Source organism: Anabrus simplex, chromosome 1, assembly GCF_040414725.1.
Source record: "Anabrus simplex isolate iqAnaSimp1 chromosome 1, ASM4041472v1, whole genome shotgun sequence".
Taxonomy (NCBI): Eukaryota; Metazoa; Arthropoda; class Insecta; order Orthoptera; family Tettigoniidae; genus Anabrus; species Anabrus simplex.
The window spans coordinates 1,002,630,458-1,002,702,546 of NC_090265.1; the positions used below are offsets into that span (position 1 = coordinate 1,002,630,458).

At 39.5% G+C, this 72,089-nt stretch overlaps 1 protein-coding gene and 1 pseudogene across 1 annotated transcript; one reads left to right on the forward strand and one right to left on the reverse strand.

Annotated features, from left to right (window-relative positions):
* Positions 1 to 49,123: 49,123 nt before the first annotated feature.
* LOC137501230 (uncharacterized) lies at positions 49,124 to 51,276 on the forward strand (annotated as a pseudogene).
* Positions 49,470 to 51,429, reverse strand: LOC137501232 (uncharacterized). The gene is made up of 2 exons (XM_068228121.1): positions 51,246 to 51,429; positions 49,470 to 50,234 (listed from the first exon to the last, which is right to left on the reverse strand). The coding sequence occupies exons 1-2, from the start codon at positions 51,427 to 51,429 to the stop codon at positions 49,507 to 49,509; spliced, it is 912 nt and encodes a 303-aa protein (XP_068084222.1). The 3' UTR covers positions 49,470 to 49,506.
* Between the last annotated feature and the right edge of the window lie 20,660 nt (positions 51,430 to 72,089).

The window sequence follows — 72,089 nt, forward strand, 5'->3', positions numbered from 1 at the left end:
CAAGAGGAGAGATCGGGGAAAATATAAATTTATAGGACGAGCAGTAAGGGACTGGAATAGATTATCAAGGGAAATATTCGTTTAATTTCCAAATTCGCTGAAAATATTTAAGAAAAAGCTAGGTAAACAATTGATAGGGAATCTGCCAACTGTGCAACCGCCCTAAATGCCGGTCGATTGATTGATTGATTGATTGATTGATTGATTGATTGATTGATTGATTGATTGATTGATTGATTGATTGATTGATTGATTGATTGATTGATTGATTGATTGATTGATTGATTGATTGATTGATTGATTGATTGATTGATTGATTGATTGATTGATTGATTGATTGATTGATTGATTGATTGATTGATTGATTGATTGATTGATTGATTGATTGATTGATTGATTGATTGATTGATTGATTGATTGATTGATTGATTGATTGATTGATTGATTGATTGATTGATTGATTGAATAAGTATCTCTCTCCGTTACCACTGATAGAGCACCGGCCTCCAGACACCAAGTTTATTGACCGACAGAGGTAGTCGGATATTTGAAGGGCGGAAAGAAGTCCATTCGGCACTCCATGTCCTAGGATGTTGGCTTATAAAATATCTCTTGTGACTCATTTGATGTATACCGACAAAATTAAACAAAGCTCAACCATGGAGAGCCAAACAGAGATTTGTTTCTCTGCCGTCTGGTAGAATATAAAGGAACGTTGAAATTGAAAGGCACGCAGCCTAGAAGGCGTCTAATAAAAATGCCTGCATGCGCTATATGAGGCCATATTATTACTACCTGAGCAACAAAAGAAGAGGAACGTTGTGTAAAGCCAAGTACTGAAATATATTTTAACATAATTCTGGTGAACCACAGCTTTGGGCTTGAATCCGGGAGATAGTGGGTTCGAATCCCACTGTCGGCAGCACTGAAGATGGCTTTCCGTGGTTTCCCATTTACACACCAGGCAAATGCTGGGGCAGTATCTTAATTAAGACCACGGCCGCTTCCTTCCTACTCCTAGGCCTTCCCTATCCCATCGTCGCCATAAGACCTCTCTTTGTCGGTGCGACGTAAAGCAAATAACATTATAATTCTGCTGGACAGAGTACATTATTGAAAAGTATTTTAGCCTGCTGCCGTAAATGTTTACATAAGACATAATAGTGTAAAATTGAGCGGAAGGCAGCAGACGCTCTCATTCAGTCTCAACTAGTGATATAATGCTCTTCGGAAAATCCGATTTTAACAGATCAGTTCTGTTCCTACTCGCAACACTTATGCTGGAAAGCCAGCTGAAGTTCGTCACAACGTTACGTCGTCAGTTTTGATCTGAGGTTGAAAGTTGAATAGAATTGGTAAAAAATACCGATTTCTATATGATAACATTCTTTGCACAGCTTTAAAAGATTTCAGTGATGAGAAATAAAAATAATTCTGTGCAATGTACCATGAACTCTAACCAACAAGAAACTTACAATGACATAGGACGCCACCTCATACAGTGCTTTTAATAAGCTTTCTATTCACCTCGAAGTGAATTGTAATAATCCTCTTGCTACTTCTCGGAAAGTAGCTTCCATTCAATTTCCCGTTCCTTTGTATCTTGTCATTTGGTTTTCGTTTCTCATTATTTCAATTTACCTCAGCCTTCTTTTTTCATCTTGTTGCTCGCTCCCTAGTGGGTGGTGTTAACATAGCGCGCCCGTTCTTCCACTTTTAAGATGACAATTGCATATGAATGAGTGCGCACGCGCCTGTGAAATGTTTATTCATCACCTTAGTCCTCGGCACGCTCCGAACAAATGGAATACAATGAAATCAGTGACGAGTGGCTTCTTAAGAGGAGAGAAAAATGTTATAAGGAATTACAAAATATACATGTATATAAATAGATAAGAGGAGAAGAGAGAGGTGGTTGAGGGAAATGAAAATGGGTTAAGGAGAATTTGAAATGAGAATGTAGTCGGGAGAATGATGAGAGCCTTAAGGCATTAAACGTTGAATGGAACAAAGTTTGGAATTTAAATGATTTATTACTGTTTTGTGTATGGAAGAGGAAACGTTCTCTTGGCAGCAGTGATGGGCTCGGCCTGACTTGGCTGCAGCTTCAGAAACCTTGTGCTCGTTCTTCATCCATCAGACGAACGCAAATAGTGCATCTGAATTTTACTGTTGCACAGAATCTCTTATTAACCTATTTAAATACAGAGGGAACTTTGCGAGAAAAATCACTAGTTCTGTTTTTCGTGGTTGAAATAAAATTGTATATTAACACTTTGTTATAAAATCACGTGAGAGATGTCAGCTGTAGATGCCGGGACCCTTTTATTAAATACAATTAACATGGCTACACTTAAAGGAGTGGGAAATAACTTCTATAAATCTTATGGAAAAAAGAGTTAGTATCCACACAAAACAAAGGAGCAAGGTATTATTGCCCTCATCATCATGAAAATGTTTTCATTCCCCTCCCTGAAGGGGAGGAGCGGGCCACCTAGTAGGTTACGCGTATACTCTGGCCAGGAGTTATTGCCCTGATAACGTCCCCATATGGGAAAAACGTATTAATTTTTAACCCGGATATCCCTACTTGCATGCCCGACTCATTTGACGATCTAGAACAAAGCGATTAAACCTCACTACTGAGAAATAATATGGTTGAAAATACAGCCTGACCGGGTCTCTCAGAGGGTACAGCGCTGGCATTTCGTGTCCAAGTTGACAAGTTCTATCCAGGCTCAGTTAGTTGAAATTTCGAGGTGCTTATCACGCCAGCCTAGAGTCGGTAGGTATACGACACGTAACATTGGTCCTGCGGGACCAAATTGCGGTACTTCTTCGTCTTACGGATTAAACGCTATCCTCCGCGATTTTCTGTTAGTTTTACGAGTGATACTGGGAGTGCAATATTAGGCGTGGTATATGACTACTGTACGCATCAGAATGGACACGACAGTTATTAACCTGATGGCCATCCCATGCCCTGACTAGGGCACTATCGATAAGTTCATATCGAAACCGAAAATGAAATTTTGTAGAGGGGTTGCGAGGACCATACGAAAGCAATGTACACATTTGAGCTGCAAGGTCCTGAAATGGACACAGAAATTACTAGTAAGATTGCACGCGTTAGAATATAGCTGGACGAGGACAGCCCATGTGACCAGCCAAGGCCAACTAGATATACAGGCCATAAGGCTCCCCCTCCACTTCGGGCGCTACGTCACACTAGCCGCCAGCCGCTTCACTTCTCGCCAGTGACTTGTAAGCTGATCTGAACCTCGCAGCAGTGAGGCTATCGATGGTGTTGAATGATTGAGGCTATCGATGGTGTTGAATGATTTAAACGTGTGTGAACATTGTGAATTATGGCCACGTCGTGTTGTATACCTGGTTGTAGAATCAACTACAATTCAAAACAGCCTATATTTCAGTGTTTAAATTTCCTACTGGCGTGTTTCGGAAACAAAAGTGGATCATAGCTATCCATCGAACCGAATTCATCCCTTCAGCAAGCTCAGTTGTGTGCATAAACACTTCGACGAAGTTTCGTAATTAGGGACGATTCCGTTAAAAGACCTGATGAGTCTCTTTTAACTGTAAAACCTAACCATTTAAAACTCTCAAACGATGCTATTCCTAAGTTTTAAAATGTGCCTGCCTATCTGTATAAAAAATCTTCCAACAACAAGCAAAAATCCTATTCAAAGACAAGAAGAAATTGAAAAACGGGAAGAGGAAGGAAAGAAAGAAAGCTGAGGAAGAATATGACAGGATCAAGGATTTCGATGACGTTCAGGGTAATTTCAGTATTAAACGCAAATTAGATTTGGACAAAGTTTCCGTCAACTTTAACAGCCAAAGTCTGTATTTCCAAAATGTATGTGACTGAGGAAAATATTCCGAAAATTGGTACTTCCTTAACTTTAAACGAGGTTCTTGATTTTAAATCCATTAAACATGATATTTTCATGAGTTATAACCCTGATATACGTGCATTAGGTGATGGGGGGCAAGATATTCAAATGGTCAAATTAGAAAAGTATTTATAACTTCCTGTTTAGACCTGCTCGTAACTCAAAAGTGACTGTCCACGACAAAATAGTATCTGTACACAAAATAATCGATGAAATTGAAAGTGAAGTTGATGAGTGTATCATTGCTGATAAATTATAATTTTTTTAAGGAACCGTTAAATATAGCCTTTGCAAAGAAAGTATCTTACTCCTGTATTCTAGTAACATGGTTCACTTCAATATTTTTCGCATTTCCTGGGGCGTAAAAGAAGATAAGACAGTCAACGTTTCTTACAATGCCCCACTTGGTTATTCACAGTCTTTTACTGCAAAACTAGGCACGGGAAATTCGGGTATTGATGATTCACATTGGAATTACTTGAAAAAGGAACTAAAATTGTTAAAGGAGCATGAAATATTTTGTAACTTGTTGAATGGAGTCTACATAAAACGTGAGCTGAACTATAAAGGACGAAAGGTTTTATTTTTGTTTTTGCTAGTGGCTTTACGTCGCACTGACACAGATAGGTCTTATGGCGACGATGGGATAGGAGAGGCATAACAGCTGGAAGGAAGCGCCCGTGGCCTTAATTAAGGTACAGCCCCAGCATTTGCCTGGTGTGAAAATGGGAAACTACGGAAAACCTTCTTCAGGGCTGCCGACAGTGGGATTCGAACCCACTATCTCCCGATGCACGTTCACAGCCGCACGCCCCTAACCGCACGGCCAGATCGCTCGTTAGGAGGAAAGGTAGAGGGAGTTGCTTTTAGTAGTAAAAGCGGAGAAAATAACACTACATTAACTACAACTGCACAAACTTTTATGTTGTCATCCAGTCTTTAAAAAAATGAAGACGTTGATTTGTTTCCGTGTAAGAACCTAATGTGACATTTCTTAGAAGAACTAACTTTGCAAGTCTTTAAAGTATTAACAGATAGTCCTATAGCTTATAAGGTAGCATGCATAATTTCTAATAATAACAGGAAAATGTTTGAAAAGCTGTGCAAAAGCAATTTACAAACCACTTTTCAAAATCCATTTGACGAAACACACACACACACACACACACACACACAAAATTGTTTGATACTGGTCATTTATTTAAAATAATAAATAACTGGCTTAATCAAGCTGACAACTTATCCTGACTTTGACAACTCTGAGTCAGACAAAAAAATGTCTGAGTCTATCTAGTGCGGCCTTGGCTTGCTCCTGCCCTGTACCAAAAGGTGTTGTACCAGACTCTTCTAGAGCTACAAAATGTAAACCTGTATACTAATGTTTTTACATGAGGATTCTCAGAGAAAAATTGACTTCGCTTGTCAACAATGTTCTGGAAAACGAAAATGTTTAAAGATGCAGTGATTAAATAAATAGTTTTAAACATTTCGTTGACAGATGTATATACATCTTTTGTAATATATTATTGAATAACAATAGAAAAGTTACCGTAGATAAACTCATCGCTGAGAAGAAGAAATCCTCAGGAAAATAAAAATGTACAAACTGAAACCTTAGGAATTCTTAGGTAAGTTTTAAGTTGCAGCTTAATTTGTAAGAAAGGTTTCAGATTATTGTTGTGAATTGCCATCATGCATTTTCCTAGTAACATTAAAACTTTTTGTATACGTATTATGCGTTCTAATCTTTTAAAGATACCGTATTGAGTTACAAGTGACAGATGTCATCATAATTTTACGTAAAGAAATGTACATGTACTGCCCTGCCAGTTTTCTCCCCGCATAAAACTCGTGTAGTATACAAGCCTAAGTAAAGCCACAATTGAAGGAGTGTTCAATTTTATCGTTAAGGTTGAATAAATGAACAATATCATGGTGAAAGTGAGAGCGGGCCCTACACTGCCATGCTGAACGCCAGCCACTAGCGTGACGTCACGGTCCGAGCCTTGTGGCCTGTCTATCTAGTGCGGCCTTGGACCAGCTGACGGAAGCTTGAGCTTTCTGTGTCAGACACTTAACATACTCGTATGTCCCTTTGAGAGAGCAGTCAGAATACAGCTAATGTTCTAGTGTACGCATTACATTACCTTGAAAATTGTTTCCCTTCCTCCCGTAATATAACTTTGGAAGAAAGGGAGATGGGTCGATATGTGATCGAACTAATTGAAAATCATCCCATGCATGCCAGACTTGTCTCAGAGTTGTGTACGCAGAGATGTAGTGATAGTGGGAGCAGCGACACCTCATCTGCATTACCTGAAAGGGAAGGCATCACGACAGTGACAGGTACGAGAGGTGTTACAGATCCGAGTTTGAACCCCGAGCCTGATTTTCGTCAATCCAGTGAAGCGAGACCACAGTCACCAATTCAAGCTATGATTCGAGTCCACAGGAGAATGTGGCACACATTGTATATCTTGCGTACAAGAGGAAAGCTGTACATTTTTAGTTAAATAAGCGGTTTTCACTGATCGTAAAATTTATCATATGATGACGTCACCACAACTGCACGCGTGGAAGAACCAATTAGAATCTACGTCAGTAAATTCCCTTGTACAGAGGAAATTGATGTATCTAAAATAATTTTCTCGTTTTGCTGAACCAATATGTTCGAAGCTGAATGTTTGCGATGAAAATCTGCGACTGTTAGCCTTGGAACTTCCAACAGAGATTAAAATGGGACAAAGTAATTTCAGCTCATCTACTGACCGAGTCTCTTTTAGAAAAATTGCAGAATAAAAAAGTAGAAATATCGCAAAACGTGTATCCCGTGCATAACTGCAAAGAGAAGAGGAAAACGATAAAGTGGCAAAGTCTTTGTGAAAACAGTTACGGAGTGACTTTTAGGCTACACCCTTTCTTCAATATACAGTACAATAGAGATCATAGTGTTTCGTGCGCGAAATGAAAGCGGAAAGGACTTTAATATTTGCTGGTAACAACAGAAACATTTGCTCAATCAGTTAGTGCCCTGTAGGGGCCGAGGACCTAGCTCTAAGGCCCCTTTAAACAACAAACATCATCATCATCAACAATTAGTGCGCACACCCATTTGTATACAATTATGACCGCAGTTAGCATGGCCGGTTTTGTAAAAGTGCTATTTGTTCGGGGTGTCGACTCATGAGGATCTTTTGCCCCTACTGGCACCATATTTTATGAACCTGCAGGTAATTGGAATGACGGTAGTATGGAATGTTGTGTGTGAGGAAAGGAAGATTAAGGACGTCACAAACACCTAGTCCACAGGCTAGGTATATTAATAATTACAATTAAAAGCACCAGACCCGGCCGGGAATCGAATCCAGGGCCGCCGGGTGACAGGCGGACGCGTTGTCCCCTATACCGCGGTACCCTTTTCACGAAATTATTAATATTGTACTACAGGAGGCAGCAACTGGAACTTTTAATCCGAGAGATTCCAAAGAAAGGTACGATATGTTTGGCAAACACAAACCGATCCACAGGAGTAAGGAATCAAATTCCTTATTTTTCTTTTAGTTCTAGATGGTATACAATGTTACATAGTCTAGAACAAACGGGTATCCTACCCTTCATTATTTTCGTAAGCTTCGTATCTTCATTCTGAATCTATCCTAACAGTCTTCTATTCCTATTCTGTCTAGCATTTTCTTTACTTTTATTAGCCTGAAATCATCACTTAATCTGATACAACAGAGACTAATGGCCCACACCACTGAGGTCAGCAATTGAGTCTCATGTTGCTGGACCGAAAACGTCCATATTGTTTGGAATTGCGACAGCTGTTTGAAATCGTCCCTCCCTTTTCACCGAAAATGCCGACAAACACACGTGAGATTTTTGGACATTGAAAGTATTGTCCCTGTGGATCGGTTTCTACATTAGGGAAGAAAGACTGCCACCGTCCCTCCCTTCTCACAAAGGGGATCGCGGTTTGAATACTCGTCAATTCACGTGAGTTTTGGGAATAGTAACCACGTGCCTATCGTTAGAATTCCGCTTATAACTGGAGATCTCTTAGCTATGATCATTCCGTGGAGTGTCACGCAAAACTACAAGCCTGGATCTTTTAATAACTGAAAATGAAAGAAATATTTCGGAATCTCTCTGTCATCACGAGCAGCATAATATCTGTTAACAAATCTGTCCTCATAATCACAGATAAAGTGCGTAATACTCATGGATCATAGACATTGCTATACCAAACACTCGCAACATGTAAGTAAGGATCTAAGAAAAATCTAGCAAACATTATATTTATCTAGCAGTAAGCATTAAACGCCTCTGGTAACTTCGAATAGATAATGTTATTGTGCTTGAAACCTCAGTAAGATGAGTCATACCAGAAAAGCTACAGGCTATTCTACGCATGCTGAATCAGTTACTGGTCACGTATCAGAAAGTACTGTACCATTTCATTGCAAATGTACTGTTTGCAGTATAGTACAGAAGGCGTTTTTCGTTGGAAAGCTTACGTTTAGTCAGGAAATGTATAAATACTGACTGAGCTAATAAAACTGACTATGTGTATCCACCGAAATTTTCCTAAAGGAAAGAAAAAGTGAAAGATAATATGTATTAATGGATGAATAGTATAAATAACCATTATTATCATCATCATCACCATCATCAGGTATAGTGATGAATAAAATACGTATGTTTTATAGTTTTAAAATGGTTTATCTGTAAGTTTTTCTCGGAGAATCTCATTTAATACATCATCTTGAACGGTATCAAATATTAATTCTAATGTGAATTACTAGGATGATATTTCTTTTAAACGTAGCCTATTATTGTTATCTAGTTCGAGCATAAATTGGTGTCTGGTAAGAGTGCCGTGTTTCCCACCATTACTGACAACCTTAGTATTCAAGAAAGAGATTCGACACATGTATATTCTACATGGATATTAAATTACGACTGTATACACTCCAGGAGACGCCTACGGAGAAAAATACTATTTTCAAAACGTCAAATAAATTCCATAGCAGAGGCGAAGAGACGTTCCCCTTGTCTGTTCAAACATAGAGCCTCGGTGAGCTGTGCCGTGCTATGCTGTGTAAAGAGCAGCGTTCCAATTTCAAAGTTTTTCTTGTCGTGTTATCAGACGAAGCTGAAGCTGCCCGCCGGCTGCAGGCGATGAGACTTCAATATAGAGTCAGGAGAGACCTCAGTACTATAGTGACTTCTGTACTGGGTTTTGTTCTGGGACGATGGAAGTTTCTGTCTAGTAGTTCATAATACACACTTTTATGTGGCCAGTGGTAACAGTTAGTACAGGAATAAATTAAGGAGTGTTGCCAGTTCCAGGCAGTTGTAAGGCACTTCCCTTTCTTGTGGAGTTAAAGAGCGGAAGTGGGCTGAATTTCCTGTTATGACTTTCAGTGTTTTTATATTTTACTTTGGAATTTTAGAGCTTACTTTTAGTAGAAACACAACTTACCTGAATATTGAAATTTCCCGACCGCATTGAACAGTGCTCGAAATAAACTTTCGATATTCTAGGACGTGCTCAGTACATATAGTACGTAATGAAGAGACGCTAAATACAGAACAAAAGAGGCCAGGTGGAGACCAGTGGGATCCAAACCTACAATCTCCGATTTACCGTCTGATACTCCATCCTGTAGCTTCAATCGTTTCCAGCAGAACAAATATGACCTAGCCGACCAAGGCTCTATTGGAAAGAGCAACCTACGCGAAATCGGGACGTAGTGGGTTCGGACGCCACTGGTTTCCGGTTGACCATAATTTATCAGCATTTTACATCTCTTCAGTACGTACTATGTGTGAGAAACACGATCGAATACGTTGAAAGTTTATTTGGAATAACTGTTTTATCTGGCTTAAATATTTTTATATGGTTCACCCAAACGGACGCCATTTCGACTCCCTGTAAGGAATTCTCAAATCTTTCAAAAATGAACTTTCAGTTACTGAGATCCGCATGTCTGTGGAGTACACTGAGCATTCTAGAAATAGTGTTCAAGACTTTCCGAGCATTTTAGTCCTTACATTTTTGAACACTTCTGGTTGTGTCAGTAGTTGACAGTAATGGCAAAATACGAGTAATCATCGATGAGGAAACTGGTATTGATAATAATTTTAATCAAGGTGGTAGTCCGGCTCATTTGATGAATGATGCTATTCACGGTTTTTTGGGTTAGAGGGACCCTGCTTCGATTCCCGGCTGCGTCAGAGATTTTGGTCATGCTAGTTTAATTCTTGTGGATCGGGTGCTGGGTGACTGTGTTCATCTCAATACAGACCTCTCTGTATACATACAGCAACCCACACTACCAACCATGACGGAGAGATTCGATAGTGAATAAATCCCTCGACATAAAGTTGTCAGAAAAGTCACCTGGTCGTTAAACAGGATCAGTTCCACATGTTTGAAACAATTCGCACCTAGGACCCCACCAGTTTATGGAAAAATAGGTATAAGAAGAAGGAGACGAAATTAAGTCAGGAATCTTTTATAAATATTTCAAAATATATTTTAAATAGTTTTCCACCGGGAGAGTTGGCCGCGCGATTAGAGGCGTGCAGCTGTGAGTCTTGCAACCGGGAGATAGTTGGTTCAAACCCCACCGTCGGCAGCTCAGGAGATGGTTATATGTGGTTTCCCATTTTCACACCAGGCAAATGCTGGGGCTGTACAGTAATTAAGGCCACGGCCGATTTCTTCCCGTTCCTAGCTCTTTCTTGTCCCATCGTCGCCATAAGACCTATCTGTGTCGGTGCGACGTAAAGCAAATTGTAGAAAAAAAAAAAAACTTTCTACATATTATTTTAATTTCTGTTCGAAAATTAATTTTGTTTACTAGTGAGTCTTTAAGCATATAACATCTGTGTATAACAGAAATATACTTGAAGGTTTTGTAGAAATCGCTCGTGTAATAACATAACTCACTTGAAGGAATTCAAAGTTAGGTAAGGTTCAGGCTGACATTAATTGGAAACAACACAAAAAAGTCGAAGTTAACTTTAAAGTTTTGAATTACAAGTGGCTGAAATTTAGAAAGAGACATACGGCATTAAATGAAAAGTTTCTGATCGAATTGTTTGCAAGAAATAAAAATAATGTCATTTTTGCACATTTACAAATTTAATTGACCCACCTATAAGTGAAATACCATGTTTGATCAAGACACTTTTACTGTGTTAGTAACTCCACGCCAGTCCGGCCCCGCGGTGTAGGGGTCAACGCGTCCGCCTGTCACCAGGTGGCCCCGGCTTCGATTCTCGGCCGGGTCAGGGGTTTTTAATTGTAAATGATTAATATCCCCGGCCTGGGGACTGGGTGATTGTGTCGTCCTTAAGGTCCCTTTCCTCACATTCAACACTCTACACTCACGCAATAACAATTACACGCAGGTTCATATCATATGGTGCAAGTGGTGGCAAAAAGATTTACAGTGTCGACGCCACGAACAAGTATCATTAAAGAATAAATACCGGTATTTAAAAAATCACTCTATCGAACGAGGTGCAATACAGGTTGCTGAAATGATATCTTATATTTCACTGTTTCAAGTACAGTACATTCTCATTTCTACCACTGCTGTTCTGTGGAAGAAAACAGTTAACAAGAGTAGTTCTTTGACTATTAGAATTTGTGTAGCGGAAGAATGTATCTCTATGCTATCAGTTGTATAATATAGACTCTCGAAAAAGTAATGTTCATGTACCGCTTATGTCAAAGTGTTTTTGTGTAAACATAACTTTTCTTCCAAGGGCGGTTTTCCTTCTTTTAATAAAGATACAAATATGCATGATCTGGTAGTCATTACCTGATTCACAGCAAATGATTTATTTTTCCTCGCCAGGCTAAGCGGCTCAGACGGTTAAGGCACTCACTTTCTGAACCAAAGTTGGCTGGTTCGAACATTGCTCAATCCAGTGGTATTTGAAGGTACTAAAATAAGCCAATCCCGTCTCGGTTAATTTATGAAAACTCAAACCTGCCAAGGTGGCTTCAGGTACCCATAATTTCAGGGATAAACTGATGAATATTTAATGTTATTCACAATCGTTAATTGTATAATAAATGTTTTCCGGGTTAAAAATTTGTAGTCTACGAAAACACTTCTTCCTTTCGGATGTTTAGTAAACTGACACAGTAGATATATTTAGTGACAATACTGCCTTGTTCAAAATTACCTTCGCATTTGTATAGCTGACTGGAAATGTGAGGGTATTGTTTCCGTACGGAGGTCTTGCTATATATGAGGTGTGTCTGTTCAAAAGGTGATACGTTCACTTTTAAAATGTTTCAGTACTTCGTCCACATGCATTACAGTACTTGAATATTATCTAATGCCATGAGCAATCCAGAACAGGAAGATATAATTACTTAGAATTAGTACCATACACGATCATGGGTACATTCCATGTGCCTTTTATTATACATTCCCTTCCGTTCTTCCACAACTTTCTCAGGGTGGAAATACCGCCTTTTTAACCGAAACTCACATATGTTTCTAAAATATTCCCTAATAGAAACAACAGTTATTTGGTTAGACCAGAGGTGCTCAGCTGGGCGCCCGTTGAAGGTAGCCCAATGCGGCCGGGCTGGCGTGACGTAAATGCGGGCAGCTTACATACACACGCTTACGACACAGTGAAGCGAGAGAGTGGACACACTTTGCATGGAAACGAGGGGGAATTGACGTTCGACTGTGATTATGAAGCTCCCCTCCACTACTCAGCGAACTGTTGATTGGGGTACATCATATAAAATAAAACTTTATAATCGCAACACAAAAACGAAATTTTCAAAATATTCGGATTTGATTTGATGATCATGTAGTGTGTCTAAAGTCACCCCCCCCCCCCCCGATTTTTATTTATACTGTCCTCGATATAAACAGTATGTTTTGTTTTATATTCAAAAAATCCGACACGTTATCATTTTTGTGTACACAGTCTGCAAAGGTATAGATTTTAAGCGTACAAACTACGATTTACACTTGTTTGGATGGGAATGACAGTATTTCCAATAAAAAAAATTAAAATTACTGTTATTCATTAATCAAAAGTAATATATTTATATATTGCAAGAATGATTTTGCACAGTGTTGTAGTGTTGTGTGACTTTCCCTGTTCACTGAATTTCTGAAAATTGTATTTAAAATTTAAGAGGCGTCCGATGATAATAGCTAACCTCTAAATGGCGAGAGGGAGTTTGATCAAGAATAGGGGTATAGATATGTACTATCCAAGATCATAGTACAATAATAATGTAAATAACGTCACTAATTTTATTCCCGGTAAGCATGATTGGGTTTTTGGTGAGTTTATCAGATAATTTCAACCCAAACAACCACAAGCCACAGCCAACCCACCTTAACTCCGTATTATATTAGAACTGTTTCTACAGCACCTTTTAAAATGTAATAGTGAAAATTGTAATTAATTATAGTATATTATAAAAATATTTAAAAATTATTTAACTCGTTATTGTATCCAGTCAAAATGCATAACCTGCAATGAACATTAATAACGTAAATTGAAAATGACATGGATTTCTGCCCTCTTTCTTTCACTACTTTCTGCCTCCCTTTCAAACTCGGGTATCGCCGCAGTGTGACAGAGAGAACTTCGCCCAACCTTCACGGCCTGTGACGTAGCCGCCACGTCACTGTGGTTGAATAGCATACGCTGCGCTCATCGCCTGCCAGTCCGCCCGCTTACAGTGCTGGGAGCCCGCGGGACGGAATGCCCAGCGAGAGCACCTCTGGGTTACACTGATTTCTAGGAATCGGAATTTTAATCAGTGATACTTGGGAATCTGATTTAAGGAATAACTAGTGGAGCCGCGCTGCTCAGCAGCATTCGTTATTACTAGGTCAGATAACTCGTCTTCATATGCCTGCCGTAGTCATTTGTTTTGCCCGCCCTTTTCAAAGGTTTCATGAACGTGAAACTCCGCGGTGTAGGGGTGGTGTGCCTGCCTCTTACCAATGTCTTATGATTCACCGACAGGTAATTGCGGTGATAATAAAACAAAAATAAAGCAAATCGGTCCAGTAGAACGGACGGACGGATTTGCCAAAGCTGTTTTTAGTAAACTATTTTAATATATAGGTAAGTTACGTTGTCTGTAAAGTTGTATGCATAAACTTTTAAGGGTACCATGTCTAAAACTCCTACTATTTCTGAAGCTCGTCGTAACTAACCGTTATATGTGCCAAAGGTACTATAGTTAGAGCTCTTCTCGGATACACACAATAATATCCGCATCCGTTCTGCATCCGTACCCGCATCCGCATCCGCGAAGGTACTGAAACGGATAGATCTGTTAACATAGTACAATAGGTCTGACACCTGGCACCAGAACCCCTACAGTCACAGGTTTATGAGGGACTTTCTCTTGCGACAACTACCGACGTATTGAACTTTCTTCCTTCCTTCCATTAATTGCGGGCAGGAGCCAGTTAAGCTCAGGTCAGATTTACGGCTTTATGGCTTCATGGCTCCCAATATATCATTATTCTCCCATACCAATATCAAGGATCATCTAACCACAAGCAAAAACAAGCGTATACCCAATTAAAAATCAGTAAACGTCATTATTTAGAAATTATCAGCAAAATTATCCGCACTACCATACAGTTTGTATCCGCCAAGACACGCATCCGTGCAGGGCTCTAACTACAGTATAGTATTACAGTAGATAAATCATACAGACCTTGCCACCAACCCATTTTTCCTTATAGAACTATTTCGTACCCGCGTCAAATCACACTTCCATAAGACCTGGACAGGTCTGAATTCTAACAGAGTAAAAGGGAGCTCAACTTTAAGGAATTCATTTCAGATCAATTCAACATGTTAGTTTTCTCAACCAGTCAAAGAAGAATAAAATGTACCCTGAACTAAAATTTGCAATTCCAAATTTGCAATAAGATTTTGTTAAACCAACAAGCCTTTGCTCTCTATTAATTATTTATTGGTCATGCCATACGCTTGATTTTCCTAAAATACAACTGACTGTTCAATACATCATTATCTGAAACTTAAAATATTTTAAATGTTTCTCCAGATGTGTACAGTCTATTGGTCAGATAATATTATCATCAATACGACGTAGCGTTTTCAAGCAACAAAGAAAAAAAACAGGAAAATTGATTATATTCTCATTTGGTTGTCTAACGAAAAGTGGCTGTTACTTACTCTTACATATATGAGTGTTGCATAATATTCTGTCTAGAGCATACATACTTAACTTCTCCAGAATTTATGTTCTTTTAAAACTGGGATGTGAAATACTAACGTTATATTATTACTTGACTTGTAATTTCCTCTCACAGTCACCCACAATGCATCACTGAGATGGATGTTAAGAGAAATATTAAGTAAGTCATGTGGTAATAACCTGAAACACTTCATTCGTCATCAAATTAAAGTAAGTTATTATTAGCTCCGTCTTGAAGGTAGAGTAATGATGTCTACCTTACGGGGAAGAGCTGAGTTTTCTTCTTCAGCAAACCGACTTAACGATGTGCACACTAATGGGGGAGACGAGCCTGGTCCCAATTAAAACCGCGGATATTCTTTCCCCCCGTCTTGTTAAGGTAAATGTTTTAATTGAAGAGGCTGTGTAGATCATTATTCGAACAACTTAGTCTTGGTATTAACCAGCTCATGGCTCAAGAAAGACCAGGACCACATCTCTGTTCACGTGTGATTTATTTATGTTGAATCACTAAGTTGAATGACAAAGTAACAATGCCATATGTTGAACACCGTGAGGTAATCACTAAGGGGGATGATGAAATCAATATGGCGAGACTGCTGCTGGAATACAGCAACTTGCAGAATTATATTTCCCAGGGTTTGCAAGTAAGTTCAGTATTCAACAGGTATGTTATAGGAAGTTCAAGGCATTATTCTTTCCTTTACTGTATAACCAACCCAACCCAACCCAACCCCCACGGCACTTACCGCCCTTGAAAGGGCTTTGGCCTGCCCATCGACCGCTGCTCAGCCCGAAAGCCTGCAGAATACGAGGGGCCTGTGGTCAGCACGATGCATCCTCTCGGCCGTTATTCTGGGCTTTCGAGAGCGGGGCCGCCATCTCACCGTCATATAGCTCCTCAATCTTAATTACGTAGGCTGAGTGGACCTCGAGCCAGCCCTCAGGTCGAGAGAAAAATCCTTGACCTGGCCGAGAATCGAACCCGGGGCCTCCGGGCGAGAGGCAGGCACGCTACCCCTACACCACGGGGCCGGCTTCCTTTACTGTATACTGAGAATAATTTGATACAGAATCGTTATAAGCACGTGCTGGAATTATTTTCAAATCTCTCAGTGTCTTGATATCAGACGCTATTTGCTCCATAGGATAAGATTCCTTAAAAGTAGATTCCCGAACAGGACAGTAAAGCCATTGGAAGTGTGGAATGTAAATGATTGCACCATCTACAACCTTGGTACTAAGATGCTCAGACATTTGTTCCTGGGAATTAACCTGGTAAGCATTTTGGTGTAGGACCATTTGCCTCCCTGGAAGTGGAAATATTGTTTCTAAATCTTTCGACATTCTGATAGGGAATCGATCCACCTTCTTTTGGGTAAACCAAGCACAGCTTTACCGCTCGGCTAGGCAGAAGTGATCTACCCGAGTCTCGACGTGAGCCCTGCTTAACAAACACGGTAAGTTAAAGACTACGTAATCAGGTAACGGGGACAATTTTGCTCATCTCTATCTGTATCCTTCTATAAATGAAACATAATTAACCCAATAATATTAGGCTAGTTAACATTGTCCCGAATAATGGTTCCGAAGCTCTTTATTCGAACACACAAAATTTCGCCAGTAGAGGAACAATGAAGAAAGGAATTAAGTTGTATTAACTTAGAAATTTAAAATTATAACACTTAGTCTTACTGCAGACTTTTGAACTTTAGTATCAGCAACCGTAGTAACTTGGAATTGACAATGTGTTTCATTTCTTCGCACTGGAGATATTGTAGTTCAGCGCTGTGAGCTGAGTAGGTCAAAGAGAGATATGGTGTCACTACATGCAGTGCGGAATTTGGCGATGCAATTTATGAGCGGAATTTGCAAAATTAAGTTGTCGATATTTGTACAGACAATGCCAGAAACATTATCCTTGGAGTTGAAAAAAGCCAATTGCAATAGTTTTCGCGGCGCTGACCAGTTAACTAGAGCTCATAAGGATGTTTCACTGGATATTTTCTTTGCTAAGCGTAGGAAAATAACGGGCCATTTAAAAGACAGCACTTATCTTTAAAATACAACACTTATCAAGAAAACCAACTTGATAAGAAACTAAAAGAACTGGACCTTGAGCCTTGCATATTGGAACTGGATATAATAACTAGGTGGAAAAGCACATTTTTCATGTTCGAGAGTCTTTCGAAAGCTGAAAGGGAATTATAGATGTGTTATCGACCAAATTGTCTGATATCGTACCGCTAACTACAACTGAATTGATTAAAGCCACTTTTAGGTATGTGTGACCTCCTTAAAGATAGTAAACTTCCAATGGCAAATGGTATATTGCCATCAGTAACATTATTATTAATGTCTTTAACCGGACATTGATCCGGAGTATTTTTCCAGATTTAAAATCTTGTCGAAGAGTAGATTACTCTAGACTTAAACAAAGTTACATTGTCTAGGATGCTTTACGCACAATTCTGTTACTAAGTAGCATGTATAAGTTCTTCATCAGTTTACTTCCCCATATTCCCTTAAGAATAGTGAATAATGTGGCGGTTCTTCCCGTGTGCATCCACTCTTTGTTCAATAACTTTACAATCGTATATATCATGGTTTCGTTATACATTTTTCCATATCCTCTTCATCCTTAAATTTCTCTCTTACTTGTCCTGTCTCTAAACAATCTTTTATAAGATGTGCTAACTCCACTTATTGTCATGCTTTGTTGATTGTACCCATCGTCCTGGTATTCAAAGCCACTTCTTCTCTATGACTGTGAGAATCTAGACAGAATATTTCCCCCCTGCAGAGAGTTTACGAAGTCAACTAATTCCTGCAACGTTATGATTAAAATCAGGGTCAATTGCCACTTGGGCTGTAGTGAAGTATTCAAAGAAAATAATGTCAAGTCTATAATGTGGTCTTGCTAACAGTGCACCATATGAACAGGAAATGCAGTTCATTATTTTTACCTTTATTACTACGCCCTTCCCGCATCCAGGATATGTGACGTAAAGAAATACCGACCAGATCTCAGGGTTCATTATTTCTATATTCATAACTATTTTTAACGTGGGATTCAGACAACGCTGATACGCTATATTGATCTATCTGTCATCAGGATTGTTGGACGTCTCCATCTGACGTATCATGAAATAGCAAGAAAATCGGTAATTCAACAGCTTAAATCTATGTCGACCATCGTTATAACGGAATTCTTTAAATAACACATAATATAAGCCTTAATATAATTTATTTAAGAAAATAATAATTATGAATATGAAAAAGAAAAGAAAATTTGGAAAATAAGTTTGGAAATTAATTAATGCTTGTTCTTCTGGTAAGTAATAATCATCTATGCTCATATTCACAGCATTGCGTTCATATATATATATCAGAATTGAAATTAGTTACTAATTATATTTAATAAATATTCATAAAGTAAAATGATAAAATGCATCTTGGCATGGGAAGATATTGGTTATATTGATCTGAAGGGTCATTCTATACCTCAGTTTTCGTTAACTTTGCTTGGGACAAGATTCATTATTAAAATCTTGATATTCTGGTTTCGTAGCATTTCAATATAAGCTTCTGTAAAAGATAAGTTTCTCAATGGACAGCACAAATCTGCTTCTATTAAAGTTAAATTATTATATTAACCACCGTCATATTTGATATTAATTCATTTTTGAAATTAAATCCTCATTGGACGCATATAACAGGTAATAAGGTTCTTAAATATCCCTAAACATATCAATAAATGACCTAATGTGCGAGTTATTCTAAGTATCTTGCCTAGGGATATTCATCCTTGAAGACAATATGCAACATCTACTCTCAGTCATATTTATTACACAATATGGTAATAATTATCCATGTTAACCTACGTATGCGATCATTATTTTGGGAAAGATGTGATTTCAAAGTGAAATCAAGTTAAAATATCCAAATGCATAACCAATCAAACTAATAAGGATTCCTTTTGATGATCTTAATCTACCATAATATTTCCTGTATGCGTAATCACGTCTTCATTAACATAGGATATGGATTCTCGGACAATACATTGTCACTGCATAACGAACATATGTGATCCTACTCTGCGTCAATATGCCTTTCCTTACTCTTCAAATAACTCATTTACACCTCATATTTCGTCGTAGAAATACATATTCATTCAATACATTCTTTATTCTCTTCGTATAACATCATAATATCTACATCATAACTCATTTTATATCCATCTCTTCATATTATTTCATACATTTCGCATATATATCTTATCCGACACTCAAATAGCCTATTTTCAAATATTCGTAGTATCGGATCAATATCTTCTCAGATGACATTAACCTGTTTTCAGTCTGCCATTATATCCGCATGTAACATTTCTCCTAATTTATTATGGTAACATATAAACTCTAATATCATAATATCACTTGCAATGAGTATTGCAGATCCTAAAATTCTTCTTCTTATAAAATCTTTATGTATGGTACGGTATAACAAGGCTAAATGGAATTCTTTGCTCTCATTGAAACATTATCTTCAGTTTATTATATTCCCTAACTGGGGTTTGTCTTATTTCTTGCGAAGACTACCTATTCCCTTATATCACTGGCATATATAATCACTCGCGAGATTCTTATATAATTTAAGTCATTTTGAAGACTCTAAACACAACTCTAACTATAAATGTGCTTACCTTGTAACTATTTATCGATATATTTATATTTTATTAAAGAAGCTTATTTTTTCCTTCCAATTCGGAATGATATCTGTCATTTGGTCATCCTCCGCAGCTCTGGATTCTGGTCATTCTGCTTGGCCGGTCTTCGTGATGTCATCGGAAATCAGGAGTCATCTCTGCCATGTCGGTCCAGCTCGGAATTATCCAGATAGTCGACCTCAAATCTTCTTATCAATCTATGGTTTCCTTATAAAACTCGACTGAAAAGACAAAGTACATTGATATAATCAGCTGTGACATATTAACGATTTCAAAGCTTTCTAACATGATTTAACTACTTGATTTCGCTTCATATTTTTTTCGTATAATCTCAGTACTATTAGATCTCCAATATGTCTGCGAATATTTCAATTTTATCTCATACAGAATGGCTTTACTAGTTATTAATCATTGATATTGCGATATGTTGAATATCTTCTCTTAGAGTCTTGTTTTTTGCAGTTTTTCCATGCCGCTGCCAGTCAATTCACGCGTCTTTTAGTTATTCTTTATATATTTTCTTCTATTGTGTAGTTATTTACAAGCTGGAAATAGCTCCCCTTCCTTAAGTTATTCTTTCATTTTAAATATTTTATACGATTTACGTAGCTTCTTGATCGTAACATGTCGACTCCCTTCAGTTAGATTTTCGTTGGTGATAAATGGCGTATGGCTTTTAGTGCCGGAATGTGTGCGAGGACATCGGCTCGCCAGGTGCAGGTCTTTTTGATTGTACTCCCGTAGGCGACCTGCGTGTCGTGATGAGGATGAAATGATGATGAAGACGACACATTCACCCAGTCCCCGTGCCAGGGGAATTAACCAATTATGGTTAAAATTCCCGACCCTGCCGGGAATCGAACCCGGGACCCTTGTGGCCCAAGGCCAGCGCGGTAACCATTTACAATGGAGGCGGACTTCATTGGTGATTTTAAACAGCGTTAGTTTTAACAATTCGAATATCTATTTTTTTCTCGGTCACTGCCACCGCGATCTTATTCATTCCGACTGTGCGTTACTCTAAACTTCCTTGACTTTTTATATAATTTATTCACTGTGTCTAACTTCATTACTAGTAACCGCGTTCGTCTTAATTCTATTGAGCTTGATATCTGGAATAGTGGAATGGCACACTACATTGCGCGTGTTCTATCAAAATTATATTTTGTTGTTTGTGCTCCAGAGTGTAAATACTTCAGGACCGATTAAATTCGATTAATCGATTAATACATTTGGTTAACAGATTGGAAATGTTCATTGATGAACGTGCATACAATTAGTATTGGCCACGGATTATTCTTTCCCAAATTCTGGCCCTTCTTTGCATTGCTGAAAGGACATACCGTTAGTGCGAAGAATATGGCATTAATTTAATGACACTTTCAATTCCTTATAAAATAAAATAAAAAATACCGAGCTGTTCAACCCGCAGAAGTATAACACGCTAGAAGCTGATGCCATGCAGTCACCATTTTTCAACACTCTTGAATTCCACTGACCTCAGATGCAATCTCACCTGTAAATTTCATTTTTTCTTTTTTTTGCTAGTTGCTTTACGTCGCACCGACACAGATAGGTCTTATGGCGACGATGGAACAGGGAAGGGCTAGGAGTTGGAAGGAAGCGGCCGAGGCCTTAATTAAGGTACAGCCCCAGCATTTGCCTCGTGTGAAAATGGGAAACCACGGAAAACCATCTTCAGGGCTGCCGACAGTGGGATTCGAACCCACTATCTCCCGAATACTGGATACTGTCCGCACTTAAGCGACTGCAGCTATCGAGCTCGGTCTCACCTAAACGTGGTAGGAGAAGGGCAACAAAAAACAAAATGAGCAATTTGGGTCGTCCTATCTCTGATAAATATGCTATGAAATAGTTCTAAAGTTGTGCATAGTTAACGACGTACCTTGCGGTTGTGCTTGATATCTATATCATGATATTGAATTCAAATCAATTTTGCACCAGTATCATCGCAAAACATGAAAGTAAATTTGAAAAGCAAGCAAGCCGAAAGTTTTACATGGTTGTTAATATCGTGTTCATAGCAACGAGACCATCAGTTTTATATGGAATTAGAACCACAGTGGTGAGAAATTTTATTTCAAACTTCCCACATGTACTGAAGAGTATTTTAAGCTTGGTGCCATGGTGAGAAGCCAGTGACCGTGCTACTGGCCCTTCATGCCTCATAATAGATTTGAAAAGATTTTGAGAATTATTATCGGATTTCGAGTATGGGCCACTTATTCACAATTTCCAAGAATTAATTCAAAGCATGTAACTTTCAAATCGTACCCTCGGATAATTGTACTCAGGCACACTTGAACAGAATTAACTGATGTTGCGTGCCAGCCCTCTTTCTGTAGCCATCTTCGGTATTTTCTGGAAAGAAGTAATGAATCAGTAATATACTCTTCGCTCCATTTTTTTCGCTTTTTTCCCGTGCATCTTCTGGAAGGCCTCATCAGAATATTCTCATTCCGGTCGCACCACGAAAAGTCGCGAACTTCGTCACCAGAGGTATAAAATGGAGGCTAGGCGTGGACAAGTGTGTTGGAGAAGGACATCAGTAGTGCTGGCTGTCGTCGGAGTTGTCGAGTGAGCACTGTTAGCAGTGCTGTAAGTGGTCAGTGTCGTCGTAATGTTGGAGAGGAGTACTAGTTAGCACTGTTGTAGTTGTGATACGTGTTGAGTAGTTCAGTATGTGGAGCAGTCGCGTTGACTATGAGTTAACTGAGTTGATTGTGTGAGTTACCGGACTCGGCTGATCTCGAGCCAAGAAACTATCGTCGTATAACATGATTGTTAACAGGTTGTGTGTTCGAACCTGTCTGCGTGCAACTGCTGTGTGGAGCCAGGTGAAAGTGAGGTCTGTTAATCAGGATTATCACCCATCTCAAGTAATGCAAGCGAACCAGACTACCTACCATGAGGAGGACAGCGACTTTGTAAATAGCAACTAAGTAGGGAATTGGTAGCATTAATTCCGAAATATAATTGTTTGTGTGCTAATTATGCCGTATTAGAATAAATTAGATCGATAAACCAGTCGGTGTTTTATTCCTAAAGCTCTTCCATTCATCGCTCATTCAGGCACACCGCACATCAATAATCAATAATAACAATGATTTTAATTTCCTTTAGACATGAAGTCAAGTAGAATGGCTTACAATTATTACGTCAATTTCATAGGACGGAAAAATTTATCCCCCAATTGTTTAACTGTAGCTCCGCCGTTTCCAGGAAATATGAGTTCTCACAACTTATAGAACCGTGAGGACGTATAGGGTTACTAAATGCTCAAAATATTCATACTGTTGAGCTGGTTGACAAAATACTCAGAAATCAATGCTGCAGTCGCCATTGTTCTTCACTTAATAATAAAAATGTTACTAGTTTCACGCCTCACACGAATTACATTTACGGTTTTCAGAGACGGCGTGGTGCCGGAGTTTTGTCACGCAAGATTTCGTTTACGTGCCAGCCAATCAACCAATACGAGACTTACGTATTTGAACATCTTAAAATACCATCACACTGAGTCCGAATCGATCCCGGTAAATTGAGCTCAGAAGGATGATAGTAATAATTGCAGTTTTCCAGTTTTTACATCTCACTACTGTTTGACGATTTGCGGAGACTCCAATGTGTCGGAACTTTGTCCCACAGGAGATCTATTACGTGCCAGTGAAACTATAGACACGAGACTCACGTACCTTATTTGACCACCTTCAAATACCACCGGGATTAGCCAGGGTCGAACCTGTCATGCTGGGGTCAGAAGGCCAGCGCCTCAACCGTCTGAGTCACTCAGCCCGGCAAAGATCTCAGAAGGACAGCGCTCTATCGTCGGAGCTACTCAGCCCATCTAACTGAATAAGGACTCTTGTCCACGTGTTGTATTCCCTATCATATATTCACTCACTCTTCAGTTAAATGATTTCAAAAAAGTTGAAATTGTACCGATTATCTCCAATGGTACTGAATTATTTCAATTCATATTTCCTCTTTCTCAATTTTTCCGCTTGAATTGCAACTTTATCTTCATACTATGGTCATTCATACGTTTAAGTATCTTCATTCAAGCTTATTTGTCTACCAATTTCATTCCATTACATCTCTCCACTAACAGCCAGGAATGTACCATTTAGTCAGGCAGATCCTTACACACAAGTTCAAGATTTCACCATTTTTTTTTGGAAATCACCCAGAACTACCCGTGTTTAGATATTTCCCAGTTTTCAAATCAATTAATCCTGGTGTGGGTCCCTAAACCATACCCTAATTCGGGTTACCAGCAAGATACACGCCTCCTTCTTTACCGTACATCCTTACTACAACCCCCAAATGCCCTCAGAATTATATGAAGAGATCTGTAACATTTATTTATAACCTCGTTAATGTGATTATCGCAATAAATATCTCTCCTAGGTACATACTGAATCCATGTACTTATCGTTCCATCGTTCGTCGTCTGCCTCGGCTGCTTCGGTAAAGCAATATCGTACCCTTGGATCTTGGGGTCGTTGCCAGTTTTTTCTATCACTTCACCGAACAAACGATATGGTTCAGTGGAGAGCATAACTACTTCAAAAGAGGAGCAATAATGTGCTTACTAAAATATTTATTCAATTGAAATCACGCTAATATTTATTTATTAAATAGGCAAGAAAAGTCAGTTAATTTTGTTACATCATGTTTTAACGCAGTCACAGTACATAACGTGAGTGGTTAGGTTATATTTTGAAATCGATTATTATTTTATTCCAAAAAATGAAAAACATAGTGTAAAATTCGTGGACAGCAAAACTCAGGAAAGTAATAGAAAAACCTGAAAATCGTGCACCATTAATTCAAACGATAACTGAGGGTTAATCCACATGATCCGTGGAAAATCTGACATTCAACAAGTAGAATTCAACATTTACATTTAATTAAGTTTATCCACCTGTCGACTGTCCTATCGGATATTCGAACATAACCAGAATGGATCCTTAATCGAACCAAATCGACTATCACTCGCTTTGGATAGGTTGTGAAATATTAATTGATAGCAAGGTGTTCATTACAAGTTGACAGAAATGGTCACAATCAAAAATAAATTTCCTCCATATATTGTCAACTCATGACACCCTTAAGTTACAGAGGAATCCCGATGCTGAAACATGCATCAACGCAAACAGATGTCAAGAAGGAACCAACAGTACTTGATCGGATGGGATCTTACGTTACATCGTTCTGAAGGAACTAAGCACCGAAATGCCGGAAAACATTAATTCATTATACATTTAGAAGAAATGGCAAACACTGAAGTTAAATAAAAGTGATAAATCATTTGAAAATATTCTTACTAAACCAACTTTCAGATTATGAAACAGTTACGTCTTTAAATTCGTTGAAATACAAGTCTACAATATAAAGGAAAAGGAAGTCTTCCCAATTTTCTATAACTACGACTATAATTGCAAAAATCTCTACCTACACTTGTCCCTTTCAACCAAACTACGTCTCACATAAATAATGTGAATAACGAAAAATAAATGTAAGATATAGTAGCAGCTGATGATTCGAAACCGCATTCACAGTGTAAATTCTGCATAAATCAAGTAAGTGTCAACATACGGCACTAAAATAATATATCGGACACCCAAACAATAAATCTTAAAGTAAAGAAGGAAACAATTATAAACTAAAGTTCATCGAACTTGAAAACGCGCGGCTAAGTAATAGGGATCAATCTCCATTAGCCAGGTTTTCAAGTGGGACAACCCTTACATTCATGCCGCTACTGATGCAACGCTATTATGGGAGCATCTTCCAGCTAGTGAGAATTGTGCCGGAACATGTATTAAATAGTACCTGCTAATATCCTTCACACTCGTATCCACTACTTCAAACACTAACATCGTTCAAGTCGATTCGCAAAAATGCCTAACCTTTGACTTGCCTGTCTACAGACGACGCCCGATCCTGTCGTTGAGCCCACGCACAGTGTTTACGCATCCTTAAGTTTTATAATACACGCGGCATTTTAAATCTATCGTTGATCCAACGTTATGGTTTCTACACATCATTCATACAGCCAGGCGAAATCGAAACTTTAACACAATTTCTGGATATTTAAATCTGATCCTATTTGAAGCTCTAACGCATGAAGTAAAATTCGCTACAAAGGTGAACTCGAACCTGGAAATATTTCAGTGTCTATTTCCTACAATAAAGCTTGAAATCGAAGTTAAACAACATGTCCAAATAGTTTAATCTATCCTCAATACAATTTAAACACATGCGGTGAAGTTCGCTAAGTAAATATAAAATCAACTCTCATTTCATATTACGTAATAGCACTGAAAACAATAATCACTACTATCGCGATATTCACGGCATACCACGAGTATGTGGCTCCAACTGACCTCCCATATCATCACTCCAATCTTGAATCACCACGAACTGTCTAGTGAAGTAACTTCTCATCAATCTACGCAAGCTAAACGTTCAATCTAATACAATCCAATTTTTCACACCAGCAATGTTTCCAGTCAGCGACATTTTCATCTCGTATTTACAGAATAGACTTAACTGCCGTTACCTACGGTCTTTCGTAAAATCATGGGAGAATATCAACTTGTACTTAAAATAAGTGTTACCACGTGCTCACTTGGATTTGACAACCCTTATATTCTTCAGTCGTTCTGGATTGCTACAGGACATCGTTCCTCTTATACAGCCTGTCTCAGAAATATTACACCTCAACCTGTACACCATGTCACAAAAATTCCTCTCCGTCGAACTGCAGGGCCTCTTACTCTCCGCTTCCCACTTATTCTACATAAATCGTAAAATACAGGCTTACTCTGCCTTTAACATCTTCCTAATTATTCTCATAATATTCCATTTACATTGCAATCCATTTTCTTCTAACTTGAAACATTTTAAATACAAGCGATCCCATGACCAAACAACTTTATAATGAATGATCTCACAATTAAATTTCCGAAATGCTTCCGGACATCAGGATCAAATTAACATGCCGTGATTTTCTGTGTCACAAATACACGGTGTCACAAAATTTAAATTTCCCCAAAATGGATTCACTGGATTTCGATATAAACCGCAAATCTTGCTTACATAACTGCTGAACGAATAATTGTTACATCTCATTTTTATCCTGATGTGAACCGGGCGAGTTGGCCGTGCGCGTAGAGGCGCGCGGCTGTGAGCTTGCATCCGGGAGATCATGGGTTCGAACCCCACTGTCGGCAGCCCTGAAGATGGTTTTCCGTGCTTTCCCATTTTCACACCAGGCAAATGTTGGGGCTGTACTTTAATTAAGGCCACGGCCGTTTCCTTCCAACTCCTAGGCCTTCCCCATCCCATCGTCGCCATAAGACTTATCTGTGTCGGTGCGACGTAAAGCAACTAGCAGTATCCTGATGTGAATTGTATTATTATTATTATTATTATTATTATTATTATTATTATTATTATTATTATTATTGGATACATCGTTATTTGACTTTATCACACTTATAACGTCTATTTTATTGTTATCGTTATTGTAACTTTCACCGGCCCGAATATTTAATTGATTTTCATTTCAGTTTAAACAAATTTAAACACAGTTTAATGTCTCGCGCGCTGACATAAGTAACAGACAATTCTCCTCCATACTGGAATAATTACAAGACACATCATCGTCGTGGCAACACTTTAATTTTCACACGCCACATATACAACGCGATGTTATGATTTATTAATGAATTAATTTAACGGGACAAGAATTTACATTTCTAACTCAAAACATGATATTTAAATTGGACAGACCACTCATTGCGCCGTTCACGTGGTGTTATATCTGCTTCGTCTTACGCCAGCCACCTCGGGACTTAGCCCCTCATAAATGCAGCACACATTCTTCGCTTAAATACTGTCTTATACAAACACGGACTCTTCACTCGTCTTAAAGCAACATACATTGATTTTCTGAAACATAATAATAAGTTTTATTCTGTACGCATTTAAAACAGTTAAACAACCCCGCTTCGTGTCGAGAATTCAACTAACGTAGTTTGCGGAAATCTCCAACTCCTTCCTCTCCAGGTGTTTCACAGGTGTGACTGACCGTGAAACACAAGCTTATCTTCGCCAGACTACAACAGTCCTCCCTTACCGATTACCAAAATAACATCGTCCGCAATAATTCACAAGAGCTGTCTATGAATCCGCTGTCTCCCTACGCATAAGTTCGGGAACCCAGCAATAATTTATGGATATCGTAAGTACAATGTTTCAGGATCTAAAATTGCCTTCGTTCACCATTTACCGCATGATAAAATATTCGTCCTTCAAGCCAACTGGCTTTAGAGATTCTACAAGTCTATTTCGCACTCTTTAAGTCCTCTTCTTAAAGTCACCCGACGTAGATTCACCCTCTCGGACAATTGAATGATGACTGACGCTCTTGGTTGAGGAGGGGGTATTTATGCCTTCCCTAGGGACGCTCTGTTTGGCGTTATGTACTGTTGTGCAATCATTCCATTTAATGACCACTGGACCGATTTCTTCGAGACTCGCCCAAGCGATTCCACCTATTTTCCCAGTCACGATGGTGCTGTTTAGTGACCTTTCCTGTTTCTTAAACGGGCGTAATTAATTAAATTCCTGTACGAGGGTTCCCGCGCATTTTGACTATGTCCTTGATACGTGTACACTACTCTTCCAGTATGAATGACACCTTCTCTCCGAGCCTAATTAAATACATTTACACCCTGTGCACTTAAGCTTCATCAAATACTTCCTAAAATTCTTAATTATTTTTTTGTTAATGACAGTACCGAAATCTCTCGCAATAAGGGTTATTATCCAGACTTTCATTATTAATTACCCGAGGTCTTCCGAAATGTTCCGACCTCGTTCGATGCTTTGTGGGCCGCTTCTTGCTGTGAGTTGTCATGCCACGGAACGTGAGATGAACTTGCAGTGAAAGTATGGATGCACTCCATCTTGTAGTTGACATTTATGCAAGATAGAATTATGGGCTCAATACAGTGTTATCCATGAGATACTTTCATCACATCAACACAGTAATTAAAACTGGGAGGACTTTTCCCCGTGATTAAACATCAGGAAACAACAATATCCAATAACACTGCCTCGCGAAACCTCTCTATTACTCATGCCAGGATCAGATAAAAGCTCCAACTATTCTAAATCTCTAAATTCTAATTTCCACAAATCCATCCATCCATTCAAACACGCGTTTTCCTGGCCCATTAAGAATCATATTCGTCAGTTGCCTCCCGTGATCTGTCCTATCAGAGGCCTTGGATAGGTCAAAACCGATAGCGCCAATTTGACCTGCAGAATCAAAAGTATCTGTCATATCGTGTTATGTTGGAAGCGACATGGAAAGAAATGTTATTGTAGTAGATGATCTAATTTTACCATATGTTAGCTGCGAAGATAATGCGAACGACACAAAGCATTATCAACAAATGGTAAATAAATTAATCTGGCCAGGATAGCTTAATCGGAAATTGGCGGAACCGAATAGAAGGAAAAATTTTTTTTTCACGTGGTGTTGATGAAACCCGATGAGCTCTATAGAGAAACTGAAAACTCTGGGAAAACATTGTTCTGATTATAATAGACACATATCGGAAATAAATAACTGGGGTGAGAGAAGGCAATTCGGGTTTCGGAAAGGCTATTCTTATATGGCACAACTTGTGGTATTCCAGCAAGGTGAAAATAGAACTCAGAGTATTAGAGTAGTTGAAGTGTTATCTGATCCTGCAATAAAGGGATCCCGCAGGGCAGTACCACTGGATCTTTATGTTTTCTTATATAAATCATAAGGATAAAGAACCGGAATCACAGATAAGACTATTTTCGGATAATGTTATACTGTAAATAGGTTACTGAATTGTTGGCGAGTGCAAAGTGACCTAGACAGTCTTTTGAGATGGACAGGAGACAATGGTATGACGGTAAGCGTAATAAAAGGTCAGGTTGTAAGTTTCACCAGGAAGAAAAGTCCTCTCAGTTTTCATTACTGTGTTTATGGTGTGAATGTACCTCAAATGGATTATAGTAAGTATTTAAGGGTTATTGCAATGAAAGGTTACGTATCTCTTTTTATTGTTATGAGAGTATTTAGGGGGTGTTATAGTAGTGATATTATAGAGAGACCGCATAATTCTGTGGTAAGACTCCAATTAGGGTATGGTTGCAGTGTATGGAACCCACACACTGATTACTTGATACAAGAACTGTAGAAGTTCCGAAGAAAAGCAAAACAATTTTTTTCTGGGTGATTTTGGACAAAGTAGTGTTTCGAAAATGTTGCAAAACTTATGCTTGGAAGACTTGTGAGTAAAGAAACGAGCTGCTTGACTAAGCGGGATGTTCCGAGCTGTCAGTGAAGAGATGGCGCGGAGTGACATTAGTAGACGAAAAAGTTTAAGCGGTGCTCTTAAAGATAAGAACGTTCATAGTACGGAGATAACCTTGGAGTGAAGAAGATAAATAGGAACATATACTCATTTATAAGAAGTGGAATTAAAGAATGGAATAATTTATTTAGGAAATTGTTCGATACATTTCCAAGTTCTTTGAAATCATTTAAGAAAGGACATAATAACTGACAGGGAACCTGCCACCTGGTCGAAAATCCTAAGTACAGCTCAGTGATGATTGATTGATTGATTGATTGATTGATTGATTGATTGATTGATTGATTGATTGATTGATTGATTGATTGATTGATTGATTGATTGATTGATTGATTGATTGATTGATTGATTGATTGATTGATTGATTGATTGATTGATTGATTGATTGATTGATTGATTGATTGATTGATTGATTGATTGATTGATTGATTGATTGATTGATTGATTGATTGATTGATTGATTGATTGATTGATTGATTGATTGATTGATTGATTGATTGATTGATTGATTGATTGATTGATTGATTGATTGATTGATTGATTGATTGATTGATTGATTGATTGATTGATTGATTGATTGATTGATTGATTGATTGATTGATTGATTGATTGATTGATTGATTGATTGATTGATTGATTGATTGATTGATTGATTGATTGATTGATTGATTGATTGATTGATTGATTGATTGATTGATTGATTGATTGATTGATTGATTGATTGATTGATTGATTGATTGATTGATTGATTGATTGATTGATTGATTGATTGATTGATTGATTGATTGATTGATTGATTGATTGATTGATTGATTGATTGATTGATTGATTGATTGATTGATTGATTGATTGATTGATTGATTGATTGATTGATTGATTGATTGATTGATTGATTGATTGATTGATTGATTGATTGATTGATTGATTGATTGATTGATTGATTGATTGATTGATTGATTGATTGATTGATTGATTGATTGATTGATTGATTGATTGATTGATTGATTGATTGATTGATTGATTGATTGATTGATTGATTGATTGATTGATTGATTGATTGATTGATTGATTGATTGATTGATTGATTGATTGATTGATTGATTGATTGATTGATTGATTGATTGATTGATTGATTGATTGATTGATTGATTGATTGATTGATTGATTGATTGATTGATTGATTGATTGATTGATTGATTGATACTACAAGTTGAGCCTCACTTAAATAAACTTTCCTAAATTGCACAGCCTTCTATCACACCTGTTAGTAATTTCACAAACATGTCTAATATAACCAGAAATAATTTTTTTCTAGAGCTTACGTACAACACATGTCAAACGGACTGGTCTGTACTTTTCGCTTTATACTCTCGATAGTGAACGGGCTTTGAGGTTTAAAAATCTCATACCAAAGCTTACCAGTAATGTTCAGATGAATAGTCGTACATAGACAACAAAACAGTTTATAAAGCCCAAATTTTGTTTTTGAGATGAGTTTCTCTGGGGTATTGCAATGCATTTTTATAGTTAGAACGATGTTATTGTGTTTATGCATGAGGTGCTTCAAAAACTATGTTCAAGAGCTCCGTGTATCTCGTGTGTGTGACGTACTCACTTGAGCATACAAAGAAGTTTCTAAATATAAATAGCACTGCTACAGAACAATAAATCTGTCAAGTTAATAATGCCAATAATGACGAGGAAAATAATATATTTAAAAGTGTTTTCCCATTTTCACACCAGGTAAATGCTTGGGCTATATATCAATTAAGGCCACGGTCGCTTACTTCCTACACCTAACTAGTTCCTACACTTTCCTATCCCATCGCCGCCATAAAACCTAACTGTGTCGGTGTGACGTAAATATGTCCCAATTTTTAGAAAATAATTTTGTCTGCTAAAATATTGAGGAAAGCCAATAAATTCCACTATGATTGGCCGTTAACGAATTCGGATATTTCATACAAAATTTCGATCTGCTAATTTTACAAACACTACAGCAATAATTAAAACACAAATAATTAATATAACTAAACCTAACTTCCTTATTAATACTTCTGCTGCCACTACTGTTTTTCATATAGTATATTTTTTAATTCTAAATAAATGCGTTTTTCTGCTAAAATAGTATTGAATATTAATAAAATCTCAGAAACGTTTTCCCTATTCGATCCTTTCCTACGGAAATATACATATTTTACTTTATGTAAATTTAGAGACCAACCTGGCTTATGGCGTGATAGATGGCGTTCCTATATCTTACACGAAGATCCTGGATTCGGTCTTGGATCGCAAAAGGATTTTAATACTTTACTGAGGCCTGGAACGAGATTCACTCAGCCTCGTGAGACCAAATGGTGAGCTGTTTCAAATGAGAGACAGCGTACTCACGCACGAAACCCAGGCGGAGATTATAGTTACCCTATGCGCGTGATATTTGGATATTTTGGCGTCGTTTAGTTGGGCAGCTGTCGTTTCTATGTAAACAACCGGTATGCGTAATAGTCTCTAAGAGTGTATCTATTTGTTTTTCTCTTTTGTAGTATGTGTGATTACCTGTGCGGCAGTGCATACAGTAGGCCTACTTGCGTATCTGTTCTTGACAGGGCTAAATGATGGGGAAGACGACATTGTGAATTTTACTTGTTATAATATTTCTTTTTGTCAAGAAATGAGGTGGAAAAACTGATAAAACAATTCCAGGATGCTCAACGGGGTATATTTCATTTATTTCCTTGCTTGCGTGCACACTTCCAGTTACTGTACTTCAAAACCATGCAAGCTGACTATGTTACTTAAGTTCATTGAAATAAACATTAAAATTAATGCTGGAACTGTACCTTAATTAGGGTCACGGTGTCTTTCTTCTCAGCCCAATCACTTTCCTATCCCATCCTGACTGTGTGGACGAACATTTAGTAGGAAAATAATTCGACCAGAAATTAATCCCTGTTTATTCACAGATGACCTGTCTTACAATGTGAAGTGCATTTCTATGAAATGTCGGAATGTTTAGCTGTTTAAGCACTCAGCCTAATGATCCGACCAGGAAGTTTGAAATTCACAAATACGGTCCTCGCAAAATCCACCCAAAGGGATTAATTCTTGTGCCTCAGGGAATTCCTCTCCCTCTGCAGTTTTTTACCAGCTTAATCCCGATCGATGTTGTCCCGTTATTCAAGGTACTTCTCACATTTTCAAAATGCAAAATCGTAGTGAATTTTTGAGTACCGTTAGAAATAATTGCCGCAGATTATAAAATCGATGAAAGTCGTTGCAAACAACGGCATCCATTCCAGTTCATAAATAAGATGTACACTTCCATACATGGTAAGTGAAGGGGTGAACATGTCGTTTTCCGTACATAAACACGACCGAAAGAAAGGAGCACATGATTTTATGAAGTACTAAAATGAGAATACGTCTTGAGGGAACCCGGAGGTGTATTTGTACCCAACGTTGACTGTTCAGAAAAAAAAAAAAAAATTAAATACATATTGACCGGGCGAGTTGGCCGTGCACGTAGAGGTGAGTGGCTGTTAACTTGCATCCGGGAGATAGTAGGTTCGAATCCCACTATCAGCAGGCCTGAAAATGGTTTTCCGTGGTTTCCCATTTTCACACCAGGCAAATGCTGGGGCTGTACCTTAATTAAGGCCACGGCCTCTTCCTTCCAACTCCTAGGCCTTTCCTATCCCATCGTCGCCATATGACCTATCTGTGTCGGCGCGACGTAAAGCACCTAACACAAATACTTAATGAAAATGGAAGTTAATAAATTATTAGAAAACAAATTGAAATGCACATGCGTTTGAGTTGGTTATATCATGCTATGGCTGCAACATGTTCAAGGAACTAAACTTTCAGCAGGAACGTATGCTGTTTCATTTTTCCATTTAAGTTATTTGGGCCATAGCCTGCAATATGTCGACTGTCGACTACAACAGAATTAAGATCTTGTTGAGTGTGCCATCTTTGATAAAATTTACTATAATATTAGACCAAAGAAGCTATAAAGATATTTCAGTGCACAGTTCTAATGAAATTACATGAAAATAAGTGCGCGTAGGTGTGATGAAATTAAAGGTAATGAAAATGATAAATCTACGGTGATAAGCGCTGTGATTGGTTGAAATTGCCAATATTCTGATTGAACTGCAGACAGATTCATGAGAACATTTTCTTACAACTTGCTTTACGTCGTACGGACACAGACAGGTCTTATGGCGACGATTGGACAGGAAAGGGCTAGGAGTGGAAAGAAAGCAGCCTTGACCTTAATTAAGGTACAGCCCCAGCATTTGCCTGGTGTGAAAATGGGAAACCAGGCAAAACCATCTTCAGGACTGCCGACAGTGGGGTTCGAACCCACTATATCCCGAATACTGGATACCGGCCCCACTTAAGCGACTGCAGCTATCGAGCTCGGTCATGAGAAAAAACTGGTCGTAAATGTCAATTAGACGGTAATCATATGTACAAGTTGCCAACGAATATGTGATCGTCCATACTTAAAGCGCCTATTGAAAGTTTTCTGGGCTGATCGAGTAGGGAGTGATGGCATCTGGAAAATAACGTGGAATCGGACATAATTCATCCTCAAAATTAAACACAGAAACATTTCCTAGTTATGCAGCGCAGTGAGGAATCTCGAATGTGAAATCTTTCAACTAATTCTTCTAGGCAAGTTAGTGGGCAAAAAGGTGCAGGCAGAAGATACATGTATTGGTTCATGAACATACATATTTGATCATCATTGAGAGCAACTTGTGGACTTCTTTATGTAGCCTGCGACCGAACGAAATTCTGACTTGTGATCACAAGCGTCAAGTAGTGGAGAGGCAGAAGATGAAGAAGAAAAATGTCGTAAGAACGTGTTTTTATAACATTCGCTACGAATGGTAAAGAAATCTAGTCACTTTCTTGACATACTTTCTTGACTAGGCAACCTCACTGGAAAAATACGTATTGGAAAGAAAAGGGGTATTTCGGACACTGATCCTCCTGTTCAGACCCAGCAAATTGGCCGTACGGTTAGGGTTGCATAGCTCTGAGCTTGCATTCGGGAGATAGTGCATTTGAATCCGTCCGTCGGTAGCGTAATTTCTCACCCTTAACTAAGACACCTTTCCAATTCTAATCTTTTGCCATCTTTGCGTCACCAGAAACCTTCTGTGTTAGTGTGACGGTAACTCACTAGCAAATGACGTCCTTCTCCTCAGTTATTCTTCCAGAAATTCTACAGTTTACTTTTTAAACTCAAGTATTTCCATTTAAACTCCATTAAAATCTCTACGTATTGCTTATGTTTATCGTCCCACAATTCCTGTTCCAACATTGATGTTATATTCTCGCAATAGACACGTAATTAATAAATGGAAATAAAACAGTATATTCGCACAGACGACCTACGTATTCTAGTGACAGTCAGTGACCAGTTTGAATGCAAGATACATGTGATTTCTAAAATACTCTATAGGCCTTTCCTCTGATGTTTATTGAAATTTTCTTGCGGAACTGTAGTACGGTGTGGAGGGCTCCCCGAAGTCAGTCATGTTTAGTATTCTATGGCTTGCGTGGAACTCCACTACGTACTGATGGCGTGCTGTTTACAGCTCGTGAGATTAAAGAAGTAATATATAATTTAGGACATATTAACGCTATTGTTGGTCGTACTAATTACTTTTTGTGGTTTTCATAAAATCTTAGGGTCTAGAAATTTGTTTTACGTTTCAGTACATCTACGGATACTAGACAGGCGTACTAGGTACTTGCGCTACTGAGTACTTCCACTATCTGTGTCACTCTGACCTGTTGTACGCAACGAATACTGGTGTGCGCAAGACAGTGAAAGAAAGAGTCGGAATCTTGTGTTCAACTGCAAATTACCCATTGAATTTTACAAGAAATAATAGGGACATTATCGTTTATAGCACTTTCTTCGAAATTCCGTTTTAAACTTGAGGATATACTGTATATGGTATTTATCAACAATCAATCAGTGTGCATTCTAATCCATTCTACATATTTGTGGGTATTTCGAAAGACTAGACGAATCAGTCTGGGGAAAATAAGCCAGCAGATATTGAACAAGGATCTTCAAGATGATTGAATTATCTGTCAATCACATCAATAAAGGAATAAATCCTAATGGTAGATCACAGGGTTTTGTTAGTTTTTACGGAAAAAAATCCTGCACTCGACAGTAGGTAATGTGTGATGGAAATGATTAATTAGTAGATATACAGGTAAATTATGATATATATAATCAAGTGACAAGTATCAAAAATAGGAAATTAACTTTGAAATGAGCATGGTTGTAACAAGATAGATACATTTATTAATAAATGGAATGAAACATTAGATACGTACACACACAGATTTTGGGGACTCTGATGAGATCAAATTTCGTGCCGCAGGAGTTCTTTTAAGTTCAGGTAAATGTACACATACGAGGCTGCCATATTTGAACACCTTCAAATACCTCCGGGATGATGCGGGATCGAACCTGCGAACTTGAAATCAGAAATCCAGTGATTTACAGTCTGAGCCTCTCAGACCAGTCCCTCATCTTTAGGTCATTATGTACTGTATATCTGCCGCAGTGGATGCTAAATAGTAGTTTCTTGGTGACCATATACAGTATACCGGTTTTGTGACTGAATCGTAATTGCATATGTAATTGTAATTGCTTTGCAGGTACTAATTTAACACTCAGTAAAATTACATCCAAAACTCGAAACTTCGTATTCAGCCTTCCTGTATGTGAATTTGTATTTGTAAGTGAACGTAGTCTCAATGTGGCGTCATATAGAAGAGAATTCCTTTGTATCTGTCATAAAATATCATCCTCAGGATATCTCGCTTTATCCTGATTGTTATTTCTGTTATCCCTTGATTTAACAGGTGCCTTTTCTAATGCAGTAGCATTAAATCCAAGTTAATGTAAGATAAATTAATTGTTTCTTATTTGTAAAAGAAAATCGATCTAGAAAGCCAGGGAAGATGGCCGAGACGATTCGTCGTACTGACCACACAACATCTCGTAATCTGCAGGCCTTCGAGCTGAGCAGCGGTTGCCTGGTACGCTAAGGCTCTTCAAGGGCTGTAGTGCCATGGGGTTTGCGTTTAGTTTGTAAACGAAAATGCGCAACTGACCTCAATATTAATGGCATTTAAATGTAATCCTATTCAGCCAAACAGTACAACAATAAATGATAAACCGAGCGAGTTGACCGTGCGCTTAAGGTCGCAGCTGTGAGCTTGCAATCGGGAGATAGTGGGTTCGAACCCCACTGCTTGTAATCTTGAAGATAGTTTTCCGTGGTTTCCCGTTTCCACACCAGCCAAATGCTGATACAGTGTCTTATTTACGGACACGGCCGCTTCCTTCCCACTCCTATCCCATTGTCACCATAAGACTTATATGTGTTGGTGTGACGTAAAGGCAATTGTAAAATATATATAAATGGTAAGAAATTTCCTCCAGAAACCATCATATTACTCCTGATGATTTCAACGTGAATCTCAGGTCGTCAAAGATAAATGAACAAATCGCACTGGCGTAGGAAGTCCAGATGACGAAGCACGTTCACGGGCAATATTGCAGTGGACATAAAAGTGGCTATCAGAAAGCTCAGTCCCCTCTGTTTGGCAGGATCTAGTAATATGAGATACTTCCAACACGAAGGGAGAGAAAATGTCCTTCTCCCACTCATATCATAATGATAGAGGGGGAAGTCAGTGGAGGATATTTTTCTTTCATACAGATCTTCCAGGTTCTGTCCTGAAAGGACAGTTAATTTCATTTAGTTAAATGGTCTTGACTGAACATAATATGCTAGTAACGGACATAGGAAACCTTTTATTTTAAACTATGTGTTGAAGATTAACGATGCCATTATTTTCTCTCTGTATGAATTATTTTCGTATCTTCTTTGACTTCTCTTTTGTACGAGGTGAAGTGTAAAAAAGAAACCCTGTGTTTACATACACGGCAAAAATTGGTGCCGAAATGCGGGAAGGTTTAGGGAAACGCGGAATGAATTACGAAGATACACCAACACCAGACTTCAGAATTTGCGAAGAAAATAAACGAAACTGTCAACATTTGTATTAAACGAGCTTCACATCACGGTCACATGGTTCTCCACCACGAGGCATCGAGAACGCTGATAAGTATCCAAATTACCTATTTGAATTACTTTGAGATATTATACCGGAGTTATTCATTGAACGTTTGCCACTTAAGGGTTGATTTCAGATTTATAGCTAAATGCTAGATTCTTTAGCTGCGAGAGAGTGGCCACGAGTATCGAATGGAAAGAGCAGCCATCTTGTTTTCTTAGATACAAAGAGTGCTAAAAGAAACTAAGAAAGTATATGTGACTGGTGCTGCTATATATCAGATTCTTATAGCAACATAATGGACAAGTACTCCCCTTGCAATCTCAAACTAGGAGGCAACAGAACATTTACTTATTCAGGACGATTTAAATCCGTGCAGTTTGTTTAAGGTAATATTTCACAAGTATGGCAGGCGAGAACGGAGACAAGGTGTTAATGTTGATGAAGAGGAAGCGAAAAACAGTGCGAGCAAACATAACCACATTCAGTAATGACAGTACAAAGGCAGTGTCAGATGCAGAAATAGATCACGAATATAACCGGACAAGATTGCAAGAGACCTTAAATCAACACATTTCCCTGCGAATCTCGGCATTCGATAGCAGGAACACGTACTCATCACACCCAACCGTCCACTTGACATCCAGAGTCTATCACACTTTCGCAAATTGCAACTAACAGATCCTCAATATGGTGCAGAAGGTATGACGTTGGAGGTCCTGATAGGAGGAGGCCGGTACTGGCAGGTGATAAAGGACGAACAGCCAGTACTCATCTCGAGTTCCATGGTACTTCTTCCCTCTAGGTTCGGTTGGACTCTTAGTGTGAAGTTTGGTACTACAGTGAATCACGTGTCCGTAAACCATGTCAGTATTAATGTAGAATTAATATCTTCCGAGGACAATCTACATACATTTTGGGATCTAGAGACACTAGGGATAAAGGAAAATGAGCAACGAGCACTTACTGCGAGAGAATCTACTGTCCTAAAGGCTTCCATGAGTCATTCAAAATGAAAGATGGATGGAGGGTTGTCTCCCTACCAAGGAAGGAGGGAGTAATTCTTCACTCGAATCGCAAGAACGCCGAGAGATGTTTTGATTCCCTGAAGAACAAACGTAATGGAAACAAACAGTTCCGAGAGGTATACTACATTCTAATGACCGACTACTTCGCAAAGGGACATGTAGAGATGTCCTCCGAGGCTGAATCGGTTACCGACACCTTCTATTTGCCTCACCATGCTATAAAGAAGCAAAGAAACGGCACGATGAAATGGAGAATAGTCATTGATGCTTCTTCTCATGAAAGGGGTTCCCTATCATTCAATGATGCCTTGGAGGCAGGGCCTAATCTCCTACCAGAAATTTTATCAACATTACTCCGCTTCCGACTCTACCAACTAGCTTTAATTGGGGACGGAACCCAAGCTTTTCTGCAGTTATGTCTGGATAAACCTGATAGAAACTTAACGAGATTTCTATGGTTTGGAATCGAGAGAGGGGAAAGTGGAAATTGGAAGACAACTGACAACACTGCAGTATACAGATTCGCTCGCTTCCCGTTTGGGCGTACGTGCAGCTCATATCTTTTATCAGCTACGTTACGTGGATTGGCTTCAAGACTATGTGACAAGTATACCTTGGCTACAAAACTGCTAGATTAAGGGACCTTCATGGATGATTTCACTGCCAGTATAGAAGACGATAGTGAAAACTTTGCTGTGTACTACGAGATAAAAGGGCTTCTCCGAGAGATAAAAACGCCAATGTCAAAGTGGGCGACCAATTCAGCAATGTTAAAGGATATATGAAGAACCGTAGGGCGCGAAGAGAAGCGAGAGAGACATGAGTTTTGGGTGTTTACTTTAACACGCACATAGACATCTTTTCGGTCCTAAAGACGTCATCGGAACGTTACCAGGAGAGTCGGCAACGAGGAGGCAGGTACTATAAGCTACAGCAAGATTTTACAATTGGCTTGGTATCTTGTCGCCAATATCGATTACAGGAAAAATCCTGTTCCAGGATACTTGGTGTAGAGGGATAGCATGGGACGATCTCCTACCCACAGACCGAGCAAGAAGGTGGCAAATCTAGATTTCCAGCCTCATTCACTTGTCGAACGGCCATTCAGTTCCCTCGATAGATACGATCTTCTTCTACAACGGCAGAGAACTGTCAAGTGCTTCTATTCTGCGACGCTTCGGAGAGGGCTTATGGTGCCGTACTCTACCTTAGAGTGGTCGAGAGCAATACAGTCTCGATACACTTGGTTTGCAGCAAGAACAGACTGTCACCTATCAAGCAAGTGACCCTCCCATGACTTGAACTCCATTCAGCTATAATGGGCATAATATTTCTAAAGTGTTTATGTCAGTCTACAGGATATGATATCACGAGGGCAACACTATGGAGTGATTCTATGGCGACACTAGGCTGGATTCGCAACAATCCAAATAGATGGAAACCATTCGTCTCAAATCGTGTCACGGAAATCCACCAGAGCTTCAATCCTGCACAATGGCGACATCGTCCAGGTGAAGACAATCCAGCAGATACACTATCGTGGGGGATGTTAGCGAAAGAGTTGCAGAGCTCACGATGGTGGCACGCATCAAGATGGCTTGCCAACGCTCCTGACTATGGCCTCAACACTCGGTATCTAACACCACCCCACTCCCAGAGGCACGGAAGAACAGCCAAGTAATAACAGTTAGCACATGGGAAAGTCCCATAGACGCCAGTCGATTCAGCTCGTATTGTAAGATGATTCGAGTCATGGGTTGGATTCTACAGTTTATAAAGCATGTTCGAAGCACGGAGAAACATGACGGTAAACTAACTGCAACAGAGCTGGAAAGTGTGTAACTGCGTTTGATCTACATTGTACAACTGGGAAGCTTTGGTACAGAACACACATGTCTATGAGAGAAAATAAATCTCCCATCTAAGTCCAAACTTGCACGCTACAATCCCTTCCTAGAGGGAGATCTCATCATACTGGGGGGACGCCTGGATCATCCAGACCTGACATCACAAAACATCCTCGACGGATCCCATCAATTTACAAAACAGTTGATCTAGCAGACGCACATAAATATACAACATCTGGGAGTAAAAATTGTGCTGTGCGAGCTACGCTCGCAGTACTGGATCTTAAAGGAACGTCAGTCCAATAAGAAAGTCATTCGCAAGTGCATCCCTTGCAAAATCGCCAAGAACCACCGAGGGGACGAAATAGATGCGCCCCTACCTCTGGATTGCATACAATCCACTAAACCTTTCACGGTCACGGGAGTGGACTTCGCCGGTCCACTATATATCAGGGTGGGGAGCGTGTTAGAGAAATCGCATATAGTACTGTTCACTTGCGCCACTACAAGGGCCTTGCACCTGAAATTAACATCGGACATGAGTACTGAAAAATTCATCATGTGTTCAGAAGCTTCTCCAGCAGACACGGATTACAATGCGAAGACTTTTCAAGCTGCGAGCGGAGAACTGGCGGAACTTTTTCGATCTTCACGGACCCACGCACGAGCCAGCATTTGCCCACAACGGTGTATCCTTGAAGTTTACTGTTCCACGGGTGGCTTGGTGAGGAGGCTGGTGGAGTGAATGGTAGGCACAACAAAAAAGTGCTTGAGGAAAGTGTTGAGCACGTCTCAACTGGACGAGGAAACTCTGAGGACAATATTGGTAGAAATAGAAGCCACCATTAACAGCAGACCAATTACACAAGACGGTCCCAACGTACTGACACCAAACCACTTCACAAACGGGAGACTATTAACAACATCACCCAACGGTCCAGAACCTAGTGCCTATAGAAGATCTGAGAAAAGAAGCAAGACTAAGGGCAAATATGCAAGACGACTTCTGGAAGAGGTGAGAGAAGGAGTATCTTCTCGCCCTAAGAAGTTTCCACGAGGTGCGGCAACCAGACCGAAGATCGACGAAGTGCCGGAAGGGGGATGTCGTTCTGCTTCAAGATGATCTGCGTACACGTCACATATGGCGACGAGCTCGCATCACTGGAGTGAGACCTGGTCTTGACGGGAAGGCGAGGACTCTCGTCCTCCGACTCAGCGATGGAACGGAGATAACCCGATAAGTACAGCTGATCGTACCATTGGAGATAGATCAGGGTGGGGAGGATGTGGAGGATTAACGATGCCATTATTTTCTCTCTGTATGAATTATTTTTGTATCTTCTTTGACCTCACTATATTTTCTCTTTTGGACGAAGTGTAGTGTAATAAAATAAACTTGTGTTTACATATACGACAATAAGGGGGGTTCAGTCATTCATGTAACCTGACTTCTCGTTATACTTTTCTTCTTATTCATATTCTTCTTACTTGGCTAGTGACTACTCTTTACAGACATTAGATGATTATAATGGGTTAAGCACTCCTGTTTCTTGATATTACCGTTAGGAATGCTGTATCATGGTTGTGGAAACACTGATGGAAGTTTTACGTCCAGGATAACCTTCTCCACCTGCGTCAGCTATACCCTTATTTTTTGCCATCAATGATGAGTTCCATCAGGCTTTATTTGTCTTTTCGGAGGATGTGACCAAAATAGGTCGCATTCCTAAGTTTTGTGGGTTATGACACATCATGATTTCGCAACATGATGTAGAATCTCCTCGTAGGTGACGTAGTCTGTTGAAAGTATCTTACACATTCTGCGATGTATCCACATTTCTAAAGCCTGCGACAGCTTCGATGACGAAGCCTTTATTGCCAAGTCTTCGACACCTGAAGCAGCATCGATAATACGTGGCTCTTCACGACACTCTAACATGTTTCGAATCGACAGTTACGTTGGAACTCATGACTTTTTAAATTTCTAAATCACAAGTTATGTTGGCACTCATGATTTTTAAATTCCTGAAACACACGTCCTGAATGATTATTCTTGTTTTGATCGAATCCCATTCTCGTATTAATCTGGCATCCTAGGTACTTGAAATGCGATACCTTTCAATGCTGTTCTCTTCTAGGATGAGAACAGTGTTATTTATTTTCTGATTGCTGGTAACAATAATAATTTATGCACATCCTTCTTATACGTATTATGTAATATATCGTACTGAAAATAATCGTTGGTTCCTAATACTCTTCTACACAGAGGCTTCTTCAAGTTTCCTAAAGGGTAGACACTAGTCAGTGGCTGATAAGGAAAGGGAGGTCCAGTACCTCCTAATTTTAATACCGTGAAGTCTGCAGTTAATATGACACCTGTTTAGAGCAACTCGGGTTACTTTAGTAAGGCATTTTGATGTGTCCCTTTGACGCAGAATCACATTCCACACGTCAATATTCGACTAGTTCCACTATTTTACAATCAATGCTGGAAAGGCGTGACTAACACGAGATCAACTGAAATGGCCATAAGGAGATGTGGTGGTATTTAAGATCTAATTTGAAGATGCATTGGAATGATGTATGGAACATTGCAAATATAGAAGATCTGTTGTAGATGAGACTGTAATTGTGCTAGTTACTTCGCGCCACGCTGTCTTCTTTTGTGGGTCCAGGAGACATCGCGGTGCCATAAATATTATCTCACCGGACTTCCTCTGCAAACCGAAAAAAACTACCGACGCGGTTCTGCAGTATTTGAACACCTTGATACACCACCGGACTTAGTTTGATAATGGAACAATTGTTTTAAGGAATATACTGTAGTTTGAAGTAAACCTGTCACTTTAAACTTAGAAAGTAGATATATTTTTGTCAGCCCTTCACCCCACCGATTTGGTTGCAATGTTTATACTAATGGAAGAATACTTATCTCTGTGATGAAACACTGTACGACATTCTTATTCTAACAATGCTGCCTCGGATACTATCGCAGGTTGGTTTATGAATGTTACAGTGATCGAGTCACTCCATATGAAGTCATCACGAATTCTAATGACGTATCAGTATATGTTTGGCCCTTTGTTTAGTGCTCCAGTAAATCTTACGGTAGGTGGGGAAACATATTTATTTATCCATTCTTTGGAAGGATTACATTTAGAATTTTCAGTATTACATCACTGTACACCATCCTTAAAAACTGGAGATCTAAAACTTAAGTTGTTCGGCTGTGAGCACAGTAATTTCCAGCTTTTATTTTTAGTGTAGAGGTACATATTCGTCCGGTCTAGTGTACGCTCCGGTCATCACTTCCGGCCCTTGATCCATTTAATCAACAGCGCACATATAGTTGTAACCATGATAGCTATAACCTGTAAATAAAATTAGCACGTAAAAGAACTCCTGTGGAACCAAATTCCGGCGCCTCGGCATCTCCGAAAATCGTAAAAGTAGTTAGTGGGACGTAAAATAAGTAACATTATTATTATTAAGATATGTATCCGACTTATTAGCTGAATGGTCAGCGTTGAGGCCTTCGGTTTAGAGGGCCTCGGGTTCGATTCTTGGCCGGGTCGGGGATTTTACTATAGGAAAACACTTAACGAAACTGTAACAAGTTATCCACAACGCTGAAGAGCGAAAACTTTGCAAATATATACAGGGTGGTCAGAAGCAAAGTAACCCGGGTACATGAGCGATAGAGGGTTGGTCATGCTGATAAATAATTTGAAGGTAGTAGTTCGTAATTTCGCACAGTAGTCACTGTTGTCGTAAGTCACGTACAGGTTTAGCAAAACCGCCGCGAAGTGATCTGATTGGCTAACTCCAGCATCTGATAAAAGGACAACGGCGCGAGATATCGACTTATTTTGTTCAAATTATTTGTCAGTATGACCAACCCACTGACGCTCACATACCTATTTCACGTTGTTTCCAACCACCTTGTATAGCTCTTACCCTTAATTATTTGCCACTAGGATATGGAATTCTGCTGAAGGATTTTATCATAGGCCTATAGACGTTATTGGGAAACAATTTTGATAAGTTTAGCGTATCTGAAATTAATTTATAACTAGAAAGACGTCAAGCACATATAAATAATACTGCTTTATCTACAGGAAAAGGATGCAAAGGAATGTCATCCACTGAAAGATGTCAATTTCAATTCAATTTTATTATAAATGTTAAGGTTACATCCAAGTCATTAAGTCATTCAATGGAGAATTTAATTCTCATTCATATGTGAAGTGCCGGGCTGAATGGCTCAGGCGGTTGAGGCGCTGGCCTTCTGACCCCAACTTGGCAGGTTCGATCCTGGCTCAGTCCGGTGGTATTTGAAGGTGTTCGTATACGTGAGCCACCTGTCGGTGATTTATTGGCACGTAAAAGAACTCCTGCGGAACCAAATTCCGGCGCCTCGGCATCCCCGAAAATCGTAAAATTAGTCAGTGGGACGTAAAATGAATAACATTATTATTATTAGGATATGTATCCGACTCATTGACTGAATGGTCAGCGTTGAGGCCTTCGGTTCAGAGGGTCCCGGGTTCGATTCCTGGCCGGGTCGGGGAATTTAATCCCGTCTGATTAATTCTTCTGACCCGGGAACTGTGTGATTGTGTTTGTACCGACACTCTCCTCTTCATACTCGGACAACACGCTGCACTACCAACCACTACAGCACGCAATAGTGATTACATCCCTCCATATAGGGTTGGTGTCAGGAAGGGTATCCAGCCTTAAAACAGGGCCGAATCCACATGTGCGACAGAGTTCGCACCCAAGACCCCACAGATATGAGGAAAGCGTTGATAGAAGAATACGATTATTAAGATATGTGAAACCGAGCTCGATAGCTGCAGTCGCTTAAGTGCGGCCAGTATCCGGTATTAGGGAGATCGTAGGTTCGAACCCCACTGTCGGCAGCCCTGAATATGGTTTTCCGTGGTTTCCCATTTTCATGCCAGGCAAATGCTGGGGCTGTACCTTAATTAAGGCCAAGGCCGCTTCCTTCCCACTTCCAGCCCTTCCCTGTCCCACCGTCGCCATAAAACCTATCTGTGTCGGTGGGACGTAAAGCAACTAGCAAAAAAAAAAAAAAAAAGATATCTGATACGAATTTGACATTTCGTCGAAAGTATGAGACTGCAGAAAATCGTCCTTATTATCATTTCATATGATAGTTAATGGATTAATGATAAGTCTCTTGGAAGAATTTTTTCTCATGAGAGCAATGCTTGGGCAGTTCACTGGGTTTATTCTGCTTTGTGGGATATTTTGGTCTATGGTTGCCACACCTTTAAAACTGATACCCTACAATAGTAACAGTTACTTTTCCAGAAAGAAGATCCTTCACTGATATCACACTTAACCCAGAATCATTCAAAATAATTTTGATATTACATGTTTACTATTTACTTTCAGATGCATAATTTGACAGATAGAAATTTGCCTTTCTCGTGCTCGTGTTATAATCCGATGGAAAGGATATATTTTTGATGAAGTCATTCAATATGTTCCATAAATATCCGAGATGGAATCTATTAAAGTGTAATATTCATGGTAATACAGCACAGTATTTCGAATGCTTTATTGTCGAGAGCTCCATCATTGAACTGACTGACACATCGGGAACCAATGAGGTTGACAGGGATACTAATTCGTATTCATACACGTTATAGGAATAACGTTTTCATATTATGTAGTCCAGTTGTCAGTGTTCTCATTTTTAAATCAAATGCATTGAATCCTCTCACTGATCCTGATATTAATCTGATACCAGACCAAATTAATCTTTTAACTCTTTTGGAGTAAATTGATGTATCTACTTTCCTGGTTCGTAGATAAATCTGATTGGCAAGCACCATATTCTCTGACATCAGAAAATATGGGTTAGCCGTTTCAGACTGCGGTACAGTAATAAAATATATTCATTATGAAGAATAACTGTAATATTACCTTTACATTCCGCCACCGTTTTTTCTAAATTACATATCTGGAATTCAATATTCATGGTCTTTTCTTAACTCCTTCTTAAATTTACTACGGATCGGGGATCGGATTCTGCTAATCATACATCAGCTGGTTCCTTTACGCTATTACGCCATCACTTTCTCGTTATCGCTGCTTCTAAAATATTATTTTCCCCTGTCTGCCCTGCCTACACGTTATACCTCTCCTACATGGGAATCTTATAAATATCATCTTCTACCAACTTCTCACTGTCTGTGCTATCGTGCTGGTACACGTGCGGAGAGTTCTAATTTTTCCTTCGGTTTCCTGTGTTGTTACTTCATTTCGGCACTACCTCTCGCCGCAATATCTTCCTTAGCAACATGCATCTTTCAAGGTACGGGGAGAAATCTATCTTTTATTAGGTTAGCCTTTTTGAAGATGTTTTTCTAAATAATCAGGCTATCTGCAGTTAAGTCATGCCTCCCAATTTATTTTATGTATTTTGGGAAGTTATTTCGTAATGCCTTCTATAAGTTCCACTTGATTTGGAGCAAGCAATGAATCCGGGCTCAATCCACATGATTCTGCACTTTATGTTTCTGTTCAGTTTTTCGTTCCAGTTCTTCTAATTCAGTCAGTGGTTCAAGGAAATGACCTGGCGTGTCCGGCACAGGTTGGGTGTGTGTTTGTGGCGTGACATTTTCAATTAGTGCTGTGAAAATAGAATACGTTTTGTAGTATTCTTCATGCTATACCACACTTATAACGCTGTGAGTTTGAATGAACTGGGTCTAGTTTGCGTCATGACTTATGTGTGTGGGCAATAGTCACCTGTAGACATGATAATAAGCTTCTGGGCTTTTGCCATGACGGAAAGCAAGGTGGAAATCTTTACGTTTCGTACAGAACACTGATCCGCGTCTTCAGAAAAAAATGCTCGTCTGTTCACCTTCTCTAAGGAAGGTTTGAATTTTAGAATGCTTTACCGTTGGTCTATAGTCAGTGGTAGTCTCGTTCGTCACTAGATGCATCACTGTGTGTTAGCATTCGAGTGCGGGATGTGACGACACTATCTTAACTTCAATTAAGTAACACGTGATTGCCAGCCATTCAGGATTTATGTAGGTAGTTCTCTGACCTGCCATTTGTCTATTGTTATTTCGTTTAGGTGTTTTCCAAATCCGGAATCTTCCCATCTCTCTTCATTCTAGGCTATGTGCCATGGGTCGTACCTTCATAACCTGTATACATCTGTTACTGTATTACTTTTACTTCTTTTCACTCTCGTGTTTTCAACCTTGTTTTTCTACGTGCATCGTACAGCCCCAACCCCGAACCTGCCTGTATCATACTCATTTTCTCGTTCTTTCCGCTATACACTTGTCTTTTCATTTTCAGCTCTATTCTATTCTTCTATCCTATCAATATTTCGTTCCACTCTATAGATTTTCATTTTATAATGTATTCTACTATATTCGTCCTCGTTCCGTCTGATGACGTTGCTGCTTACTTCACAACGCACAAACGATTGACCAACGAACATGTTAATTGGAGCTAAGATAGTGTCGGCACCTCCCACTCAGATGGCTAGCTTACAGTGAGCCGTCTAGTGACAAACTAAGGCTCCTTTCACACTACACGGTTTCGACCGTACGGCAAAAAAACCGTACGGCGACATTCCATTAGTTGCGTGAAGAAGAGCATTAGGGCTTTTTCACACACACCGGTTTTGACCGGCCGGTAACTTGCCGGCCGGTCTAAGTTTCATTTTCACACTTGCCGGTTGAAACCGGACGTTCAGTCATACGCCAGCTCTCGTACAGTATGGATCATAGTCGCATTATTGCCATGTGGCTTTTGTATAGACGTTACCGAAAAAACAAAAGGAATAGAATTCATTGGGTTCATCCAATAAATGAAAAGAGGGAGGAATCAGGTCTGTTTTATACGCTATTTGAAGATTTAAGAAAAGATGGAAAAAGTTCTTTAACTATTTTCGTATGTCCATTTCTACCTTTGATGATTTACATCAGCGGTTAAAATATAATCTTCGGCGTCAGAACACAAAGATGAGGAATTGCATTCAACCTGAGCAGATGTTGGCTATTGCAATAAGGTAAGTAACACACTACTTATTTGCTGAAAATTCTTTATTGACATAACATACAGAAAGTAATAAATAAACTGTAGACATTTATTAGCTTATCTCACAGAGAGGTAAAGTCTATATCTGTATTATATGAAGACGTTGATAACGCCGGAGATACACTGTCTGAGTGACTCATTTCTAATGCTGACGTTGTAGACTGGTATGGGCCACAAGTTGTGTGAAGTTGGCCTAATGACGGAAATTGTATTCCCGACGATCCAGCACTAATGCACGGGGAATTTCCTTGAACTACCAGCGGCTGACCTGGATTGCACATATTGTATTGACAGGGTGTTTGCACACCGGAAACGGCTGGAGACTGATAAAAACCTTGTCTTTTTACACGCTTAATATTCTCTATGAGTTGAAGGACACCTATTTGGAATTTGATGATTTCATCATCATCAAATGTTTGTAAAGAAGGTATAATACCGTTGAAGAATGACAGGTGGCGATTTGGCTGGCCACTACTTTCAAGTGCCTGCAACATTTTTATCTCTAGCTCATCAGGTTTACGACGCTTTCGGGAACCCTTTTCTTTATTCGGCACTTTCAATTCCTGAGACCGTTCAGTAAAATCGTTCACCCCCATCTGTGTATTGTCGGCCAAGCTATCTTCTGTATGACGTCCTTCAGTCAGCTTCTTTAAAAATTGTAATTGATCGTTGTAGACATACTTTTTTATTTTGAAAGCCCCAGAACCGCTCCTTTGATGTTCTTTTGACTTTTTACATGATTTGATGAAAGAATCTCTGATGTTTCCCCATTTTTTCATTACTTCTTTACCTGCAAATAATACACACGTATTATTGTCCTTGTTTCAGATACTTAGCAAGCGGATGCACTTTCACAGACCTTCACTACAATTACAGAATTGGCATCTCAACAGCCAGCTCTATAGTTAGAGATGTGTGTTCCAGTATTTGGTCCACCTTACAACAGGAATGTATTCCTACACCTACAAAAGGCCGCTGGGAAACAATTGCTGCAGAATTCGAAAAGAGAGCTAACTTTCCTCACTGTCTAGGGTCAGTAGATGGAAAACATATCAGAATAATTTGTCCACCTAACAGTGGTTCGATGTTTTACAATTACAAGGATTATTTTTCTGTAGTTTTGATGGCTGTTGCAGACTCAAATTATAGATTTGTTTATGTAAATATTGGAAGTTTTGGAAAAGACTGTGATTCATCAATTTTCAAAAAGTGTTCATTGTGGGAATCAATCGAGACAAATAATCAGGAGCTACCAGAGGAGAGATGTCTCCCCGGAACAGAAAGTCCTAATGTGCCTTATTTTTTTGTTGGAGACGAAGCGTTTGCACTGCACAGACATCTACTACGCCCTTATGGAGGATCTAACCTCACACTGAAAAAAAGAATTTTCAATTATCGTCTGTGTAGAGCAAGAAGATATGTTGAATGTACATTTGGAATTTTGAGCAACAAATGGAGAATTCTACATAGACCCATAAATGTAAATCCTGATTTTGCCGTAGATATTGTGAAAGCGTGTGTTGTACTACATAACTTTGTCCGTGACAGAGATGGTTTTGAGACTGAGGATACCATGACAATAACTGGATTAGAAGATCTGCCATCTGAAGAAACAGCACGAGGTGGACTGGGAGCAAACAACTTGAGGAATGTATTAGCTGATTATTTCTTAACTGATATTGGTGCCGTCAAGTGGCAAATGTCAAAGGTTTAAGACCTAACAGTGTCTGTGTCTGTTTAAAATGCAATAATGAAAAGGTGTTTCTGTAGTATGTCATCACTTGTAATAAAAGTTACTTACCAAAAATGTTTTTTTCGTTATCACTCAATTCTCCAAAATCTTCCTTCAGACCTTCACATACTTCCTTCCACCCCTTCCGTGTACCATCCCGATCTTTATAGATATCACTTGACTTGTCCCACAATACAGGTCTGGCCTCAACCAACGATATCAATAGTTCTATGTCAATTTCCACGTCCTCCATATTTACACTCAACTGTACTTTCTGAGAGCAGCCGGACGACTGATGGCCGGTGTGTGTGAATACACGCATACTGTCACGTGCACCACTGTAGGCTTGCTGCCGGCCGGCGACCGGATTCTCTAGTGAGTGTGTCCGGCTGCTACCCGGCGCGTTACCGGGCACCGGCATGTGTGAAAGCTATAATGCTTTTACATAATCCACTACTTCGTCCGGCATGAACCGGCCGGTCAAAACCGGTGTGTGTGAAACGGCCCTTAGACCTTTCACATTACACGGCACGGTAGCCGTGCCGTTGCCGTGCCGTGTAGCAGCCGTGTCTTGCCACTGGAATGGACGGCTGCCGTTGACTCAGTGGCACACACAGCTAAATGCGTGCTTTCACATTGCACGGTTTTTTAATCGTACGGCAGCTCTCGAGCAGCTGTAGAGGAGATAACGCGAGGGTATCTATACACAACTTATACGCATTAGTATCGTTGCGTTTTATTGCTTTACTTTGTTGTTAAAATGTTCAGTGCATTGCTTGTAGGATTTATCGTTGGTTTTGAGAAATGGCTGACGTAGATTCTGAAATTCTTATTCCTCTGGTCCATACTAGGACATAACTGTAGACATTTATACAGTAGTGGCGATTGGGTATTGGACGTGTGTGTTGGGGAGGGGGGCGAAATGTACAAACAACAAAACGTACCCGAGTTTGTGGTATATAGCGCGGGGGAGGAGGGAGATACATACACCAAAACTTAAAAAAAAGCTCAAAGTGGTAGGCTAATTTAGACAGAGAGGTAATGGTTGTCAGACTACCAACTTAAGTGCGGTAATAGTTTTTTTAAGATAATGATTCAATACCATACAATAAAACTGTCATCAAATGAACAATTTTACACATGCACTAAAATTAAACAGAAGTACGGTGTGATAATACAATTAAAATTCGTTTAGTATTTGACTACACACTACGAAACTAACACACTAAAGAGATTGCCAGATAGACGAATGCGCGCGGAAAGGGAGTGAATCATACCTCAGTGTCCATGACCTTGGCAATAAAATATACCCCTGCCACCCTTCCTCACAGGACATGCAAAGTCTCCACTACTTGGTATGGCGCTATACAAATCGGTTAGCGGCGACAAACTACAGTTTGTGCTTATTCCCGCTAATAATTTTATTTATAATTAAAGAAAATAAAAGAAAGATTTATCTGATAAGAGAACAGGGCTTGTACAAATTGATTTTTAAAAAAGGTTGGAATAAGTCCTAGTTTCAGCCACCTAAAACGGAATAATAATATAATGTTTTCTCCATAAATTGGGGGGGGGGTGACCGCACCACTCGCCCCCCTAATCGCCGCTACTGCATTTATAAAGATCGGATTGCGACCAAGAAATGCCTGGCGTGAAGTTTACTTAGAAATGAAACCAGATTTTTGATCTAATTTAAGACAAAGAAAAAATTTGTTTGGTAATTTAAGTGTATTTTCAGTATATTATATATAGTGTATATTATTACATAATACAGATTCACAAATGTATACTTATGATACAATTTCACAGTTTAATGTTCAACCACGAACTACTAATATTAAAAAATCATCCTATTATTAAAATTACTCTCTTGTATGACTAGCATCAAGACATGCACTGAGCTTCCCACGGCAAAAAAAACGTACGGCGAAAAAACCGTTGTAGTGTGAAAGCAACATCCACGGCAAAAGAGCCGTACGGTTTTTTTGCCGTACGATCGAAACCGTGTAGTGTGAAAGGAGCCTTACTATAGACCAACGGAAAAGCATTATTTTTCTTCTGAAGACGTGGAGCAAATTTCTCTGCTAAATATAAACAATTTGTTTTCTGACGTGGAAATATACCAAAGGCTTCTTATCATGTCTAGAATATATGGGCCGTGAAAATATTGATTTAAATAATAGTCACTTGTTTTCTTACTTTGTGACGGATAGCTGTTTATACTATTTCACGTAAGAGTACTTATTGTATGTAATGTAAAGTTCCTTTACGTAAGCTTAATAATTTCTTGGTTAATAGCATTGTTTTTATTCTGTCGCGTCAAAGATGAAATGTTTGAGGTTCGCATGATGTTGACGTGTGCTTATTCTAACTAAATTCAAGTTACAATTGTGATGAATTTTTTACTTGATTGTTAAATGGTGTACCTTGGGTTTTAACTGTTGTTCCCTAGTCTATACATTAATTTTGGTAGGGTCGTTAGCCGTGGAGATTATATTACAAATTTCGTGTATGTCGTTAACCGTACTTTATATAGTATATTTGACTTTGTATGATTTACTTTGAAGAAGATATTTCCTATGAAATTCTAGGCCATTTCGATGGATTTATGTTTAAAATTGAATTTTCTAATAAAAATTGCAAATGGACCTTCGTTGTGCTTGATGGAAAACAATGAAACCTTCTAATATTTGCTATTTAAGAACCTTGAATGAAATTTTATAACATTCACATATGAGGTTAGCTAAATCTATAATAAATTGCTATGCGAATTATCCTATCTACCAGTACTACTATGTATTAATTTGTGCCATCTTTGGAAAACTTTGCTGTATGGACCCTGAATTACATTGATGTTTACGCCATACCTCCTATTACGTTATCCCCTGCAAATATTACTCTGATTCGACTGTTTGTGAAACGACTCTCTAGATATTGTCTCTTGACAATATTACGATAGTTGACACATATATCCTGGAGTGCCACATTGGATTATTGCTAATAATTTGCTGTCAAGTATGCTGGCCTGTTCTATTGATCGCATTTTACTTACCGTACCGGGTTAGTGGCGTTATGAATAATGCGGAATTTTATAATCACCCCAACTAATACTATTTTCAAATCTTGTTTCTCATATCGTGCGTGGTAGCTTGTATACATAACCTTACAAATATGAAGGTCTCTAACTTTAACATAACCTACCTCAGCATATTTGTGCTACCACATAAATTAGAACTTTCCTCGTGTTGTTTTTTGTAGTTAATTTTTGGTCACACTTCAGTGATGTGATGAATACTGAACACTCGGTTGCGATCTACAGATACCAGAATGAGGTAAATGAAGACATTTGTCTATAGGCCTGTACTCATTCTTCTCTGTGGTATAGAGTTACCGGGATTCCTTCTTATGCTTAGATTTCAGGTTCGATTCCTGGCATACACATCAATTTCAGTTCTGACTGAAGGGTGGAACGAAGTCCATTCAGACTCATGAGAACCAAAGAGAAGTTTTTGATGTAAGATCCAGCGGACCCGGTCACGAAAGCCAAGCAGTGCGGCTGAGGTTGTCATCGAGCTAACCACGTGGAATAAAATATTTTGAGGCCCTTTTAGGTGCACAACAATCTTCGAAGCAAACTAAGACCCAAAGCGGGTTTTATGTGCCACGAGGATATAGGGAATTAATTACTCAAACTAATTCGGATCCTACTCATTGGCTGAATGGTCACCTTTGGGGCCTTCAGTTCCATTCCCGGCAGGGACGAGGATTTTAATCGCGTCTGATTAATTCTGCTGGATCGGAGACTGGGTGTTTGGTTTGTTCCAACACTTTCCTCTTCACATTCAGACAACACACTACACTACCAACGACCACAGAAACATGCAATAGTGATCATAACCCTCCATACAGGGTTGGCGTCAGGAAGGCATCCGGCCGTAAAAAAAGGTCACATCCATATGTGCCAGTTCGCACCCGTGATCCCACATATGTGGGGAAAGTGATAGTATAAGGATAAGAAGAAGATACTCGTGAATTAGGATAGAATTACTACTTAGGATTTTGGTTTCTAATCATGCTGGAAGTGAATAGGATAATAAGATTGGTTGGAATGAAGCACACATGAACGGAAATATTACATGTTTCAAACATATTTCCTTCAATGAAGCAATTTAAAGATAAAAAAATGAAGATAAAGCTCGTAAATCATGACTGTCACTCTGCATTTAACAACAAAACATATTATATTTCTTGATTGCAATTTTTTTTACGAGTTGCTTTACGTCGCACCGACACAGATAGGTCTTATAGTGACGATGGGGCAGGAATGAGCTAAGAGTGGGAAGGAAGCGGCCGTGGCACAGCCCTAGTATTTGCGTGGTGTGAAAATGGGAAACCACGGAAAACTATCTTCAGGGCTGCCGACAGTGAGTTTCGAACACACTATCTCCTGAATACCGGATACTGGCCACACTTAAGTGACTGCAGCTATCGAGCTCGGTGGTTCCGAATTTTAGACGTCGAAATATTTTTAATAGCGTGCCTTGTAGGTGTTCATTTTTCCTTTTCCTTTTAAAAAAAAATTCTAGATGAATTCCAAGATGGTACATACTCTACCCATTTAGCTGGAAAAATGTATGTAGCCCTTCATTTTATATACTTTTACAGGTAATCACTCAGAGTTTTAAAATACTATTTCATTAATGATAATTAATGTAAATTAGACTTGCAACGCTTTGATTAAATAGCATTTCCAGCTGATGAGAGATAAAGATTTGAAATGTATTAAATTAAGGTAACAAAATGTGTACAAAAGTGGAGCAGAAACGAAACAACATTAAATCTTGGATTTACTTCCCCTCCGAGCTTGAAACCTGACCTGCAAGAAATTACTAAATGCTTTGGAGCTGAAAGTCTTCAGTGCAGGTACGGTGACGGAGAGAGTCAACAGAAAGCAAGTCCCAGTATAGGAGAGAGCAAGAGTACCGTAAAAAGTACATAAAAACAAAGCCCCACTATAAATGGAGAGGCCGCGTACTTGGACAGGAAGGTGTCCTCTGAGATATCACCGATGGAGAAGTATTAGGAAGAAGTCAACAAGAACAGTCTAGCAAAGTACTTCTATACTTAAAGTCGTAAAAGGAGAAGATATTACAAACTTTTCTAGAGCCGCAACGGTATCCAACAAACTGATGGTGATGAATGAGGTAGACTAGGATCGTCAGTATCATTATATTTACTAATATTAACATTCTTTCCGCAATATATGGCGAACATTTAATTCTAGGTATCATAATTCCGTGTTCAATTACATTTTGAACCGATTTTTTCAATTGCAATTTTTGATGTACTGATTGCTCACAGTTGGTACTTCTATCTATCATCGTTTGAAATTCTGTAATCATTAGACATAAACTAGTTCCACATTTATCTGATGAAATATCATTCCATGGCAATTCTTAAGGTCCCTGTTTACATTAACACGTAGTAATTTGGAAAATTCCTAAACACTCGAGCCATAAGATTTCGAAATATTAAATCACCACGTCTTGTCTTGATCCCATTTTCCATAATTGCTATAATCAATAATTCTTTGCCGGATTTTGCAGCTAAATTGGTGGAGCGATGGCCTTTTGGGCATATGTTGGCAGGTTCGATCCCAGCTCTGTCCGCTAGTAAAGTGTTGGAGATGTGTCAGATTCGTGCCGATAGATTAACCTAGCACTTCGGTGTCTCCGAAAGCAGTAGAATTTGTTGGTGGGACGTAAAGTCAATAACATTATTATTATTATTATTATTATTATTATTATTATTATTATTATTATTATTATTATTATTATCGAAACTCGTGTACCAATGACTGTTGGAGAGTTAGTGATTGAAACATCTGCGAGCACAAAATATCTAGGAGTGACACTTGACTCCAAGCTCACATTCTGGAATCATATTCAGAGAGCGACAGACAAGGCAGTAAAATACATGACTGCACTTAGCAGACTAATGGGAAATATTAAAGGTCCGAAATCCAGCAAACGACGTCTTCTCATGTCGACGGTTCAGTCAGTGCTCTTATATGGCTCTGAAATCTGGGCTGAATCCTTGAGATTCGCTTGGTATCGGAGAAGGATAGCTGCCGTACAACGGAGAGCGGCTTTACGTATTGCATGCGCATACCGCACGGTCTCCGAACCGGCAATCCTCACGGTGGCAGCAATAGCCCCAATAGACCTACTCGCATTGGAGCGACATGAAATCTGGCGAACCCAAGGAGAGCTGGGAAAGAAATGTGCAAAGAAGCGTGCCTTCAGTCAACGGACGAGGCGATGGCAACTCAGGTGGGAAAGTGACCCTCGAGGCAAATGGACCAAGCGACTGATACCACGCTTCGATATCTGGGTTGAAAGGGCCCATGGTGAAGTAAATTACTACCTCACGCAGCTTCTAACAGGGCATGGATATTTCCGGAAATTCCTGCATAAAGTGGGCAGAGCGAATGACGCAGCATGCATATACTGCGATGATATTGACGACGTATATCACACCTTTTTTGTATGCGGCCATTGGACGATTCAGAGAAGATGTGTGGAAACTGAACTAGGAGAATTGACAGCAGATAATATTATTTCGGTGATGCTGCGAAATCAGGAATCCTGGGATCGCGTGGCAGTGTACGTGGAGAATGTCCTTCGTCAGAAGAAGAAGGACTTGGAAGCATACGAACGTTCGTAAAGGAGAAATGAAGAAAGAAGACGTCTGAAAGACAAAGCACGATATCACCCTGAAGTAATGCGAGAGCGGTTCCGGGGTGATGATACACATCGTGGGAAAAGGGTGTGTGGTTTTTAGTGGGTAAGAATCCCACACACTTGTGGAGTGCGGACCCTTCACAAGTGTCTTTTTGAAGATTTTCCACAATCCCTCGTAAAAAAATTATTATTATTATTATATTATTATTATTATTATTATTATTATTATTATTATTATTATTATTATTATTATTATTATTATTATTATATGGCCTTGTTCTTTCTGCTACCATGGAATGCTCCTAACGCTTGTGATATTGAGGTTTATCTTACCTCCTTCGTTTTACATTCGTATTCTGTAGAGCAATCAACTTTTAATTACGTTAAATGCAGTATAAACATTGGCTATTCCTTGAAGTTCATATAACTGCAGCTATTTTTTTGGGGATAATGCTTGATCGAATTTCTTTTAAATCCTGCTATCTTAAAATCATTCATTAGTTACCACCCATTCATGTTCAAGAGTAGAGCCCGGATTTCCATGCACTATCAAATCTCAAAATATGCATGCATTCATGCACTATCATATGGCAAAACATGCACAATAAAGGGGAAAATATTCACTATCAAAATTCAGTTTCTTTCGAAACATTGTACAACAACTACCATAATTTTTCTAAACTGTCTTGATTTAAGCTCATCCCTTTGTCTGTCAGCACATTCTTAAGCACAGAAATGACCTTTCTTCGTCACAAGAAGTGGCAGGAGCATACTTAAATGAAGACATTTGGGACAACGTAAGGTCAAACTTTACATTGCATTTTCACCACAATACGTCTTTTATGAGCTTGACAAATTCAGTCAGGATTTGAACGGATCACTTTGTTCAGCTTATCTCTAGCTGTCTCCATGCGATGATTGCAGATGGTGATGTCTTCAATAACTTCTAAAGATTACCTGTTGCGATAATACAGACGCGTGTGATGAGTGCGAGTTCCGGGTAGGAAATTCCAGGATAACAACGGAAAAGGATTCAGTACAAAACCAACGTTTGTAAGTCGCTTTCTCATTAACGCGGTGTCACAGAAGTGAGATACAAGTTTTGTTTTGTTCGTCTAACATAGACGAAAAAGTGAGCCGTCATTTAGTAATGCGCAATAGAGCGTTGGTAACCTCACTGCTGCCATCTTGACGGCGGTAAACCTCAAGGCTGCCACCTTATGCATGTTATAGTGCGGAATTTAAAATCCAACAGCAGAACATTGCTAACCTCACTCTTGCCATCTTGATGGGCTTAAACCTTACTGTTGCTACCTTGGTTATACGCTTTTGTGTTAGTTTACTGTTAATCGCTAATCTGATCGCATCATCGAAGTACAGAGTAACAAGTGTCAAGTAGATTTAAAGAAGAATCTGTTAGCAGAAGATAAAAGTCCGTCATGGAAAAACCTATTTCTAGGTATATATACAAGTGACGTCATGAGATATCATGTAGGACAATTTTTCAATGCAAACATTGTAGAAGAGAGTTCAAGAACGCATACAACGCTCAACGTCATGAAGCCCCGTGTAATGTAGCTTCATCGGGAACAAAATACAAAGAGCTCAACCATATTCAAGCGAACACTGATTTATGTTTAAAAAGTACACCTCTGCGAGAGATTTTTAATTCTCCCTTGTTGTCTAGGCCTGTTACAAGTTCTGTTACTAATCACAAACTTCAAGGTAAAGAGAGGCAAGATCATGATTATGATAATAAGGATAATGTTGGTGATCAAAACAGTAGTAAAGGGAAAGTAGAAAAAGAAGAAAATCTAAATGTTTCGTTGCCATTACAGCTTGATGATTTTACTTCATTTCCTAAGCCTACTACACGTTCTGTCGCAGTGCAAACATCTCAAGAAGAGATGCAAGGTAAAGGAGAAGGAGATTTCAACGCGTCATCGCTATCGAAACAAGTTAAGTTTGTACCTAGAAACGCTACTGCTGAAGGACGTATTACATCAAAACAAGTCCCTACACATCAACTATCTGCATATAGACTCAAAGTTCACAACAAGCCTCTGTTACCCTATGTAGATATACGATACTGTAAAGAACTCAACACCGGGCGAGTTGGCCGTGCGCGTAGAGGCGCGCGGCTGTGAGCTTGCATCCGGGAGATAGTAGGTTCGAATCCCACTATCGGCAGCCCTGAAGATGGTTTTCCGTGGTTTCCCATTTTCACACCAGGCAAATGCTGGGGCTGTACCTTAATTAAGGCCACGGCCGCTTCCTTCCAACTCCTAGGCCTTTCCTATCCCATCGTCGCCATAAGACCTATCTGTGTCGGTGCGACGTAAAGCCCCTAGCAAAAAAAAAAAAAAAAAGAACTCAACGGGGGCCGATGACCTCCGATGTTAGGCCCCTTAAAACAACAAGCATTATCATCATCAGCAAAGACCTCAACGTACTCGTAAAACGTTTACAACTGCTAAGAGCCTATCATGATGCTGGTTACACGCAGTACAAAGAGGATTTCTGAAATAGAGCACGAATTACGACGTGTAGGTATTATTAAGTAAGCGCTTACCCTCACCTAAGTCATCCATCTGTAGTATATAGTCGATCGAGTAGCTATATTCGTATAGATTATTTCCCAAAATTCTCCCTTCCATAGGGTGTTAACTCCGCCTCTAGTTGTAGAGCCGGTCTCAAGCCCGGATAAAGAGAGGAGAGGCACCCTAGCCCTGTAGCCCATTAGTCCTTTAGCCCATTAGCCCTTTAGCCCTTTTGCCCATTAGCCCTTTAGCCCTTTAACCCTTTTGCCCATTAGCCCTTTAGCCTATTAGCCCTACAAGGAAAGTGCGGTAATCTAATCTTCTTAGAACAAAGGTATCCCCTGACATGTTCTAAACACATGTTGTATCGAGTGCAGTGTTCTATTTTAGTCTTGTTCACTTATTTAGTGTTCTAAACACTTCAATCAATGTTCCGATCACATGATAAAGTTAACGGCATAGAGTGCAGTGTTCGATTCTAGTCTTGTTATGTTTCTTTTGTGATTTGCAAGTCTAAACATGCATAATGACGTCATTACTGCAGCACGTGCTTACTCTAGCTATCCCGATGCCGGTTTAAACTTGTTCGATAGAGCTATGTCTTGACATAAGAGGAGGCCTTAACAGCTTATGTATAGCCGCTATTGTTTAAAGATAGCTGCTGTTAAGAAAAAGCACGTAGAATTTTTCAAATTACCCGCCACCACATTTCAAAGGTATGAGGTTTAGTGCTGTAAAGATACCTGCACGATGCAAAGCTAGCTTTCTTCATCAGAGCAGCCACCATCTTGTGTGAGCACCTCTAGGCCGTATCATAAGGAGCTGTGTATAGTCACCGTCTTGTCGCTGCTACCTTGCGCAAGCACCCCTAGGGCGTCTCATAACAGCAGCAGCCATCTTGTGCAAGCGCTCTTAAGCTGTCTCATAAGAAGCTATGTATAGCCGCCATATTGTAGAATTAGATAGCTGCCAATGCCGAAGGGCCTAAGTAGGAATCGAACCGTCGATCTCATCATTAGACTATGTTTTTCTTAAGCTATCATGTTCCTCATACTGCGAATCGAGGTATTGGGCAGAAAAAGTTTGTCCGTTTTGCTCTACGATGCACCGTTTTCGAGATATTTAACATTTTGCATTTAAGCCTCAAATTTAATGAATCGAACCTGCACGGCCCGTTATACTCTCTACTATAGCTAGACCTGATCATGTTACGAAGACTTGCTGCAATACAAGCTAAAACAGAGCGAATGCCAAAGGGCCTAAGTAGGAGCCGAACCGTTGGTCTCATCATTAGACTATGTTTTTCTTATGCTATCATGTTCCTCATACTGCGAACCGTGGTATTGGGCAGAAAATTTTTGTCCGTTTTGCTCTACGATGTACCGTTTTCGAGATATATAACATTTTATATTTAAGCCCCAAATTTAATGAATCGAACTAGCACGACACGTTAGCCTCTAAGCTAGCTTTCTTCATAAGAGCAGCAGCCATCTTGCGCAAGCACCCTTAAGGTGTCTCATAAGGAGTCGTGTAGAGCCGCCATCTTGCGTCCGCCATCTTGCGCAAGCATCCTTAGGGCGTCTCTAGCCATCTTGTGCAAGGACCCTTAAGTCGCCTCATAAGAGCAACCGCCGTCTTGCGCAAGCATCCCTAGGACGTCTCATAAGGAGCCTTGTATAACCGCCATCTTGCGCGAGCATCGCAAGGGCGTCTCATAAGAACCTATGTATAGCAGCCATCTTGCATAAGCACCTTTAAGGAGTCATGTATAGCCACCATCTTGTGAAATTAGCGTCGAGAGATGACTGCTGTAGAATTTTTCTTTTAAAATTATCCGCCACCCTATTTCAAAGGTATGTACCTAAAGAGTGTAGCACTGAGGTTTGCGATGTAAGATGGCGGATGACAGCTGACAAAAAGCGCGTGAGTTTGTTTACTAAACAAGAGCACGTGGAATTTTTCAATTTGCCGCCACCACATTTCAAAGGTATCTAGCTAAAGGTGGCAGCACGGTGCTCTCTTGATTAACGATGGCGGATGACAGCTAACAGAACTTTTCAAATTGCCCGCTACTACAGAGAGCAGCACGGTGCTCTGTAGATTAAAGATGGCGGATGACAGCTGACGAAATTGCGCGCATGATAGCAGCACAGTGCTCTATTGATTAAAGATGGCGGATGACAGCTGTCAAAAAAGCACGTAGCTTTGTTTCCAAACAAGAGCACATAGAATTTTTCAAATTACCGCCACCACATTTCAAAGGTATCTAGCTAAAAAGTGTAGCACTGAGGTTTGTGATGCAAGATGGCGGATGAAAGCTGTCAGAAAAAAGCACGTGAGTTTGTTTCCAAACAAGAGCACGTGGAATTTGCCACCGCCACAAAGAGGGCAGCACGGTGCTCTCTTGATTAAAGATGGCTGCTGTCACGTGGAATTGCCTGCCACCATATTTCAAAGGTATCTAGCTAAAGAGGGCAGCACGGTGCTCTCTGGATTAAAGATGGCTGCTGTCAAAAAGCATTTTTCAAATTATCCGCCACCACATTTCAGCTAAAGAGGGCAGCACTGTGCTCTATGGATTAAGAATGGCGGATGGCAGCTGTCAAATAAGCATGTGGCATTGTTTCCAAACAAGAGCACGTGGAATTTTTTAAATTGCCACCACCACATTTCAACTAGAGAGTGCAGCACGGTGCTCTCTTGATTAAACATGGCGGATGGTAGCTGTCAAATAAGCATGTAGCATTGTTTCCAAACAAGAGCACGTGGAATTTTTCAAATTGCCGCCACCACATTTCAACTAGAGAGTGCAGCACGATGCTCTCTTGATTAAAGATGGCGGATGGTAGCTGTCAAAAAACACGCGGCTTTGTTTCCAAACAAGAGCTTGTGAAATTTTTCAAATTGCCACCACCACATAGAGTGCAGCCCTGTGCTCTCTTGATTAAAGATGGCTGCTGTCACGTGGAATTGCCTGTCACCAGAGTGCAGCACGGTGCTCTGTCGATTAAAGTTGGCCGCTATCAAAAAGCATTTTTCAAATTATCCGCCACCACATTTCAAAGGTAAGTAGCTAAAGAGGGCAGCACTGTGCTCTGTTGATAAAAGATGGCGGATGTCAGCTGTCAAAAAGCACGTGGATTTGTTTACCGATTCGAATCTCGCGCTAGTTAGGTTAAGTTGGTACCACTAAGGTTTAGGCCCGTCAAGATGTTAACGCTGAAGTTAGCGATGCGTTGTTGTCGATGATAACTGTCAAAAAAGCACGTGGTTGTCAAAAAAGCACGTGGCTTTGTTTACCGATTCAAATCTCGCGCTAGTTAGGTTAAGTTGGTACCACTGAAGTTTAGGCCCGTCAAGATGGCAGTACTGAGGTTAGCGATGCGTTGTTGTCTGTCAGAAAGCACGTGGCTGTCAAAAAACACGTGGATTTTTTTTACCGATTCAAATCTCACGCTAGTTAGGTTAAGTTGGTACCACTGAAGTTTAGGCCCGTCAAGATGGCAGCAGTGAGGTTAGCGATGCGTTGTTGTAGATGACAGCTGTCAGAAAGCACGTGGTTTTGTTTACAAATTCAAATCTCGCGCCAAAATTCAAATTTCTCGCCAAAATTCAAATTTCCCGCGGGTGGCGGATGCCTCTCCCGAGAACCGGAGGAGGTGGCGGCGGCAGAACCATCCAATTATACTACTCCCGCCACATTATCTGTATCCCTGCATGTCGTATGTGGTGGCAACAACCTAAGAATCTGCACTCTCTCTCTCTCTCTCTCTCTCTCTCTCTCTCTCTCTTCTTCCTCTCCTTATTCCGAAAACATATCCATGATTAAACTTTATTATTATTATTATTATTATTATTATTATTATTATTATTATTATTATTATTATTATTATTATTATTATTATTATTATTATTATTTTTAATATCTGTGCACAATATTCTAGATTTAATGAATTAGACGAAGAAACATTCTTGGTGCATAAGTTTTCATAAGAATTATGTTATTGATAGAAGTTCCGGTACCGTACGATTATTACTTTGGAACAATTATTATTCTTACCTTTTGTTAAAATAACTTCTCTATATAAAGCAGAATTTCTGTCTGTTACACAAATCTATACCGTTCCACCAATCTGAACCAAATTTTGTATTATCACCTTTTAGGAGCCTGTCTACAAGAAATTTGAATTCACCTCTCCATTTTCCAAATTTCTATTCGGCATATTAGCATAGTTTAACATAAGCATATATAAAATTTTCCTTAAAAGTACGAGACAAAACTCATTTGAAGCATCACGACGCGGAGAACAAATCTAGGTACACCGGGATCCCGGAAACCAGCTTTTAAATCCCTAAGACTAATCAGTTTCGAGATTATGGATCCACACTACCACCACTGTTGAAATCGGATGAAGAAATGACCGGCCGTAACGATGGCAACGTCAGATCAAGTAGGCATGTACCTGAGTGTAGGCAATGCCAAAGAGATTTTCTGCTCAAAAATTTATTCCGAGATACTTACTTCTTTTGTAACTACATACTTCCATCAGCAGAATAATTGTGGAAAGCACCAAAGTGATTTCGCTGTTTACAAGGCGGATTTGTAACTAACGTTAATCTTCCGGCTACTGGTCCACATTTTCATAATCTTTTCATCATAATTATTGTGAATAGCATTAAAATGTTGCTTTCGCTATTTACAAGGCCAGAAAATATAAGAAATTCATTCTCATGCACGGAAATGTATGAATAGGAAATTTTTCCCGTGTTGTCGCAGTTCATTGCCTCAGTCTGTTTTTGACTTATTCTCACTGTTAGATCATTCCTACTTTAATTATTTCCCTTATGACCCTGTGACATTTCCAAGTCTGTACAGTATGATTTGAAAAGATATGAGTTATGTTATAAGGGGAGTGACTTAATAACATTTCGAGCCTTTGTAATCGTTACACCGAGCGAAGCTCTCTCCTCAGATGCATAATTATTTCTACTACGAATATTGGTGAATCAAATTCTAATAGGATAAATAATTTCAACATATTTTTCACTTTGGAATAATTTGATTTCTTCTCGTATTTAAATGATATCATTTTTTTATCTACCAGTGCGTTCAGGTTTAAAAAAAATCACACTGAAATACAACGGAAAAGAATATGGCTCTGTGTGAAAATTTGTTAATTAAAACATTTAAGCACCTGGAGTTCGTTAAATGGTCGTCGACATGCTTTTGCTCCTGGGTGTGTCCAGATTCCTAGATCGCCATATTTTTACTTCACTGTACCATATGAGCAAACAGAGCAGCTGATACATAGCTGGACGTGCTGATCCCCTCCTCCTGGCCAGCTGGGTCTGTCTAGCCGTCGGCCTCTGTAACACACAGCCTCTACAGGATATGAGATTCGTATTTGGAATGACCACACGAATGATACCATTGAGTGACACTGAAATAATAGCTCATTTGATGTTGATAGAGAGGGCAGAAATCGAGAGAGTCAGTCACCGTGATCTGTTTTCACTGATGACAATTACGTGTGGTGGAAGTCACACTCGCATCCCCCTGCTATCAATTGTATTACAGAGTTGTAATCAGAACAAACTATCATTTTTAAAATTTGAATGTTGTATCATATTTGTCTGCAGTGGATGGGTAACGAATTAAAATTTTAAAAATGTATAGTCCATTTCAAAAACTTTCAATAACTTTACATTTCTCTGGGACATCGTTTGAGTGTTGATGTAGATAAAGCAGTACGTTTCGACCTATATGTGGTGGCAATTCAGCTACCCACCACTAGGGGTCTTCAAGGTTGGTATCTTAAAAAAATAAAGGGTAACGTGAGTGTTGAAAGATTCCGTTCCGAAGGCATGAGTTTTAAGGACAATAAGGTTAGCAATTCCATTTGTACTAATATTCACCAAATAAAACGACACCTTCAGCAGGTACGGCAATACCATAAGGCTATTGCAGCAGTAGTGGCGAGGTACAAGGAAGGTAGTATGATGATGATTATGATGATTGTTTTTCTAAGGGGCCTAACATCTAATAAGCCGCAAGCCCCAACGAATATATGTCAAGAAGTGTGGTGGTACGGGGTGCTACGAAATATTGGAATCTCATCTGATGCAGAAATAAATGTCCTGCATTTAAACTCTCGACATTGGTTAAAATAACATTGAAACTACGTGCAAATCGAACGAAATTACAAAATACAAGAAATTTTAAAATTCGAAACTTCATTTTCAAATCGTTTTATACTGTGGTTATCAGAACTTTTGAATAGTGTGATAGTATGAAACTCGGTCGTAGGTATGTACCTCGGTTTTAGAATGTATTCCTTGTTGAATTTTACATAATTTTTATTCAACATAATCCCCACCTCGCATGGCTCTAAGAGCCCTGAAGTGCCTTGGCCTACAACCGCTACTCAGCACGAAGGCCTGCAGATTACGAGGTGTCGTGTGGTCTGCACGACGAATCCTCTCGGTTGTTATTCTTGGTTTTATAGACCGGGGCTGCTATCTCACCGTCAGATAACTCCTAAATTGTAATCACGTAGGATGAGCGGACCTCGAACCAGCCCTCAGATTCAGGTAAATATCCCTTATCTGGTTGGGAATCGAACCCGGCGCCTCCGGATAAAAGGCAGGCACGCTACCCTTACAGCACGAGGCCGGCTTTATTCAACAAGGCGTAGTACAAATTATTATATTTCTTACGGTAGACAATTCAAATGTTTGGAAATTTCGATGATAGTTTCCGTGACAGAAAATATTGAATAGGATCATAATAACCATGCAGCACATAACAATTATTTGTAGTAACATAACGAGAGCATCAGAGTTTATCTAGAGAGGATCCGGATTTCGAGTTGTATTTATTTTTATTGTTAAGCAAATAACTCTAAAATTTAATTAATGTTACGAATGAAATATTTATTGAACGAATTTAATCGAGAATGACTCAATATTTACACACATACATACATACATACATACATACATACATACATGTACACAAAAATGCTCCACAACGAATGGCAAAACTTTACTAATAATTACTGGATATGTACGAACGTCTCATATCATCACAGCGAGTCTTCGGCTGGTAGTATTTACCTGCAAAGGTTGATCCTCCTTAATCTTGGTGGATAAGTCTCAACTTAACTTTGCTGCGCACGCACCGCAGTCACGTCATACAGCAGCTCAATGCAGTCAGGCTTGTCCACACATCTGCTGGATATCGAAACACACTATGCAAGGTAGTGATGGGCTAGCGACGGAATCGAGTAGAATCGAGTAATGTGCTCTTAGAATCGGTATTACTCGACTCCAAACTCGAGTCCAAGCATACTGGGGTCGCTATCTGTGGACATGCCTTAGAACTAAAATCTACTGTACTGGAGTGCACGGCATTCAGGGTCACCCACAGAATATTTTTGTAGTGTGGAGTGCAATATGTTTGCTGCTGATGATTGATGTTGTTCAGTCATCGGTCGTCAATAATTCGATTGTTATGATTATTATTACCATCATCATCATAGGCACTAAAGGTTGTGACTTACTAACAAACTGTCAGCTGTTTAGCTAGAACAGAATGACGTTCTGTCCGCTGATTTGCTGCGTGAACGTACGTCACATTCTGGACGCCTCATCTTAATACCCGACATTATATCTGCCGAAAGTATGATGTACATATAAACTGCTGTAATTCACCTGTTCCCCCAGACGATTGTAGGCTTTGGCGCGGTTAGCAATAGGCTATGGTTACAATAAATCTGTCATACTACCGATCATATTAGCACATCTACGCCCGTGTATATGCATAATGGCTACATGAGATATAATTTACCAGTAGCGAAGCAATACAATATGTGCAGAAATACCGTCTATAGTCTACAAATAGCACATGTTTAAAATACACTAATTACAACATACATACCGTGACAGGGATTTGAAATAATAATAATAATAATAATAATAATAATAATAATAATAATAATAATAATAATAAATAATAATGTTATAACTTTTACGTCCAAGTACGTACATTTGTATGGTTTTCGGGGATGCCGAGGTACCGCATTTAGTCCCCCGGGAGATTTTTTACGTCCCAATAATTCTACCGACACTAGGTTGACGTATTTGAGCACCTTCAAATACTACCGGAATAAACCAGTATCGAACCGGCCAAGTCGGGCTATGAAGGCCAGATAAGCTATATTATCAATATTAGAATAGATGGCATATTCAGTGAAGTGTGTGCGAGACGCCGTAAACGGATATTTTCATATCTTATTATGCGTATTAAGTGGCATTATTATCGTTCTCAAGTAATTATCAAATTTAGGTTATTCCTTTTGCGCATTCATTCAGTTTTTTCATATCGTACCGCGCTGTCGCAATCCCATAAACCCTCAGCGACCGCTTGTACGCATGCTTCATCCATCTACGAGCCGGCGAGTGAGCGAACGTGTGACGTCATGCTATCATCGAGCCTTCGCAAGCGAAGCGAGTCCGAGCCTGGACTCGAAAGAATCGAGTACCGCGATTCCAGGCATCACTCGCGCACATCACTAATGCAAGGATTAACTCACAGGGCCACTGCAGACACTGAATTCTCAGCCCCGACTCGTAACTGACTGCTCAACACTCAAAACAACTCTTCGAGATGAGCCTGCTTTTATATACCTGGTGATGAAGTGCTAGCACCTTCTGGGTATGCCCAGAATACAAGTGTTCTAGTATCGCCTTCACGGGTATATCAGGCAAAAGGGACTATAGAAGTAGAGTTTGTCACGTGTCCGCAGGCCGGCTGGTAGCTCCATATTCTGACTCACGTATTCCTTCAATGAACTACCGATGTCACGTACCTGTGTTGTTAATAAACGTGCAGAAATATAAAGGAAATCAAATACATAGTTAGTTATTCATTACCTATACGGAGAGCAAAAAAAAATTAAGCACGAAATATATTTTATGTGTGCTTTTATTCTCATTGGGCCACTCCCAATATGTCGTCTTCATAAGAATAATACAGTTACGTTCTGTCATTTGTGCGGTCTGTAGCCTAATGGATAACTGAAAATATCCCAGTGTGATATTCTGATGAACTGATGTATAAATATATTCAGGAGTGATAGAATGAGAGTGATGGTTGCCTACTTGTGCTTCTTCTTAATACACCCGTTCAACATATCGTTTCAAGTTCCTGAAATGACGATAAGAAATACATCAAGTTGTCGAACAACAATTTCAATCTAACTTTAATCACTGTGAATATAGGTGAAACAAGGAACGCTCCAAGTTCGACACCACTATAGCTTACAGCAGGGCCTCTCAGGGTGCATGCGCCCGGTGCATGCGCTGTGCACGGTGCAAAAGACGACTTCGCTTGGTTGCCAAGAATGCAGACCCCCACTCCTCGATTTGGAGCAATAGCGCTGTCTCTCTCTTTCCCCACGCCTGTCTCGCTCACTCCTCCTGTGTCCGTCCTCCTCACATGCTCCGTAGCGCTCTAAATCGGAGCCGAGTTGAGCCGAGCTTAGCCGAGTAGCCCAGAGACGAAGCGTTGGTCCGAACCCAGCCGAGTGGAACCGATGCACTGTGCACAGGAACTCTGCGCCGCTGTTTGCACGCGTGAGATTTTGAGCGTTTGAGAGGCCCTGGCTTACAGTATCCTATAGAATCATCGTTTTCCCAGCTGTGATGTACGCTTTGAGGAACGATTTGCGATCTCTTGTCATAGGAAATAGTTGATTTTTTAATGTGTAAAAAGAATAATGTTCTTTTTTGAAATCTCTATAGTCCTAAAATGCTATGTAAGCTCTTGTAACTCTCATTTTTCAGAATACGATTTACGGGCAATATTTGGCAGATTTTGTTTTGTTCGTACAACTAGCATATCCAAAACCGCAGTCCCTTACACGTTATGAAAGTAAAAGATCAAAATGAGTGGGATTAATGAAAATAATTTTTTCGAGCCCATACCAGACGACACAGTGCTCTTAGAACACTTCCTTGACGGAAATTTGGAACAATATCTACTGAATGTGTGGTTCCTATACGTGGTAATGTGTAAAAATATAGGGTGGAAAGCTATAATTTTAGCATTCAGCGCCCAGTTTTAAAGTGATTCAGACCTTCATATTTGCAGTATTGGCTTTCGAAAATCTTCAGTGGTGAGCTCTGCTTGTGTGGAATGACCTAATTGTACATTTACTCAAAAAAAAAAAAAAGAATAAGCGTATCGTACTCTACAGTGTAAGTTCCTCGCAGCTACAATGGAACGTATAGAGACGGGTGAGTTGGCCGAGCGGTTAGGAGCGCGCAGCTATGAGCTCGCATCCGGGAGACAGTGGGTTCGAAACCCACTGTCGGCAGCCCTGAAGATGGTTTTCTGTGTTGTCCCATTTTCGCACCAGGCAAATGCTGGGGCTGTACCATGAATAAGGCCACGGCCGCTTCCTTCCCATTCTTAGGCCTTTCCTGTCCCATCGCCGTCATAAGACCTATCTGTGTCAGGGCGACGTGAAGCAAAAAGGAATAGTAGGAACCTGTAGATATAACATCATTCTGTTGTGGGTATCCTTAGGGATTTTATCTACGAAGGAATTGAATTATTTTGGTAATAACCCCCTGTGGGTTGGGGACGCAGATGAAGAATACACCCACGGTATCCCATGCCTGTCGTAAGGGACGACTGAAAGGAACGACCAAGGGATGATGGACTTAGAACCATGAGACTACTTGTGATCAGTAACACAATGCGAGGGACACCATGGTTCTGTGATTATTATTATCGTGGGTGGATTACTATGGGTTTACGGTACCCGTGATTAGTAACATCATGACCATGGGTCTACGTTACCCAGGAGCAGTACCATTATGCGACGAATACCGCGGGTTTGAGCGCTGCCTGTGTTTAGCACCACTATGTGAACAACATCATGAGAATACGTGGCCTGTGGTTAGTACCACTATAGGAGGAACACCATGGTTCTGCTTTACCAGTGATTAGTACTATTATGAAAGTTCGGTGGCCTGGAATTTGGACTCCTTTGGACAAGAAGCATCATCTGAGAAAATAAGGAATTGTGAACTGAATCGACTGATTGTTTTGGATTAATGGTCATTTTTTCATCATCATTGGGTTTTAGATTATAGTCAGTAGATACATTTTGAAGTTTTAATTATGGCTTCATTTCGTTGCACCTCATACCAATAGGGGCCGTTGACGTAGCTGTTAGACACCTTTAAAAACATTCATCATCATCATATTTTGATGATAATTAAAAATTTAGTCTAATAAAATATTAACCACTAAAAATATAGAATACCATGCGTTCATTCCAGTTTTTTACTGTATACTGTTATTTGAATTTTGACATGCTTAATCTCACGTAAACGTGACGTTGCAGCGTAAAATTGTACTATCAGACTCTTTAACAACTGATGGCTATTAAAATATAATGCGAGTTGTAACAGCGATAAGGGATGACGTGATAGGCCATTGATGATTTATTGGAAGGGTGGCAACCCCTCCGGTGCTATTGCAACTGTATATACCGGAAATATACGGCAAGGGTTAAATGGATGACGTCAAGCACACCAGCACCACCATTGCTACCACT

Excerpts from the sequence above, each read along its gene's own strand:
- LOC137501232 (XM_068228121.1), bottom strand. The coding sequence starts at position 51,429 with ATGGAGGACGTGGAAATTGACATAGAACTATTGATATCGTTGGTTGAG. Across the intron at positions 50,235-51,245 it reads TAACGAAAAAAACATTTTTG|GTAAAGAAGTAATGAAAAAA; the intron begins GTAAGTAACTTT and ends TATTATTTGCAG.